Source organism: Gouania willdenowi, chromosome 4 (assembly GCF_900634775.1).
Source record: "Gouania willdenowi chromosome 4, fGouWil2.1, whole genome shotgun sequence".
NCBI lineage: Eukaryota > Metazoa > Chordata > Actinopteri > Blenniiformes > Gobiesocidae > Gouania > Gouania willdenowi.
The window spans coordinates 8,871,318-8,924,637 of NC_041047.1; the positions used below are offsets into that span (position 1 = coordinate 8,871,318).

Sequence of the window (53,320 nt, forward strand, 5' to 3'; positions counted from 1 at the left end):
ACTACTGCAAATATAATGCACAAACTCAAACATGGCTAAAAAGGCAGTAAGACAAAAAAAAACAAAAAACTAAAATCACTGAAAATAAAAAGTAAGGCTATAGCAAGGCATTTTTTTTGAAAATTAAAAAAAAAAAAAATTTTAGTTAGGATCATCAAAAGACCCTAAAAACTATTGCAAACATAATGCACATACTTAAACAGGACTAAGAAAGCAGTAAGGCACAAAAAATGACATAAAACTAAAATCTCCCAAAATAAAAAGTAAGGCTATAGCAAGGCATTTTTTTGGAAAATAAAAAAAAAAAAAAAAAAATTGAGTTAGGATCATCATTAGACCCTAAAAACTATTGAAAACATAATGCACATACTTAAACAGGACTAAGAAAGCAGTAAGGCACAAAAAATGACAAAAAACAAAAAACTCCCAAAATCAAAAGTAAGGCTATAGCAAGGCATTTTTGTTGAAAATTTAAAAAAAAAAAAAATTGAGATAGGACCATCATTAGACCCTAAAAACTACTGCAAATATAACGCACATACTCAAACAGGGCTAAAAAGGCAGTAAGACACAAAAAATAACAAAAAACTAAAAGCACCGAAAATAAAAAGTATGGCATTTTTTTTGAAAATTAAAAAAAAAAAAAAAAATTGAGTTAGGATCATCAAAAGACCCTAAAAACTATTGCAAACATAGTGCACATACTTAAACAGGACTAAAAAAGCAGTAAGGCACAAAAAATGACAAAAAACAAAAAACTCCCAAAATCAAAAGTAAGGCTATAGCAAGGCATTTTTTTGGAAAATTAAAAAAAAAAAAAAATTGAGTTAGGATCATCAAAAGACCCTAAAAACTATTGCAAACATAATGCACATACTTAAACAGGACTAAAAAAGCAGTAAGGCACAAAAAATGACAAAAAACAAAAAACTCCCAAAATCAAAAGCAAGGCATTTTTGTTGAAAATTTAAAAAAAAAAAAAATTGAGATAGGACCATCATTAGACGCTAAAAACTACTGAAAATATAATGCACATACTCAAACAGGGCTAAAAAGGCAGTAAGACACAAAAATTAACAAAAAATTAAAAGCACCGAAAATAAAAAGTAAGCCTATAGCAAGGCATTTTTTTTGAAAATTAAAAAAAAAAAAAAAAAAAAAAAAAAATTGAGTCAGGATCATCAAAAGACCCTAAAACCTATTGCAAATATAACGCACATACTTAAACAGGACTAAGAAAGCAGTAAGGCACAAAAAATAACAAAAAACTTAAATTTCCCAAAATAAAAAGTAAGGCTATAGCAAGGCATTTTTTTTGAAAATTAAAAAAAAAAAGAAATTGAGATAGGACCATGTTCAGACTCTAAAAACTACTGCAAATATTATGCACATACTCAAACAGGGCTAAAAAGGCAGTAAGACACAAAAAATAACAAAAAACTAAAAGCACCGAAAATAAAAAGTAAGCCTATAGCAAGGCATTTTTTTTGAAAATTAAAAAAAAAAAAAAAAAATTGAGATAGGACCATCATTAGACCCTAAAAACTATTGCAAACATAATGCACATACTTAAACAGGACTAAGAAAGCAGTAAGGCACAAAAAATGACAAAAAACTAAAATCTCCCAAAATAAAAGTAAGGCTATAGCAAGGCAAATTTTTTAAAAATTAAAAAAAAAAAAAAAAAAAACTGACTTAGGACCATGATCAGACCCTAAAAACTACTGCAAATATAAAGCACATACTCAAACATGGCTAAAAAGGCAGTAAGACACAAAAAATAAATAAATAAATAAATAAATAAATAAAATCACTGAAAATAAAAAGTAAGGCTATAGAAAGGCATTTTTTTTGAAAATTAAAAAAAAAAAAAAAAACTGAGTTAGGACCATCATTAGACCTAAAAACTACTGCAAATATAATGCACATACTTAAACGGAGCTAAGAAAGCAGTAAGGCACAAAAAAATGACAAAATGTTCTTTTTTTTAAAGATCTTAACACTAAAAACTGGTGCAAATATGATGTGCACACAAACTGTGATGAAAATGCAATAAGGCTTGGAAAAAGAGAAATATGTAAAAGACACCCACATTTCAGAGGTGTTCAGTCCTGTGTGTTATTGTCTGATCTGGTGAAATCTCTGAAGCTAAGCAGTGTTGAGTTTGGTTTATACTTTGATGGGAGACCACTGAGGGTTTCACGGTGGGGTGGGGGTGCTGTTTAGTAAAGCTTCTAGTAAGACTAAAAATCTGAATTTATTTTTCTGAGATAAGGCTATCATTTTAATTCTAAAAACTAGTGCAAATATGATGTGAACACTTTAACAGGGCTAAGAAAGCAGTAAGGCACAAAAAATTACAAAAAACTAAAATCTCCCAAAATCAAAAGTAAGGCTATAGCAAGGTATATTTTCTCAAAAAAAAAAAAAAAAAAAAATGACTTAGGAGCATGTTAAGACCTTAAAAACTACTGCAAATATAATGCACATGCTCAAACAGGGCTAAAAAGGCAGTAAGACACTAAAAATAACAAAAAACTAAAATTACCGAAAATAAAAAATAATGCTATAGCAAGGCATTTTTTTTTGAAAATTTAAAAAAATAAAAAATAAAAAATAAAAAATTGAGTTAGGATCATCATAAGACCCTGAAAACTATTGCAAACATAATGCACATACTTAAACAGGACTAAAAAAGCAGTAAGGCACAAAAAATGACAAAAAACAAAAAACTCCCAAAATCAAAAGCAAGGCATTTTTGTTGAAAATTTAAAAAAAAAAAAAAATTGAGATAGGACCATCATTAGACGCTAAAAACTACTGAAAATATAATGCACATACTCAAACAGGGCTAAAAAGGCAGTAAGACACAAAAATTAACAAAAAATTAAAAGCACCGAAAATAAAAAGTAAGCCTATAGCAAGGCATTTTTTTTGAAAATTAAAAAAAAAAAAAAAAAAAAAAAAAATTGAGTCAGGATCATCAAAAGACCCTAAAACCTATTGCAAATATAACGCACATACTTAAACAGGACTAAGAAAGCAGTAAGGCACAAAAAATAACAAAAAACTTAAATTTCCCAAAATAAAAAGTAAGGCTATAGCAAGGCATTTTTTTTGAAAATTAAAAAAAAAAAGAAATTGAGATAGGACCATGTTCAGACTCTAAAAACTACTGCAAATATTATGCACATACTCAAACAGGGCTAAAAAGGCAGTAAGACACAAAAAATAACAAAAAACTAAAAGCACCGAAAATAAAAAGTAAGCCTATAGCAAGGCATTTTTTTTGAAAATTAAAAAAAAAAAAAAAAAATTGAGATAGGACCATCATTAGACCCTAAAAACTATTGCAAACATAATGCACATACTTAAACAGGACTAAGAAAGCAGTAAGGCACAAAAAATGACAAAAAACTAAAATCTCCCAAAATAAAAAGTAAGGCTATAGCAAGGCAAATTTTTTAAAAATTAAAAAAAAAAAAAAAAAAAAACTGACTTAGGACCATGATCAGACCCTAAAAACTACTGCAAATATAAAGCACATACTCAAACATGGCTAAAAAGGCAGTAAGACACAAAAAATAAATAAATAAATAAATAAATAAAATCACTGAAAATAAAAAGTAAGGCTATAGAAAGGCATTTTTTTTGAAAATTAAAAAAAAAAAAAAAAAAAACTGAGTTAGGACCATCATTAGACCTAAAAACTACTGCAAATATAATGCACATACTTAAACGGAGCTAAGAAAGCAGTAAGGCACAAAAAAATGACAAAATGTTCTTTTTTTTAAAGATCTTAACACTAAAAACTGGTGCAATATGATGTGCACACAAACTGTGATGAAAATGCAATAAGGATTGGAAAAAGAGAAATATGTAAAAGACACCCACATTTCAGAGGTGTTCAGTCCTGTGTGTTATTGTCTGATCTGGTGAAATCTCTGAAGCTAAGCAGTGTTGAGTTTGGTTTATACTTTGATGGGAGACCACTGAGGGTTTCACGGTGGGGTGGGGGTGCTGTTTAGTAAAGCTTCTAGTAAGACTAAAAATCTGAATTTATTTTTCTGAGATAAGGCTATCATTTTAATTCTAAAAACTAGTGCAAATATGATGTGAACACTTTAACAGGGCTAAGAAAGCAGTAAGGCACAAAAAATTACAAAAAACTAAAATCTCCCAAAATCAAAAGTAAGGCTATAGCAAGGTATATTTTCTCAAAAAAAAAAAAAAAAAAAAAATGACTTAGGAGCATGTTAAGACCTTAAAAACTACTGCAAATATAATGCACATGCTCAAACAGGGCTAAAAAGGCAGTAAGACACTAAAAATAACAAAAAACTAAAATTACCGAAAATAAAAAATAATGCTATAGCAAGGCATTTTTTTTTTTGAAAATTTAAAAAAATAAAAAATAAAAAATAAAAAATTGAGTTAGGATCATCATAAGACCCTGAAAACTATTGCAAACATAATGCACATACTTAAACAGGACTAAGAAAGCAGTAAGGCACAAAAAATGACAAAAAACTAAAATCTCCCAAAATCAAAAGTCAGGCTATAGCAAGGCATATTTTCTCAAAAATTAAAAATAAATAAATAAATAAATAAATTGAAATAGATCCATTATTAGACCCTAAAAACTACTGCAAATCAGAATCAGAATCAGAATCAGAATCAGAAATGTTTATTTGCCATGTACAGTTTTGAGGACAGTACAAGGAATTTGACTTGGTGGTTGGTGCACAAAACAAGCAACAAAAAGAAATAAAAGAAATAAAAACAACACAACAAAGAACAACCCAGCAACAATAATAATAATAATAATAATAATGATAAATATAAAGGATGAGGGATAAATAAAGGATAGATAGAGAATAAAGGATAAATAGGATAAATATAAATATATATATACAGTGCAGCATGGTATCAAGCTGGTGGAGGTGGTGATCGGGTGGGGGGGGGGGGGGGGGGGGGGGGTTCAGGGGGTGACTTGGGGTGTGTTCATGTGGATGGTGGCAGAGGGAAAGAAGCTGTTTTTGTGTCTGGAGGTTCTGGTCCTGATGGACCGAAACCTCCTACCAGAAGGGAGAGATTGAAACAGTTTATGACCGGGGTGGGAGGGGTCGGCCACAATCTTTCCTGCACGCCTCAAAATCCTGGAGGCGTACAGGTCCTGGAGGGAGGGCAGATTGCAGCCGATGACCTTCTCTGCAGAGTGGATGATACGCTGCAGTCTGGCCTTGTCCTTGGCCGTAGCTGCAGCGTACCAGATGGTGATGGAGGAGCAGAGGATGGACTGGATGATGGAGCTGTAGAAGTTCACCATCATCTTTGTTGGCAGACTGAACTTCTTCAGCTGCCGCAGAAAGTACATCCTCTGCTGAGCTTTTTTGATAAGGGAGCTGATGTTCAGCTCCCACTTGAGGTCCTGAGTGATGATGGTCCCCAGGAAGCAGAAGTACTCTACAGAGCTCACTGTAGAGTCTCCCAGGGTGAGGGGGGTGAGGGGGGCTGGGTTCTTCCTGAAGTCTGCTATCATCTCCACTGTCTTTAAAGCATTGAGCTCCAGGTTGTTCTGGCTGCACCAGGACACCAGCCGGTCTGTCTCCCACCTGTAGTCGGACTCGTCTCCATCAGCGATGAGACCGATGATGGTCGTGTCGTCTGCAAACTTCAGGAGTTTGACCGACTGGTGAGAGGAGGTGCAGCTGTTGGTGTACAGGGAGAAGAGCAGAGGAGAAAGAACACAGCCCTGAGGAGATCCAGTGCTGATGGTCCGGGGAGCAGAGATGGTTTTTCCCAGCTTCACGTGCTGCTTCCTGTCAGACAGGAAGTCTGTGATCCACCTGCAGGTGGAGTCTGGCACGTTCAGCTGGGAAAGCTTGTCCTGAAGGAGAGCTGGGATTATTGTATTAAAAGCAGAGCTGAAGTCCACAAACAGGATCCTGGCGTAGGAGCCTGGGGAGTCCAGGTGCTGGAGGATGAAGTGGAGAGCCAGGTTTACAGCATCGTCTACTGACCTGTTGGATCTATAGGCAAACTGCAGGGGGTCCAGGTGGGGGTCGGTGATGTCCTTGATGTGGGAGAGCATGAGGCGTTCAAAGGACTTCATGACCACAGATGTCAGAGCGATGGGTCTGTAGTCATTAAGTCCTGTGATCCTCAGCTTTTTAGGGACAGGAACGATGGTGGAGGCCTTAAAACAGGCTGGTACGGTGCATGTCTCCAGTGAGGTGTTAAAAATGTCTGTGAACACTGGAGACAGCTGATCAGCACAGTGCTTCAAGGTAGAGGGAGAGACAGAGTCCGGTCCACAAGCCTTACGGGGGTTTTGTCTCCTGAAAAGTCTATTTACATCTCTCTCTTTGATGGAGAAAGGTGTCTCTGTAGGAGGGGGGGAGGAGGGGGGGAAGATAGGGGAGAGAGCCTCTGTAGGCAGCTGGGGTGAAACTGTAGCTTTGATGTGGGGGGTGAAGGTGTTGGAGTGAGGCTGGTCAGAGGTGTGAGGGGGGTTGGAGTCAGGTCTGTCCCATTGTCTGTCAAATCTACAATAGAACTCATTCAGACTGTTGGCCAGGCAGAGGTCGTTAGCAGCAGCAGGGGCTCTGGGCTTGTAGTTTGTAATTTGCCTGAGCCCTCTCCAGACAGAAGCCGAGTCATTTGCAGAGAACTGATATTGTAGCTTCTCTGAGTACAAACGTTTGGCTTTTCTCACCTCCTTTTCAAACGTGTACTTCGACTCTCTGTACCTGGCTCTGTCTCCACTCCTGAAAGCGACCTCTTTGTCTGCCCTCAGCCCTCTGAGCTTAGCTGTGAACCAGGGTTTGTCATTGTTATAACTCACCCTGGTCTTTGATGGAATGCAGCTGTCCTCACAGAAGCTGATGTAGGACGTCACAGCGTCTGTAAACTCATCCAGAGAACTGTTCGCAGACCTGAAAACATCCCAGTCAGTCCAGTCCAAATATAATGCCCATACTCAAACACGGCTAAAAAGGCAGTCAGACACAAAAAATGACAAAAAACTAAAATCACCCCCAAAAAAAGTAAGGCTAAAGCAAGGCGATTTTTTTGAAAATTGAAAAAAAAAAAAATTTGAGTTAGGATCATCATTAGACCCTAAAACTGCAGCAAATATAATGCCCATACTCAAACACGGCTAAAAAGGCAGTCAGACACAAAAAATGACAAAAAACTAAAATCACCCCCAAAAAAAGTAAGGCGAAAGCAAGGCGATTTTTTTGAAAATTGAAAAAAAAAAAAAATTGAGTTAGGATCATCATTAGACCCTAAAACTGCAGCAAATATAATGCACATACTCAAACAGGGCTAAAAAAAAAAAAAAAAAAAAGCAGTAAGCAAATTTTTTTTAAAATTAAAAAAAAAAAAAAAAAAAAAATTGAGATAGGATCATCATAAGACCCTAAAAACTATTGCAAACATAATGCACATACTTAAACAGGACTAAGAAAGCAGTAAGGCACAAAAAATGACAAACAAAAAACTAAAATCACCCAAAATAAAAAGTAAGGCTATAGCAAGGAATACTGCTATATGCACTTAAACTGGAATGATAAGCACCAAGACAAATAAAAAAAAAACAGGAACAATTATAAAAAGAAGCAAAGTGAAAAACACCCAAAATAGAGGTAAGTTTATAGTAAGACATAAAAATGTAAAAACCTAATTTTCTTTTTTTTTTGAGATAAGGCTATCATTAGAGTCTAAAAACTAGTGCACATATTATATGCACACTTAAATTGGGATGAAAATGCAGTAAGACATGAACATTTTGAAAAAGTGACAAACATCCAAAATCAATTGTATGTAGCTGCTCAATATTCACCACACTATGTGTTTACACTACGATAGCATGTCTCATGGGGTATTTTCAGATTTGTGGATATTAGCTCAAGTGAGTATAGAACTCAGCTTTGTCAGTTCGAGGAGCATTTCTCAGAGGACGAGCTAAACTTTGCTGCACTCTATGATGACAATGGTTCACTGGGTCCTTCCTTTTAATTGTCGTATCCCATGATCTATTATACCATAATAAAGTACAAGCAAAGTGAAATAATGTGCAATAAATAGCAAATAAATGTTGTGGCCAAGAGAACAGAACTATAAAATGATGCCAAAAATCCATAAAATCTGTTTTACAGCCTGGATACGTGGAATAGGAAGTTTGCTCTTCTGTACTGAAGACAGCTATTGAATTTAACAACAGTCCAAAGCTCATGATTGACCAAATAATAAATAAATAAAGCTACTTTTAAGACATAATCATTAAAAAACAAACAAAAAAAAAAACAGCTTCTATGCTTCGTCTCTCCTTTATTTAGAGTACACAGATACAGAACTGTTTGTTCCATGCTCCTGTCTCATGAGCGTCAGTTATGATAAATCTTTATTATTCCAATCACCTGTCCCTGGAAATGGAGTTTGAACCATTAAATGTTGAAATAACAGCTTTTATGACACGTCTGCCTTCCTGTGGTTGAACCATTGTCTTTTAATCATATCTCATATCACCATCCAGATAATGTGCTGTACGCTGTCAATCTCTTCAGGCACAGGGGTTCATTTAATAGTCAAGCTTTACTGCTCTCATGTTTCAACCATGTTATCATGATACAAGGTTGACCTGAGCTGTGTGTCACGTTAAAGCACCACTGCTCCCAGGTCGCCTCACACCAAACCTGACCAATCTAAACACCAGAGCCATTACACACACCTATTAAACACCTTGTGGAGCCTTTGGTAAAAACCTAATCATTTCGTGCTTGTGACCTTGACACCAAAGGCCTCACTGAACAGGCCAGAGATGGTACACTTCTGTTTGCCTTCTAATGTAAAGTATTAAAGTCATCCTCGTAACACTCGAGGAGTGCAAACCTCTGCCAAGCACCACATTTCCTCTTTGCCAGATATTGGTACCATGATCAGTGATCACACTTTAAAGCAGGGGTATCAGTTCATGGGCCAAATACAGAGCTATTTACCTTAAGTGGACCACAGATTTTAGGCGGGAAAATCAGTAATTGAATCATGACACTGATAATATCAAAGCAATATGTGACAAATATCAGTCCAGGTCCCTTCACTCCAAAAAATCTGGAGGACTTGGAAAAAAAATTTAATTTCTGTTAACAATTGAAGATAATAATAATAATAAAAAAAAAAGGAACTGCAATGTGATATAAGCATGGGGAAAATGTTAGCCCTACTATTATTGTGGAATTTGATTGAAATTGTGCATTAATTTGGAGATATCTACTACTGAATTAGTTGGTATTTTAGACAAGGATTCAAGGTTTTTCTGACTTTTTTGCTTTCTGCTGTGGGCCATATTGGTTGCTCTAAAGGCCAATATTTGGCCCCCGGGCCTTGAGTTTGGCACGTGTGCTTTAAAGGCTTGGGAGAAATGTCTATCCATATTAATAACCACACAGTTGGTTCAAATGTATGGGCACCCCCAATCTAGTAACACTTTAAGTTTTATGCATGAGGGTGACATTACACTGTTATTATTATGACATGACACCTGTCATTAACATGAATAAGGTAATTAAAACTCTAACCCTACGTTGCCCTAACCCCTAACTATAACCCTGACTAGTGTTGCTCCGATCCCCTTTTTTGGCCCCGATACCGATAGTTACGTAGTATCGGCCCATACGATACATGCAGATACCACAGCGTTTAAAATAAAGATATGTGTATGTATGTTTGTATGTATGCTACATATTGGCTTAGATTTTGGTAAACACTTTTTGGCACGTACTCTCTCACAGGACACTCTCTACCCTCATGTCAACTCACTCGTCTCGAACCCCTCACTCTTTTTTTTGTTTCACACTCACTCAACACCCACAACACCCCCCACCTCCTATACCTCCTATAATTACCCCTTGCTCCTTTTACTCTTTTGATATTGGTTGTTGTCATTGTATGTTTGTGCTTTTCACTAACCTATTCAATCCAGTCCTTTACCCCGTGGTGCTATCGCATGATAAATATGTCTCCTCTTCTTTCTTTCTTTGCATCCAAGCTTTTTACAACACAGTGCACAAATGCTCACAGATTCTCACTTATGCTCACACCTGTATGGACTAACACTCACCTCATTCTATGTATCAGTTTACAGTAACTTCTTGGAATGTGCGTGGCATTCGCTCACAGGCTAAAAAGATTAAGATATTTGACTATGTATCAAGATTAAATGCAGACATTGTCTTCTTTCAAGAAACTCACTTACTTAAATCAGAAGAAAAATCCCTGACAGATTCAAATTTTAACAAGATATATAATTCATGTTTTAATTCCAGACAAAGAGGAGTCTCGGTTCTTCTCAACAAAAGGTTACCCGTTAACATAATCAACTCCGTCATAGACCCAGAGGGTAGATATATTATTATCAAAGTAGTAATCTATAATAAATGTTTCACAATTCTTAATCTATATGCCCCCAATAATGATGACCCTGATTTTTTCCATAGAATTTTCTCAGAGCTTTCAGACCTTTCTGCAGACTCGTCTCTAATCATCGGAGGTGACTTCAATCTGGCGCTCAACACATCATTGGACAGATCTAGTAAGTGCTCAAATACAAAACCATCTCGATCTGCTAAAGTATTAATGGATTACATGGAAGACCTTGGAATAGGAGATGTATGGAGACTGAATAACCCAACTAAAAAAGAATATACCTTCTTCTCCCCTGTGCATAAATCCTTCTCCCGAATTGACTTTTTTCTTTCAAATAATTCCATCGTACATAAGATGTCCTCTAAAATACATCCTATAATTATTAGCGATCATGCCCCAATATCCCTCACCCTGCAGTGTGACTCTAATCAGAAAGTATCCTCTCTATGGCGCTTTAACACTTCATTACTTAATGACAGTAAATTTGAAAAAATTATAAGAAAAGAATGGGAGGACTTTCTATTGACAAACGACTCCCCGGAAATATCACCGTCCTTACTCTGGGAAACTGGCAAGGCTGTCATTAGAGGGAAGATTATATCATACTCTTCTTTTAAGAAAAAACAGGAACAGATGGCAGAAAAAACACTTGAAGAAAAGATCAAAAAACTTACGGAAGAATACGCAGCTAACCCTTCTGAACTTTTATGGGAAAAACTCCAAAATACAAAACTTAATCTGAATATCATCTTATCTAAAAAAACCGACTTCATTTTGCAACAATTACGATACAAAAACTTTGACTACAATAATAAATCAGGCAAATATTTAGCAAATCAGCTCAAACATAGTCAAGAAAATTCCTTTATAGCAGCAATTTCTGATAACGCAGGTCAAACTTTAAACTTACCTCAGGACATTAATAACATCTTTCATGATTATTATCAAAACTTATACTCATCAAATTTAAACCCTGACCCTGAAGATATTAAAACCTTTCTTAATAAACTAAACCTACCACAGCTCACTATAGATCAGAAAACCACCTTAGACTCACCATTAACCTTACAAGAATTACAAAATGCTTTAGATAGCATGTCAACAGGCAAAGCACCAGGTCCAGATGGGTTCCCTGCTGAATTCCTTAAACATTTCTGGTCAATGCTGGCTCCACTATTTTTCAGAGTAGTAACAGAGATCAAAAATAAAGGGCATGTAGGAGGTCACATGAATACAGCGAACATTAAATTGTTACTTAAACCAGACAAAAACCCCATATTACCCTCAAGCTATCGTCCCATCTCACTTATTAACACAGACTTAAAAATTATTTCCAAAGCACTCACATCCAGGTTAGAGAAAGTAGTACAGTCAATTATACACCAAGACCAGACAGGTTTTATTAAAAATAGACACTCCACAGACAATGTGAGAAGACTGTTTAATGTGATCAACATGGCACAGAACTCTAAAAAGAAAACAATAATCTTGTCACTCGATGCAGAAAAAGCATTTGATAGAGTAAACTGGTCATTCCTCCTAACTGTCCTTGGCAAATTTGGCTTCGGAGAATCATTCATACAATGGATCTCCACCCTGTACAATAAACCTAAGGCCTCAGTAACCACAAACAAAATAACATCCCAAAGCTTCACACTGCAGAGGGGAACCAGACAAGGCTGTCCACTCTCACCTTTGCTTTTTGCAATATTCGTTGAACCTCTCGCAGCAGCTGTACGTCAGAACTCTGTTATTAAAGGAATCCACTCATCCATCTCAGAACACAAAATTAATCTCTACGCGGATGACATTTTACTCTATTTGGAAGAACCGCAATCCTCTTTAGAGGAAGTATTTAATCTAATAAACAGCTTCTCTAAATTATCAGACTATTCCATTAACTGGACAAAATCATCAATCCTCCCTTTGACAAAAAACTCTTGGAATCCTGCACACCAAAATCCACAACACCCCTCCACCACAAATACAATTAAATATCTAGGCTTAAATATATCACCAAACTTAAATGAATTAATTAAACTAAATCATGATCCGATGTTGGACAAAGTCACAGAAGATCTGCGGAGATGGAACAATCTCCCCATCTCACTACTTGGCAGGATAGCCTCAGTTAAAATGAAAATCTTACCAAAAATAAACTACTTGTTCTCAATGATACCACTAAAACCACCAAAACAATGGTTTCAAAGATTAGATTCTACAACTACAAAATTCTATACTAGAAATAAAAAACCTAAAATAAGCCTTTCTACCCTTCAAAAAAACAAAGACGAGGGTGGTTTAGAAGCCCCTAATTTCATGCATTATTACTTAGCAAACCAAATACTATATTTAACAGAATGGCTAAATCCAAAAGAATACTACAACACCTGGCTAGAAATAGAACAGTTAGACTGCAAACACATTAAACTCTCTGATCTCCCTTTTATCACTGCGACCCTCAAACATCACAACTGCTTTAAAAACCCACTAATTGCCTCCACACTGACTGCATGGTGGAAAGCCCTGGACATCACAAATGGCCAATTAAAAACTAGTATACTCTCTCCAATCTGGCACAACCCCGACTTTAAAAATAAAAAAACACCACTCTATCTGAAGACATGGGAAGAGAGTGGAATCACTCATCTCCAAGACCTTTTTGAAAATGACAAGATCAGGTCATATAACAATCTAACCCAAGCATTCGATATAAATAAAAGTAACTTTCTACAGTACTTACAAGTAACAGAGACAATAAAGAAAACCACTCCACTAGACTTAACTACGTTACAACCTCCAGAACTGGCTATATATATGAAAAAAATCTCAACAAAATCAAAAAAACTCTCAAAAATATACAGAGCGCTTTCGAACACTAACTGTAATTACTTACCAATCGCGAAGTGGGAGGCCGAACTCTCAATCACCCCGAGCACTGATTTCTGGGCAGAAATTTGTTGTAATACTTTTAAGATGACAAAAAACACAAACCTTCAGCTAATTCAATACAAGGTCCTCCACAGATCCCACATTACCCAACAGAAAATGCATAAAATGGGCTTCTCAGCAACAGACATCTGCTCTCAGTGTACCCAGAATACAGCGGATTCCTATTTACATGCCTTATGGCTTTGCTCCCCAGTTCAACACTTTTGGATTCTAATCACTGAAAAACTGTCCTCCATTTTGGACTACAGAATTCCTTTATCTCCAAATCTTTGTTTGATTGGAGACCTGACAATGCTTCAACCTCCAGCAAACCAATCACAATCAATCCTTGCGGCACTAGCCATAGCAAAAAAAACAATATTACTAAATTGGAAAGACAAAAAATCCTTAAACATAAACCAATGGCAAAATCTCCTCACAGAATTTATTTCCATGGAAAAGATGTCTGCTCTCAGAAAACAAAAAAAAATAACGTGCTTTGAGGAGCGTTGGACTCCTTTTTTAATTGCATTAAATCTAAATTTTTAAAAGCCTGATGATCTAGCCTGCAAGCGACTGCCAGCACCACTCTTTACTAACGCACTAGCCCAACTGTAGGCCGGGGCCGCCTTGGGCCTCTGGGGTGGTCTTGGTCAGGATGGCTGGGGTGGGTTGCCGGGGTGCCTTGTTGCCTCAGCACGGGTGTGCATTCCTTCTGGGTGTTCACGGGGTCCCGGGGCTGTTTGATTTGGCGCCGTTGCCCCTTGCATGCGCATCTGGTTGGTCTCTGGGGCTGGGGCCCTGCGTGCTCCCCTGCCGCTCCTTCCCCTTGCTCCCTGTCCCCCTGTCTCGTCCTCCCCCCCTCCTCCTCCTTTGCTCTTGCGCCCGCCATCCTGTGGGGTTGGGTTTGGGGGGCTCCCGTTGGCCTGGGGCGCTGGTGGGGGGGCTGTGGCTCCCGCCTGGGGGGCGGGCGGTGCCGTGCCGGGTGGGTTGGCTGGGGGGTGGTCTCGTTGGGGGGCCTGGGGTGGTGGGGTCCTTGGCTCCGGTCCGGGGGGATCCGGGGTGGGGGTAGCTTTGGGGGTGGCTGCTGCCCGGGGTCGGCGATTGCCTCCTGGGTTGCTGGGTGGCGGGGTGTGGCTGTGGGTTGCTCCGTCGGCCCTTGCGGGTCCTTGGCTTGGCTCCCTGGGGCGCACCTTTGCTAGGGATGTCGCTTGCGCGACGGGCTAGGCGGGGCCCCCTCGGGGGCTTTTTGTACGACCGCAATGGCCGGGGTGTGGACGTTATGGCTAGGGGGTGGGGTGAGGGGTGCTATGGGGCCTCCCCGGGGGTCGTATTGGGCGGGTGTGCGGGGGCGCGGCGCATGGTTCCTGGCCCGGTGGATCCGCGTTGGGATTGGCTGGTCTGCTGGCTGGGTGCACCGGGCGCCGTGGGCGCGATTCCGGGGCGGGGGTGCCCCGGGGGCGGATCCTTGGGCTACGTGTCCGGGGAGGTGCTCTCCGGCCATCTGCCCGGGGACCGGCCGCGGCTCGTGGCGGCGCTGCGCAGCCTTGGGCGGGGCGGGGCTGGTGGCCTTGGGCCCGCTGTTGTTTGGGGTGTGCTGGCGTCGGGGGGGTGTCTCGTGCCGGTGCGTGGGTCGTCGGGGATTGCCTCCGTGGGGGGGGGGGGGCTCTATTGGCGCCGTTGGTGTGGGGGGGCGGTTCCGGGCTGGGGGTGCTTCGGTACTCTGGCTTGCCGGTCCGTGGCTGGCGGGATGGCCCTGCTTGGCGGTGGATGGCGTCCTCTCTCGTCGGGGGGGCCGGGGCCGCCTCCCGGTGGAGAGTGTTGTATCGTGGCGCCGGGTGGGCCTGTGCTGGCCCTGGTGCGGGCATGGGCCTCCCCCCCGCTCGGCCGCTCCCCTTGGTGGCGGGGTGGCGTTGCTCCGGGCCGGCGGGCGGCGGGGGTCGCCCCCTGGGGCGCCGGGGGATGTTGTTGGTGCCTGGCTGTGCCCGGGGGTGGGGGGTGTCGCCGTGCTCCGCGGGGCCGGCGCGGTCTGGGGGGTGCCGTGGGGGGGGGTCTCCGGCTGTGCTGTTCCGGGGCCCGCAGTGCCACTTGCCCGTCTGCGCCATCTACCCTCTCGCGTGGCCCGCCACGCGGACGGGCCCGGCTCACACTGGACAGGCCTCCTACATGTTCACTTCACCCCACTCCCAGCTGGTCTGGCTCACTCACAAAATGCACCACACACCAATACCCAACCCTTGGGGGGCTGGATGGTGGGGCTGGGGGTGGAGGGGGCCGCCACCTGTGTTACTATGTAGTGGCGTGGGGGCGGCCCTCCCACCTCTAGTTGCCCTACTAATCCCTCCAATTTTAATCGCATCTCAACATGTCACCCCCCGGAGGGTGTATCATCTTTTACACCCTCCGGCCTATTACACCACATACACATAAATCCACAGAGGCTGGAGGGGGAGCACCGCTCCCCTCCATCCCCCTTCTTTTAATTACACCCCATACATTCACCAAACACACACATTCACACAGGGGATCGGGAAGTGCCTCTCCATTGGGGAATGGAGAGGCACCATAACAGGGTGGTGGGTTGGTACACATATTTGGGCCTCTCCGGTGGGGGCCTGGCCCCTCTGTTGGTGGCTGGGCCACTGCATAGAGCAAAAGCACATCAAGATGGTGCGGTCGGGCGTGGCGGTGGGTCTCGGGGGGGCTTTGCCGGGGTCTCTCCTTGCGGGGTCTTTCCGGGCTGTGTCGGCCGGGTGGGGCGCGGGGGTGCCTCTCCCCCTTGGGTGTGGCTTGGTGCTTGCTTTGTCTCCTGGTGGCCTTGGGGGCGGGCCCCGCGGTGTGCGGGCCCGGGGCGGCCTGCCTCGCCGGTTTGGGGGGTGGGTGTGCTGGGGGGGTGCTGGTGTCCTCGCCGGGGTTGGGGCGGGGTTGCTTGGCGCCTCGGGGTGATGCTGTTTACTGGGGGCGGCGCTAGCTGTTCCGGTGGTGGAGGTTGCTGTCGGCCGCCTGGTGGGTCTATCCTGCCGTTTGCGGACTGGTGGGTGGGTCCGGGGCATCTTTGGCTGGGGGCTGCTGTCCGCACTTGATGTGTGCCGTTGGGGTGCCTCCGTCCCCGCGGTGGGGATCGCCGGTTGCTCGCGGGCCGGCGGGGGGCGCTGCTCCATGGCTGGCGCTGTCCGGGGGGCGGCGGGCCCTGGGCTGCTGGCCGTGGGCTGTCCGGGGCTGTGCGGTCCTGCTGGGCCGTGGCCGGGTCCCGGGCGGGGGTGGGGGATGCGTCCCGGGGGGCTTGGCCCGGGGGCTTGCCCTTGGGGGGTCCTGGTCCCGGGGGGTGCTCCTGGGGCCCGGGGTGCTTGGCCTGCTGGCCGGGCCGGTCCTGGCGGGGGTCTTTCGGGGCGGGTGGCGCGTGCCGCGCCCTTGCGTACCTACTGGTACGGCCCCTGCTTGGGCAGTGCCCCGTGAGGTAGGGTGTCGGGGGCCGGAATAGGGGGCCACATCCCGGCGGGGCGGTCTGGCTTGGCCCTTGGAGGGGGCCCTGGCTTTAAAAAAAAAAAAAAGAACTGAAGCTCGTGGCGCGGGCGGCATCAGTGAAGGGTGATCTGGGGCGCCGTGGGGGGCTAGGTTGGGGGGCCTGGGGGCCGGCGGGGAGACTCCCAGCGGCCCCCTGGTGCCTTATGCGGCTTGGGGTGTGGTCGTCCTCCCTGGGCGGGCTGCTCCTGGTGCTGCATCCGTTCCGGGTCCTTCTGGCCTGGGGTCGGGCCCCTGCTGGCTCTGGGCTCGCCGGCGGGTGCCCACTGGCTGCCTGTTCGGCGCGGTTCTGGTCGTCTGCTGGGTGTGGGCTTCGGCTCCTCCGCTGGGGCCTCGGGCAGGGAGTTCTCTGGGCCCTCCCCTCGGGGGGTTAGGCGCGGGGGTGGGGTGGGGGGGTGGGGGGGTCGATGGGGTGGGGGGTCTGGGGGTTGGGGGTGGGATCGGTGGCGTGGTGAGCTGGGTCCTTGGCTCCTTGGGGCTTTCTCGGGTGTGTATGGGGGGGCGATGGCTGCCTCTCGGCTTGGGATCTTGGGGGCGTTCGGGGGACTGCTTGGCCGTGGGGTGGTCGCCGGGGGCCCTTAGGCTGCCTGCTCTTGCTGCTGGCCTGACTGCTTCTTCGGGCCCGGGGGCGGCTCTTGGGTTTTGCAGTGGCGGTACTTGGAAATACATTTGTCATGGATGCACTGGCCTTGGGCTGTGGGATAACACTCATACTGGGCTCAACCATAGACACGTTGTTCCCAAATACCTGTTTTATGGAATTTCCACTCACCTCTTCCTCTGTTCACAGCCACCACCATTATTCCTAAACCACACACTGGTCACCAAACTGGCTTGACAACACAACAATAAACACAATATACACAACCACAATTTCACATCGCATCACTTAAAACTATTCCTCACCCATTCCATATCCTATCTTGTATCCCTCTTCCCTGCTAACTTCCCCACCCCCCTCCAACCCCTCACCTTGGTGTAACACTGCCCTCTCTTTTTTACATCCTCCCTTTAATAAAGTATTTCTTACCCTTCCCTAGGGAGGGCTGGTGACGGTCACAATTATGCAATGAAATAAATAAATTTATTTAATTGCAATAATAAAATATGCATTGCTGTCAAAAGATTGCACTTCTTGTAGTGTTAACCTTCGAAAGCATGTGCAGACAAGGTAAAAAAAGATAAAAAAAAAAAAAAAAAAAAAAAAAAAAATAAAGATATGACGTGTTTTTCTTCCATTTCTTAAGAGCTGCATACTCACTGGCTTGGTCTGGAACTGGTTAAACCTTTGTGAAACAGGAAAAAAATACCAACACAGAGAAAATGCAGGATGAGTTTTTTTTATTGTCTACCTGGTATGGGTGACAAATGAATAAACTTTTCTCAAACGAGGTAACTATGAACCTCTCCATGAGTTTTAATCCTATGAACTATTTTCTTTTATGAACTTTACTAGGAATTTTTCACAGAACTGTTTTCAACTACTATATGAATTTGAATATACAGTACGTATTATACATTTTCTTTTCACAACCTGAGTGTGTGATTCTGCAGCTACTGTGCTCCCAGTGATGTGTTAACCTGGTGCACAATATCAAACAAACAATGAGGAACAACTTGTACAACCCAGTACAGAAAAGCATCAGTAATAAATCAGAAAACGTTCATGGTTATTAATAATAATAATAATAATAATAATAATAATAATAATAATAATATACTTTATTCAGCACATCACAGTGAAATGATTTCCTCTACATTTCACCCATTTGTAGCAGTAGTCTGACACAACATTGTGGGCGCTCCAAGTGGCAATTTGGGGTGGAGGAGGGAGGGAGGCCTGCTGGATAGCCAGAGCGCAGAGTGGGATTTCTGTTTCAAGTAACAGAGGAGGCGGTGTCTGAGAGAAGCAGAGCGGCCCCTCATCAGGGACTGTAGCCGTCTGCAGGGGGGAGAGGGTAAGACCCGTACTCCTGCAGATCGAGCGGGGTGGCTATAGACCCCTCGGTGTGGAGGGGGTGACCGCTGACGAGGGAGGGAACTTCATTGGTGTTCGGCAGCTTCTTCTTCCGTACGGTGGGCTCGGTGTTGAAAGTAGTTTGAAGAAGAGTTTGATGCTGTACATCAGCAGTATCTCTCAGTAACTCTACCTAACCCCAATATAGATCTCTCCACCTAACCCAAAAAATGCTAACATAGCTCCAAAGGTATCAATTTAATGAAAAACGTTGTAATTTAGCGAACGACACTTAATGACAGTCTTAATGACACCTTATTCATGCTAATGACAGCATAATGTCAGCCTTAGATATAAAACTTCAAGTAAAGTGTTACCAAATCTTTTTATGTTTTAGTTGTTGATTTTGTAAACACCTTCCCCATTTCCTCAACAAATGTTTCCCATTTTAAACTCCCTTCAACTTTATTTTTTGGAAAAAAAAGTGAGGATATACCTTTAGCAGTGACAGAGGTAAACAGACCCCTTGTTTTTGTTTGAGCAGTGAGTCAAGTCACCCTTTTCGTCCCCTGAATCTCTCCTTTGCCTCATTCCATCAGTGGAAAAGCACCACAGCAGAGCAGGGAGAGGAGAGAGGTGTGGTCAGAGCTGAAAAGACCTTCTGTGCAGCTTCTGGCTTTCAGCCCATCGTACAGGACCAGAGACGTGTCAGAGTACAGGTAGGTACACCTTAATTACAAACATCAGCACATATCTTCTCTTCTGGAATGATATGCTGAAAGGGAAAACGTTATAAATCATTGAACGCCTGAACTGGGCTTCATGCAAGGACTTTAATCCAGGTCTTGGAGATAGAGGAAGGACTTGGACCCTAGAGTCATCATATATAGGGCAGGAGAGGGAAAGGGTGGTTTTTATCTAAAGCAGAGGGAGAAAGGACAAGGCCATGGCTGTGTGGAGGACGGTTGGAGCTCTACTGCTCATTCTTCACACTGGTAAGAACTGATCTATACATATAGTATCTATGTTTAAAACAGCATATCTATTTCAATCCACTGATGTCTCACATGGTAACAAGTAACACCAGTTAGATGACTTTTAGGATAGATGCCAGAGTTTAAAGTAATGGATTACAAGTACTGTACTCACGTTACAGTGATTGGCCAGCTTTTAAGGGTACTTTTACTTCTCAATTAGTCATTTTACAGTACGTTTTAAAATAAGTAAAGTCATTTATTACATTTCTACACCCAACCGTTACTGACTAAATTATTATTTTTTGTTTTAAAATGATCAACGAACATTGTGAAACTACAAAAAATGAAATGACCAGACAATCAAATGCATCACATCATAGCCATCCAACCAGATTAAACGCAATGCACCGCGCCAAAACAGCATTGAATGGAGCTTTATTTCTCAGTTTTAGAAATTATAAATGTAGCTATACTTAGAGCCTGATAATTGTATTTATGTTAATTCATGTTTTTTTTTTTTTTAAGATTTGTACATTTTCACAAACCTTTTATTTTACACAGATGCCTTGTGGGAAATTCCAATTGTGGTGAATTTGGTCTCTTCCTTTTTAAGTTTGAGAGATGTTTACTGTATGCAAGGAAACCGTGGCAAGATTTATTACCAAAAATAATAAACATGGGTGAGGGGTGAAAGTAATTAGTAACTTTTACTTTCAGTACTATTTAATTGAGCCACTTTTTATTTGTACTTGAGTATTTTATGTATGACCTACTTGTAGTTGCACTTGAGTACAAACTCAAAAAAGTAACAGTACTTCTACTTGAGTAGGATATATCGGTACTTTTTATGATATCTATCACTTTAATGAATCAAACTCAAACATGAGAACTTCAACAGAAGCACGGCTTTATTTAATATTTTATTGCAAAAGAAAAGTTAACTTCACACAAGTGTAAATCATGTATCATGCCTGTTGGTTTACCGCCTTTTTTTCCCTCTCCTGCTAGTTGTTGACATCCTAACAGAGCTGGATTTGCAGAGACGCTCTAATGCGGCACAATTTGGCTATTTTTACTGCAAATGAAATGGCACATCTTACCTGTTTCTAACGTAATAACTTTGAAGTCTGACATACACAGACTGGATTACAGCACATTAAGCGTTATCTACTTTCTGTTATCACAATGTCATTGCATTACTTTATGAATATAATTATTTTACAGGAGGATAATTGTTCATTTTAAAACATTTTTTTTTCTGTATAAGCCACACAGGGTGTGGTTTTGAATAGAGAAAATACTTATCATTGCCATTGAATAATAATATAATTGTGTTAAATTTGGAAACTTTAACCTTTGTACACAACATATAACGTAATTACTTTTTCAGTGTTTTTCAGCAGAATTGAGGTTTTTCTAAAGGCTATAGAGAAGTTTTGAGTTTTTATCATAAATACCTTACAGATAATAACAAAAACCTATAATTTATCACATTACTGGTATATCTAATAAATGGGTCAAAGAGTTATCGTTATGTTATTATTCTTTAAGATGAGAAAGGAAATAATCTGTCCTCTCTATTGGCAGTGTTTGGCCAAAGCAGCATCAGATGGTGCACCATATCTGAAACAGAGCAGACAAAATGCCGAGCCATGTCCCAGGCTTTCTCTGCGGTGTCGATCAGACCCACGCTCAGCTGCGTCCATGGAGTGACAGTGGAACAATGTGTGCAGAAACTACAGGTCAGACTCTTACTTCCAGTGGAAACAAACACGTCCACAACATTGCTCCGTAGAAGACATAGAAATACAATGCAGCCAAAAATGATATAGTTACATATTACATAAATATAACAGAGTAATTCACCGTACAGTAACAATGACTGACTTACATAATTTACTTTAATTTTTGAAAAGCTAAGCTGAAAAAGTCAAACTCTTACCTCATGGTGTGAGTTCTCATTCTATCCACACAACTATCTATGTCAACTATCGATCTTTTTTTTTTTACTTGCTGTGTTTCGCAGAACAAAGAAGCCGATGCTTTGTCCATGTTCGCCTCAGAAATCTACAAATTCGGAAAGACGTCTTCTTTTAAGATGGCTGCCAGTGAATCAAAGAACGGTGGTAAGTATTGCATTTATAAATCAGATGGATTAAAAAAGCTTTTAAACAAATATAGATATAATGTAATGCCTTAACTCTAACTCATCACAATCAGGTCACAGTAGTTTAAGAACGACATCACATGATGGACAGTTTGACCACTTTATTGCACATTATTTGCATGTATTTTGAAACGGCAAAAGAAAAGCAGTACTTTGGTCTCCTGCTGATCCTATCGAACTCCTTTTTTGTTCAGGGGGCAAATATGGATCATGGGCCGCATTCAAAAAAGAATAATTTTAACACCACTGTGCCCTAGTTTTTAATATCAGTCCCTGTCTTATTTTCAAATTATTGGTTTTGTAACCAATTTTTGTGTAATTTAGAGGAATTATGTGGAATTGTTTGTGAGAAATTGCAATACTTGTGGGAAAAATTGTTCTTTCCAGAATTTTCAATTAAAAATGACTACATTCTTGTGAAATAAACAAAAGAAAACTGCAAGCGCCTAAAAATATTGTAGAGTTTTATTAGATTGATGAATTTGAAATATCTAGAACTGGATTATTTGGTAATTTACACAATAATTCATGTTTTCTCTCTCATTTTTACTGTCTTATACGGGCCAAATTGGATGCTTTAGAGGGCCAGATTTGACCATTTCATCAGGAACCATTAGTTCTGCACAATAACATTGTCTTTCATTAAACACCCTCATCTACGACAAATGTCTTGTTTAGGTTTGCATTCATATAACACTTCCAGAAGCAGCTGCTGAACTGAGAATGTAAGTACCAACACTTGTAGGTGATTGTTAACCAGTGTGTATTTTTTTGTCCACAGATACATTCTCCTACTATGCAGTGGCTGTGGTGAAGAAGGCAAACTCTGGCATCAACATCAACAACCTGGCAGGAAAGAAGAGCTGCCACACAGGAAAAGGCCGAACCGCCGGCTGGACGATGCCGTTGGGATTCCTCATCGACCAGGGCCACATGTCTGTGATGGGCTGTGACGTATCCAAAGGTGGGTGGGGGGGGTGCATGGAAGGTTAATGCAAGATCTTTTGGAAAGGAAGTATACGTTAAAATAAATAATAAAGCTATAGAACTCAAGAGAAATGTATTTAACATGTAAGAAACTTTGCTGTTCTCATAACTTTTTACATAAGACGTAAGTCATTGCACGGGATGCCCTTCCTGCCATATCTACGCACATTTGAATTGAACTGTTGTTTTCAATTATCAATGCAAATCAAGCATCACACGCAGGATGTAATATAAATGAATATATAAACAAACTGCAAATATTGTTGCCAAAGTGACTCGTACGTGTCTCCTAAACCTACACATTGACCCGTATTAGGCACTTGATAATGTTTTGCAAGATACCTTTCATGAATATGACACAACTAGTTGAGACTTATTGATTTCCACATTTTAATTTTCAGCTTTTGATTTTTTGTTTTAGATCACGTGTCAAAGTCAAGGCTCGGGGGCAAAATCCGGCCCATTTTTTACAAATTAAACTAATTCAGTTGCAAATATCTCAGCTTGATATCTCTAAAATAATACACAAAGTTAATGAAACTCTCCACGTGTATACCACATGATGGCAGTCATTATATTATCTCAAATTGTTAAAAGAACTGCAGCTTACATTTCCACAAATTACATATAATTGGCCACAAAATTAAAAAAAAAAAAAAAAAAATGATTGAACATTAAGATCCTGCATGGACTAATATATGTCACCTATTACTATGATATTATCAGTGCAGTACACATTTTATATATTATTAAGAGCAAACTAGCACTAATAATATTATTTAATTACTAATTTTCCCTGCGGCCCATTTAAGATAAACTGCTTCGTATTTGGCCCCTGAACTAAAATGAGTTTGACACCCCTGATTTAGATTAAATGACTCAGGAGTTGCTCAGTGGCTTATGGTTAACCCCAGCTTTTCTCTCCCTGAACTTCTGATCCATAAGCAGCATTATAAATATGGTTGGCATTATTGAATATATTGACCTCTGTGTGTTTGTGTTTAGGAGTTGCTAATTTCTTCAACGCAAGCTGCATCCCGGGAGCCAATGAGGATGGTAGCACACCGTCTCTGTGTGCGCTCTGCAAGGGTGATGGTAGTGGAGGGCACAAGTGTGAGATGAGCAGCAATGAACAGTACTACAGCTATGAAGGAGCTTTCAGGTAACGGGACGGGAAATTTTCCATTTTATTTATGGTTAATGGAGTGTTAACCCACTTCAGGCCCCATGTTGTTTTGAAGGAGAGAAAATGACCAACAGCTGCTTGAAGCCAGGACAACTTTAACATGTATAGTCTATTTTATTACTATTTTATGGAGGTTTTGGCAAAATAGGCAAACTTACACAGCCAAAGACCCTGTAATAATGCAAGATGAACACTTCCATTATTGACATGCAGCAAAAAGGATGGTTCGAATTTTCATCACCGTGTTGAAGGACAACAAATGAGTGCAAAAAGCAGTGGTGCCTAATGGTTAATTAAGCACGCTTGTAACTGGAGGGTTGCTGGTACGAAATTCATTGCAGGCCTTAACTGTGGGACCTTGAGCAAGTCCCTTAAACCTAACAGCTTCCAGGACTCTCTTGAAAAATGGATTCATATCTCAATGAGACTTTCCTGGCTTGGAAAGGTCTAAGAACAACTGATTTCCAGTTCCATCAGTGATAGAGCCTCAGCAGAGGAGCTAAAGAGCCACAAACAGGGTTTAGTGTTATTGTGTAAATATTTTAAAGTGGGCACATTACTGAAAAAGCTTTTTGGAACTGCCGCTTTATCTGCAAAGTGCATATGTTTGGATTTAAAGATACAAAACCAAAATAGAATCTGCCTTAACTTAAATGTAGGTCACTTGGTATGATGTTGACCTCCTTTTTGTGATGTTTAACAGCATGTTTTCCTTGTGATGAAGTTAATGGAAAATTAGGGATATTAAAATCAACTGCAAAATAATTGTCTATGGACTATATGATAATGATCTTGTGTTGGTGTTTGCTTCCTGCAGATGTTTAGCAGAAGATTCTGGTCAGGTGGCCTTCATCAAGCACACAATCGTGGAAGAGAACACTGATGGTAAACTATTTGTTTGTTTACGACAGACAGAAGCTGGTTATGGACTTTGATAACCAGCTTTTTCCTTCCAAGGTCGAGGCCCAGCGTGGGCACATGGATTGCAGTCCGCAGATTTCGAATTGCTGTGTCGTGACGGCACCAGAGCGAAAGTCTCCGAGTGGAGGAAGTGCCATCTAGTCCGCATTCCTTTTCGTGGCATAGTGGTCAGCAATGACATCACGCCTTCTGTGGTGTTCAACTTGTTGAAGGAGGGTCAGGTACCGTATATTTAACTATTACTGCTTGTTTCTATCATGTAGAAATTCACTATGGGATGCATGCATAGCACGATGACATATTTTTCAGAAGATTCAAATGTCCTTTTGCAGCAAAAGTCAAACTTCAAGATGTTTTCATCTGTTGAATACGGAGGAGGAACAGTGATTTTCTCTAATTCGACCACTACCCTTGACGCGGTTGAGTCAGAGGATCCCAAAAAGTGGATGAATGACTATTATAATGACGCCATGACAGCCATGGACTGCAAGGCTGAAGGTAAACCACCGCTAAGCTACACAAACGGTGCTTCCAAATAGTCCCTCCTATCCACTTTTCCTTAACCCCGGAAGTGTTGAAGTGGCGGCCATGATAAGGAGTGTTCCAATTCTCTAAAAGCTATGGAAAGGAGGCTCAGTGCTTCCTTCATTACCTCCTTTAGCCTAGGAAACACTGATGCATCCTTTACCAAAGGAGACCAGATAACGCTGCCCCACAAATACTTGTGGCGACAACAGTTAAAGGGTCCCGCTCATCCAATCGTTCACAGAAACTCACGATGACTGAAGACAGAGCACTCTGTCATTCAAGAAAAAGGTATGAGACATTTTTACCACAGTAGGTTTTATTCAACATATTTAATTCCCCTAGGAATGGTTTGTGCGGTTGTACATTTGTATACCTACAACTTTATGTAGGCCTATATCTTGCATAAATGTAACAATTTCATGAATTCATATTTGTTTTGGATTAATGTTGATATCTGAGTGGAAGATGAGTGTGAGCAACCATTGTCAATGTGAAGTTGTTTTAGTTTCACTTTTGTTCTTCGTAGCCTGGTAGCATCTTTTCCAATTCAAACCTTGTGATATTTGAGATGATATCAGTGGTTAGAGGCACAGGGGAAAGTGTTATAAATGCGCTTTTAGTAGTCCATTTTCAGAAATTTGTAGTTTGTTTACCACAGCAGACGTCACTAACCTTCACCGACGTCGGATTATTACGTCACCTAGTGGAAGTGCGTCTGATTCTCAAAATAACCTGATGGCCTTTCTTCCTAACTCCTTTAGGAAGTTTTTTAAGATTTTTCCTTAACCCTGTGACGTCATCCACGTGGTTAAGGAAAAGTGGATAGGAAAGGAGATTGAGGGACTATTCAGACGCACCCCAAGAGAATGTGTAACAAAGCTTCCTTGTGTGAACCTTTAAAAAACCCTGGACACTATTGTCAGAGCCAATCTGACAACCTGTGTTTTCTACACTCTTTACCGCTATATTAGATGCCTCCACTCAGCTACGCTGGTGTGTGCTATCCACTGGTGAGCAACAGAAGTGTGTAGACATGAGCGTGGCCTTCAGCCAACAAGGTTTGATTCCAAAAATCTCCTGCATCTTTGGAGACTCCGTTACTGACTGCATGAACAGAATCAAGGTATGTCATGTTCATGACCATATAAGGGTGGGACAAAGCTTCCACCAATGTATAAGTAAGCAGAGGTCAAAGTAGCAAATTACGTGTACTCACGTTACTGTAATTGATTTGCTTTTATGGGTACTTGTACAGTACTTATTAAAGTATATTTGTAAATCAATAATTTTACTTGCATTTAAGTACGTTTTAAAAAAAAGTAAAGTGTTTTGTTATATTTCGTCACCCATCAGTTACTGAGTAAATTATTATTTTCCTGTTTTCAAATGATCAACAGATATTGTGAAAATAAAAAAATGAAATGACCAGACAGCAACAAATACATCACATCATAGCCGACCAATCAGATTAAACGTAATGCACGGCACCAAAACAGCGTTGAATAATTAGTATGATTTTATCTAAAAAAAATTGTACAGTTTGACAAACCTTTTTTTTTATACAGATGAAAATTTAAAAAAAATTAAGTACCAATTGCGCAAGATTTGGTCTCTTCCTTTTTTAAGTTTATACATGAGATATTTACTGTATGCAAGGGAACCAAATTAAGATTTATTACCAAAAAAAAAAAAACGTGGAGGGTGAAAGTAACTAGTAACTTTTACTTTGAGTACTAATTGAGCTACTTTTTATAAATGACTTACTTGTACTTGAGTACAATTTCAATCAAGTAACAGTACTTGTACTTGAGCAGGATCTATCTGTACTCTTTACACTCCTCTAAATAAGATATATTATGTTTTTGTAGAACAAAGAGGCTGACGCCATCACACTGGATGGTGGCTACATTTTCACAGCAGGCAAAGACTACGGTTTAGTTCCTGCTGCTGGCGAGAGCTACACAGGTATAATAATTTTATATACAAATTGTGCAAACAAAGTCCTCCAACTCGCATTCACTCTGACATCTCCTATCTCCAGATGACCAGGATGGCTCCAAGTACTATGCAGTTGCTGTGGTGAAAAAGAGCAGCTCTGACATACGTAACCTGGACGACCTGCGAGGTCGTGGCTCCTGTCACACCGGATATGGACGCACCGCAGGCTGGAATATTCCTGTTTCAACTCTGATTGAAAAAGGCCTGATTAACCCAAAGCAGTGTCAGATACCTCAAGGTCAGTAAGGGGTTTTATTGTCATCTAAGTAAAACAATCATGTGCTTCTTGCAGGGTATACTGTTTACAACCTTTCTAACTCTATATATATTGTTTCCAGCAATGGGAAGTTTTTTCAAGCAGAGTTGTGTACCAGGTGCCAATCAAGCTGGTTTTCCCAGTAACCTGTGCGGACTGTGTGTGGGTGACACCTTGGGAGAGAACAAATGCGAGAAGGGAAAAGACCTGTATGATGGATATGATGGTGCCTTCAGGTACTGGAAACATTCTGAAACCCCTGTATCTCATTCGGAGGGAAATATGTTTGTACAGTATATCTCATTCTATTCTCAGGTTTAAACTTTTCTCCAAAGAAATATTAAGAAACTTCCCCCGAAATAATCTTTATGGACAAAAGTATTTAACAGACCAGTTTTTAAGGCCCTTTATCTTCAGTGAAGTGTAATCTTAATTCTTCATACCAAGATATTTTGGACAACGTAATACCCCCAACTTTGTGGGAACAATTCGGGACAGACAGAACCATAAAGACTGACATTGGTTAATGAGTTTGATTAATAAGCCTTTGGAATGTAATGGAACGGCGATTGCATGCCCGACTTTCTAGTCCAAATTAGGCCGTGTTCGAAATGGCATACTAAAGTAGTACTCATTCTAAGTTTGACATCAAAATTAGTATGTAATGCGTTCACATTAGATTATATGAAAAGACTGAGTATGCAAGAAATACCAAGATGTATACTGTATCGGGACATTTTTCAAGTATGTACAGTGAGCACACTAGTCATACTCAACCGACCCATGATGCATTGCAAGCAGAATGAAAATTTGTCCTGGGACTAGCTTCAAGTTAAAAGTCAAACATCCCCGTTTCAAAACAAAAGCATCTCTTCTTGTCTTCCATTAGTTTTTTAACGCTTTGTAAATAGGGCTCTTGTTTGGAAGTTAACCGGAGGTTTTGCCAGTAGCACAAAGGCGGGTCTCAAAAAATCTCTGAAATGTCTGAATGAAATGTGTTTCCGTGAGTTTTATGAAACAAATGACAACATGTTGATATTCAACTTGGTCACTTTCTCACTTAAAATGCTTTCAGAAATTTTAAAGGTGGCCAATCAACAAAGATATTTAGCCTCAGTGAGATTCCGTTTTTTGTCGTAGGTTCAAAATGCAACTTGGGAAACCTGATTGTATACTTCAGTGGAAATGCCCATCATTGGTCATAATCCTAATCATACAGAATTGAGTTTGTAGTGTATAGTACGGAGTGTGCCATTTCGAACGCAGCCTATATGTCCTTGAAAGAGTTAACTGTTAGCAAAACAGTCATTTATATCTTTGACCACATGGTGTATTTCCTCTCACAAAACCTCGACTCTGTCCAATCCAAAACTACCAAAACCAACTGCAACATTTTTTTGATGTTGTTTATTTGTTTAACCAGGTGTCTCGCCAAGGGAGATGGAGATGTTGCTTTTGTAAAACATACTACTGTCTTCCAAAACACTGATGGTAAGACAAGTATGCAAATAATGTTAAAAAATGAAGAATTGTGTGTTTTGTGATTTTATAAGTTACATTGTGATGAAAAGAAGTTAAACATGCATGTATGCGTGTTTAGGTCAAGGAACTGAGCCTTGGGCAACAGACCTCTACTCCAAAGACTTCCAGCTGCTCTGTATCCAAGGGACTAAAACTGAAGTGTCCCAGTACAAATTCTGTAACCTGGCCAGAGTCCCTTCCCATGCTGTAATGGTGCGCCCGGACACCAACATCCACATTGTCTATGGACTTCTTGACCGCGCACAGGTATGAATCACTCATGATGACAATACAGGAATAGGTAATTTGTGCTCCTGGCTACATTTTAATGATGAATTGTTGTGAAAGTTTGTCCTGGTCTTTGTTGCAAGAGGTTGATATGGAATCCCTTTTTGCACATTTAAGTAAAATGCTTTTCATAGGCTACAATTTTCAATTTGCCTTTGGTTACACTGTTCACGAAAATGGGCGGAACACAAGAATATATGAAATCACGTAGTTTCTCACCAATCCTTCTTTATCTCTGCCCCTCTCCCTGTAGTCCTTTTTTGGCAGTGATACAGGTACTATATTCAAGATGTTTGATTCCCAAGCTTATAATGGAGGAGATCTCATCTTCAAAGATTCAACCGTTCGCCTTGTTGGTGTAGCGGACAGAAAGTCTTATGAAGAGTGGCTGGGGAAGGGCTACTTGGAGGCTCTGATCAACATGGAGTGCAACTCATCAAATGCAGGTAGGTAGAAAACCTCAAGCGACGTTAAATAATTTCAATCCATACTGCATACTTCTAATGACATGATGCCCCAAAAAAAGTAATTAATTTCGCATCTGGGACGCATCTATCCATAGGCTTTGTATGTAATCTGGACGTACGGACATTTCGTGACGCATCCGGTGTGAACGCAGCATTACGGAAACTGCCAACCTATGACAGCTATTTACAGATAAATACTACTTCCTGTTTGACAAAGTCAAACAGCAGTTTAACAAACACGGAGTCAAAACTGAGCTCAAAATAATAAATAGGGTTTTTTCCCATGTCAAATCATGTGAATTAAAATGCACTATTTCTATAACATTCTTAGAGTGAATGTTTGTTTATTAAATGCCAACTCTACTGACTGTCTATATCCTACTCTCTTTTACAGTGGTGTCCTCCTTATGGATTGTGGTAGTGACCATATTCAGCATCATGGCGACCACCTTTTTGCCATAACATTTGTAATGGCTTTGGCCTCTCCAGTTGCCTTTCTTGTATTCTCGTCTTTTGCTCTACACTCTTTCCTCGTTGGCCACTTTGACATGAATGAATGTCAAAACACTGTCTCTTGTTCTCTAATCAGATTCCTTAACCATTGATAGAGTTCACTGCACTGTTTCAGATCAATTAATGTGATAATGTAATGCATTGAATGCTCGAGTAGAGATTATGTTGCCATCACCTTAGGTCCTAAAGGTGCTTGAGTCGGCAGAGAGAGAGATAGTCACTGCCCTTTTCGTTTACTTATAGGGTGAGCTGCCATATCAGTGCGTATGCTGCCACCTGTTACATTACTGGATAGTGCTTCACTCTCTGACGCTAGATTTACAAAGAACAGATAATCTGACTTCTAAATTCACATAAGTCACGGAAAACGTGCCAGTGTACTTCAGCACGCAGAGAAAAGCTCATTTAGGTGTCATTCCAATTTTTGCTGAATGGAGAAATTACAGGACACCACTTTTTTTTGTTACCTTACAAATATGTAATAAAAAGCTCAAGGTAAACTTTAAGTAATATCTGATTCTGGATGGACACTGTTGAGTTTTTCCAAAAAAAATCTCATTATAGTTCAACATGTCTTAATCATGTTCAACAGCTTGTGGCAAACATTCGGCTTTTCCTGATTATCCATTTATTGCTACATTTTTCTAAGCACACGTCATTGACTCTTCTGTTATTGGAACTTAATGCTAATCTAGAAATCAGATTACTCTGTTTTTTTTTCTGCCACTCGAAGCAAACAGCACATCATCCAGCATTTCTATAAGCTAATGCCATATCAGTGAATATGCACTAGTGTTACATCCACACAGAGTTTGTACTTGGGATTGTGCAATTATGATTTTATGAGTGAATGGAAAGTTTTCCTCCTGTATGTAAAACAAAAGGTTCAATCGGTTTTCTTGCGTTTCCCATGAAATCACTTAGCTGTTTATTTTTTTTTAATTTTAGTTATTAATCCTAAATATCGCATGTATCTGAACAGAATAATGTAATAGTAATATTATATTAAATATGGAATCAGAGCCCCGATTTGCACAACTACATTGAGAGATTCCTAATCCGCAAAATTGTCACTATCTGTAATATCTATTGTCATGCCTGGGGAGTCCCACGATTTCGACAAAATTACACCTTATAAACACTCGACAGTTTGACAGTGGATTATTTTATTAATGGATATTAGGAATAATTTCAGGTGTGTTTCATTCTCCTCTTGTGGCTCGTTGGGCCTTGTGCAATTGCATAGTCCGCCTACAACCAGAAACGCCCATGTATGCGATGAACACGACGATTAGCGCTGGGCGATATGGGCCAAAACTCATATCTCGATATTTTTCCTCAAAATGGCGATATACGATGTGAATCTCTACAATTGACCAGAAACACAATTCAGGGTTAAATTTGATGCAAAATGGCATATTTACTAACAAACAGCTAACAGCTAACAAAATATGTGGCACTTTAGTCTTTTTCTCCTATAAGGGACAGCACATGTGAGTTCTTTAGGCTAAGGTTTGGGCGAGGACGCACTTAGAAATCCATAACTGTGCTTTTCATGCTGTTCTGAGAAGTAGTGAAAGCAGCGACTCCTAAAACAAGATGTAAAAAAAAAATATACAGTATATCGATATAGGCGATATTGTAATTTTCTATATCGCCAAAATAAAATAAAACTCGACATATCACCCAGCGCTAATGAGGACAACACCGGGCAATTTGTCTGTCACTAAAGTCCAAAGAATTTATACAAATTTATTTTAAAGTGATTGCATTTGTTAATTTAAAAAAAAATGTATAATAAATTAAAATCTGGCTTTATGTTCTCTCCCTTGCACCAACATATTTTTCACCATTTATTGGTTTTAATGCAATGAGTATGCCTGTGTAATTTAAAAACACATTTTTTTTCTTCAAAAGTTCCCAAAGTCGGACAAACCCGAACCTCTGCGTGGACAAACCCACTCTCCTCATATTTGTTGCACCTTGTTTCCTGTGATGAGATATTTTTGTATATGATGTTCAGATGCCATATCAATGAATATGTACTGACTCATGCTGTCAGAACAAATTCTACCTTCTCTTCCTGACAAAGATTTTATTTCTTGAGGAAATTGTGTCAGATGTAACTAATATTTAGTTGCCAGGCCAGTGTGTCTGCACAAGTATTGCTACAAAATGTTTGTAAACCTCAGCTGTTTTCTGTTTTTTTTCTCTGAATTAAATAAAGTTTGAAAATGCAAGAGACACGGCTGTGAAGTATCGCTACTTTTTTCTGATTTACTTTTATTATCATGACTTGGTTTCTGAACCTTGTTCACTTAAATATAGGTCAAGTGGTCTTCAACAAGAACTTATTTTAATGATTGACTAAAAGCTTTTCTATTGCGTCATTGGAGCATGTAGATAATCAACGTTTACAGACTGATGGTCATGACTCACGACTATAAATAGTTTTTATAATGACAAACTGCTGGCAGAGAATAAAATGAAACTTTAAAAGGCTGTATGTTTATGTACAGCCTCATTAAATCTAACGAACATAGCTTTGTTGATGAATTAAAGTGCAATCATGGGAAACATGGCATAAACCATTTTTTTTAAATTATTTTTGTATTTTATCATTATTAACTTAGCTTTTTTTTCAATTCATAGATTGAAATATCCTTTGTCCTCATTATTCAAACTGACCAAAATTAGTAGGGACTTTGAAAAGTTATATATATATATATAAATTTGTAAGTTCTTGATAACTTGTGGCACAACAAAGATTAAAAAAAAGTTTTTATATTTTAACACAGTTTGGAAGCATATTGAAATGTCCAGTTCTAAAAAAAAATGTACATATTTTGAGTTATTTTGTAATTGATATATTGTTTTTAACTTGTGTTACATTCATTGGAGGTAAACATTACTTAGAAAAATAAAAATACATTTAGATTTGCATTCTGCCATAATAATTCACCTTTATTCAAATATCCCAACTCTACAACACATTTGTCATCTGTACAACACGAAGCTCTATATATTTACATTTCAGTTTATTTATTTATTTTATTTCCTTAATTTTTTAAATTATCGAACCATTTACGCTGCAAGAAATCTATGGTAAATAATTGCCACTTTTTCGATTGCAAATTATTTGATATCAAATAACAAACATCGCGTTATCTGAAGTATTCAATGTTCTCACAGATGAGAAAAATAAAATAAAAATCAAGTCACTTTTAAGTATAACAGGCTAGAGGAAGTGGTGGCACACCCATCAGAATGGTGCAGTCCATTAGGAACCTCTGGGTGAATAAATACAGTTTTTTTGTGACTTTAACAGTTATCAGCTGGACTTGTTGATGTTTTCCTAAAAGAAGAACCAACCAAGAATGTTCATGAAGTCACTTTTTGATCTGCCTGGACCCCTGCTTCCAGCCCTCCTTCACCTCGTTCATAAACGTGTCTTTGACCCTCTTCAAGCGGTGGTTCACCTCTTCCATATCTCCGGGGACCTTTCCGGCCTCCTGGCGGACCTGCCGCACAGTCTGGGACCGCAGGACCCGGGCCGACGCGTCCTTCCCGGCTATCTGAGCCTTGGTGATGGCGTAGGCGGTGATCTGAGCCGCTCTGCGGATCGGACGAGACTCGGCCAACTTCTCTACGAGGTGCAGGTTGTTGATAAGGGACAACAACAGTCGAGCGATCATTTTGACAGCCTAGCGTGTGTCTCCAGGTCCTTTAAAGACATTAACGTTTAGAATAAGCTTTAATAATCTTGTCATTGAGGAAAAACAAACAGAAACAAAGACTTACCAGAGGAGAACACGCTGTGACCGCTGATATGTAACACTACTGGAACAACCGGCTGGAGAAGGTACACTGAAGTTAGACTCATGGTGGAGGCAGCTGATATTTAAACATACAGTACCATTATAACTCAGCGTCAGCAACCTGGACAGGGCTCCTCTATCAGGATCCTTTATGAATGAATAAAAAGAAGGACAACTAGCACCACATGAAAGACTAAAATCATTTGTTGTAACTGTAAAATTGGTAAATTTGTCTTGCTCCGACTTAAAAGGACTAGCTAGTTTATGACTGCAAAATCTCATTATCAGTTGATTAACCTAACCTATGGAGTAAAGATCATGCCAAAACCTCAACAATTCACAAGCAGAATCAGAAATGTTGTATTGATCCCAGGCATATTATGTCTTTATTTATTTTAAAGTCAGTGTGGTTTGCAAATATAAAACACCATTCTCACAAGCTCATGTAGGCCAATTTTGATATGTACTTGAAAAGTACATATCAAACAAATACAGCATGTTTTACACATACGAAGAAACATATCTTTAATTACCAAATATATACTGTATATATACAGTATATATCATTCAAAAAAGTGAGCGTGCACTGTAGCTGTTCCCACTCAACATTCTTGAAGCCAAAATATATAAATATATATATATGGTCTGCGCAATGTCTTTAATTACCAAATATATACTGCATATATACAGTATATATCATTCAAAAAAGTGAGCGTGCACTGTAGCTGTTCCCACTCAACATTCTTGAAGCCAAAATATATAAATATATATATGGTCTGCGCAGTAGGGTCCGGCGGAAGGAACCCTGGTAACACTCCCCGCTCATATAGCGTACTGCCCTGATGAGTTACGCAGCCCATCTACGCCAAGAAAAGATATACCAACGTCTTGTTCAGATTATAGAGGTTTGTACAAAAATACAATATATTTCAACTCAAATATCTAAACGTACTCTATTTACAATTGGAAAAAAAAATCACACATGTGAACTGCTATTCACAAAGAGAGCTACGCAAGATCCACGGCTGTCAATCATCGTCATATATGACATAAAACATATTTTTGTAAACCTCAAATAACATTTAAAACAAACTTCACAGAAAAATTATAATTTATGACCTATACTGCAGCCAGTCAGCAAAGGGGATCTCTAAAAATAAAAGCTTCACTCCACCGGGGAGCTTGTCCAAGCCATTTTTTTTTTTTTTTTTTTACAGTTTATAGTCTGAGTCTGCAAGGCAGGACATTTTTAAAGTTTTTTTTTTTTTTTTAATAAAAATGTTTTGTTTTTCCCATTGTTTTGTGTACTGTTGTATTTGTTTCTGAAGCATGATGCATTTGAACACTGACTTTGTTTGAGCATGAGTAAAACTTATTTTTGACATTTTGTATGTACATGACGTTTTGGCTCATGTAGCTCCATATTGACCTATGTCAAGTTCAGTACTTGGAAGTTCATGTCTGTTAAAAAAAAAAAAAATCTGTTTTCAATTTTGAAAGTTTTTAAATGGCCTGATTTTATTAGTTTTATTTAGTATTGCTATGTGTTGTATAATCCTGAATAATCGACAAGGAAGTATAATATAGTCATAGTATATCATTTTTATAGTCTGTCAGATTAATTTTTTGCGTACAACGTGAAAAAAAGCCCTGTTGAAAAAAGCGAGTAAGAAGTAATGAAGTTCTAAATGCAAAAACATCCATTGTAAAACTGACTTCAACATTTTTACTTTGGTAACAGCGGTGTCGGATGTACTTCCGGTTGAATCACAAGCACATCCGGGGACGTTCATTTTTCCCACATTCATCCTCCTTTCTTTCCGTCGAATCCAGATAATTAACCACTGTTCTTTACACTAACCGGAGGAATCACAGCAATGCGGGTTCTGGTGCTGTTTGCGGTGGCTCTGCTGTCCCTGAGCCCGGCGGAGGTGCGAGGAGCCGAGAAGAAGCTGCAGATCGGCATCAAGAAGCGAGTGGACAATTGTTCCATCAGGTCACGTAAAGGCGACGTGCTCAACATGCACTACACCGGGAAACTGGAGGACGGAACCGAGTTTGACAGCAGCATCCCCCGCGACAGGCCCTTCACCTTCACCCTGGGCACCGGGCAAGTGATTAAAGGCTGGGACCAGGGGCTGCTGGGCATGTGCGAGGGCGAGAAGAGAAAGCTGGTCATTCCGTCCGAGCTCGGCTACGGAGACCGGGGAGCTCCCCCCAAGATCCCCGGAGGAGCGACTCTCATCTTCGAGGTGGAGCTGCTGAGCATCGAGAGAAGATCCGAACTCTGAGAAGAGGACATGGTAAGAAGGACCATTTTTATTACTTATGTTTAACAACCCGTGTATAGGTAAAGCTGGAGCATACTTTGGGGTCATTTTGACCCCATTCAGTCTTTATCATTACCAATTTGACGCGTAAAATTGATTAAGCATAAAATTATCTTAATTATATTTATGTGTGTGTGTATCTGTCTATGTGTAATAAGGCTGCACGGTTTTAGTTCAAAACAAAATCCAGATTTTTTTATTTTGAAAACTCGATTTTCGATTCTCCTTTCGATTCGATTTGGATGAGAACTATTCAAGATAAATTAATTCTAATTTTAAAAGTTTGGCCTGATGGTGGCGCTCGAGAACAGGTCAAGGTTTCATTATCATGGGGTTATTTATGTATTGAACAAATAAACAAAGTGCCTGACACAAAAACTTGGTTTTCTGAAAATCATTTTCTGGAGGCAAATATCCCTGGGGTCAGATTGACCCTAAGGGTAAAACGTGTTAGTAATTTTTGAGGGTTAATTAATAAGGTTAACAATCATGAGATTTTGCACAATTCTTTTAATAAATAAAGCACAGATTTTCTCACATGGATTTTGAGCGGGTTTGGGGTCAATTAAAATTGTAATTGTGTCATTGATAATTAATTACTATTATGGTGTAACTATAATTGTAATTGTAATTTTAAAAATCTGTTGCTGTTGTAATCATAATTATATTGAATTTAGTTAATTAATTTTAATTTCTCAACTTAAACAGGTGGGCTGACAGATTATGTCAATTCTGGTGTAAAATATGACCCGATGTGACAAAGTTCACCTCCTGAGATTGGATTAGCTTGATGCAAACTAATCTATCTATAAAGGCAAGGAATCTCTGTTTGTGTGTGTGTGTCTGTGGCTCAAATATCTCTGCGGTTCAGGGACAGACAGAGCTGAGACGTTCAACATGGCTGCTGCTTAGTTCAAGGTTGTGCAACGTTGGATTTGTTTGGACGCCCTACCTCCTGAGTCGACTGACTCAGTGATGATGTCATCAGTTCTACATTTCATAAATGCTTTACACATTCCGTGTGCATCTAAACTGACTGTTGTGGATTAATGACACTAAACGAGTGCGGACCGAGTCTGTTCGGTCTGAGGAGATCCGGATCCACAGGGACAACAAGCTGGAAACAGAATAGATGAAGTTCAACTCCCTACAGTGTCCTTGCTAAAAGCCTAAATATGTGAAAACACAATAGTTATCACTCTAGACATTTCACAACAAACCTAAATGTCCCTGATGTCCCACCTTCAAACTCAACCTCATTTGGCCATCCATGATAAAGCTACTGAACCTCTCACTTTTCTATAGCAATACATACGTCCTACGGGCACTGCACTAGTATATATTATTTCAGTGATTCTCAACCGGTGGGTCGCGCGCCTGTACTGGCTGGGTCGTGGACATCTGGTCAAAAATAAATATCTATTCGTCTCTCATGTTGGACTTGTCTTTTATTTTGAAAGAAACTTTTCTTTTGACAGGCATGCTGTGAAATGCATGTTGCACTGGAAAATATAGAGATCTATACTTTAAAAAAAAAGATTATATATACGTAATAAAATTATAAAACAGCTTTTTTTGAAAAACTCCATTTGGTTGGTTGAATTCTTAAAAAAAAAAAAAAAAGATCAGTTGAGAACCCCTGTATTAATTCACGTATCCTCACTGTGTATTGTATTGGCTACACATGTAAAGGGAGGCAGTTTTCTAATGATGCAGAGGGGAATCCAAGGTTCACATCTCATTTGAATAGAATTTGCATCACCTTTGGTTCTTGAATCCTCTTTGCTTACATGGACGCATGTAATGAATCATAGCTTGTTCTTCTCCACAGGGCTCCTGAGCTGCTGAAATGGCTGTTTGACTGATGAAGATAATTCTTCCAATCTGGATATGGAGTTGGAACCAGTAACTGGATGACTGTCCTACTATGAAGGGCAGTGTGAATGGATTTAGTGGACTCCATCACGCTACTCTAGTGATTTTATCAAGATTAAGAACGTGAGCAAGTTTCCTTGTAAACTATAGTCCTATTTAGAGGCAGCAGTAACATTTATTTTTAATAATGTCATATCCTGCCTCTTTGTCTCAGGATCTCTGTTTATCTCATGTTGTTTTTTCCCCTAATTTTTTTACAGTACAATAAAGTTACTAATTAGAGAAATTAAAATAGTGTTGATGGTGTTTGTTCAAACATGAATAACATTAACTTTAATAAAATGTTGACCTTGTGTTGATTTTTGCTTTTCGAATGTTGTCTTTTTTTTTTTAGTTATTTTGCGATTAAATGCTTTAAATACTAAATGTTGGTGGGTTTCTACTTTCCAGCAAATTATTGCATTAAACAATTAAGGTATACCTTTTTTTTTTTATTGTTGGTAGAACATAAAATGTCTATATATTTTGCATCTTATCCCCAAACATTTATCACCTTTCTGTAGGCAAGTCCAGTTGGCTTTGACTAAGCAAATGAGAAACTTTACAGACATGCAAATGCTATTCTATTTCCTTCCACAGTCCAAGAATGTACACAGGTAGACATGGATGTCTTGAAATAAAAAAAAAAAATTGATAAATGTTTGCGTAACCCTAGAACTGTCTGTCTTTGCTGGACTGTAGCTCAGTCAATTAAATACTTGGATACAAAGTAATAATAATATACTGATAAAAAAAAAACAAACAAAAAAAAAAAACATAATATTAATAAAATAACAATAAAAACTGAATTGATGCACACAAATCAATTTTTATGCATTTTCATTTATCCAACCAGACAATTAAATCCATATCTACAGGCAAACACAAAAGCTACAGATTGAAATTGGCGGTATTGTGAATTGATGTAAATAAAGTAGTAAGAAAGATAGATTACATCGGTTTAAAAAAAATATTTGCGTTAAAATATACAAAAACTGATCAAAACACAAGACTGGCAATCAAAAACTAAAATAAAAATAAGTAGAAATTCAATCTAAATATCGATTCCAATATGTTGGGGTATGTTGGCAGCAGGTTTAGATTGCACAAACGAATTATTTTTAAATATTATTTTTTTTCAAAGTGACAAACGTGGCTTTTTTTTGGCCAAAATTAATTCAATTCAACTTTATTTATATAGTGCAAAATACAACAAAGTCATCTCAAAGCGCTGAACAAAATACAAAAGTCCATAGTAAAAATAAAAAGAACTTAAAATTAAAATAGGATTGTACGAAAAACTATTTTTATTCTTATTTTTGAACCAAACCAAATATAACCTAACTCAAGTGATGGAAAATCTAAATCTTCTATACGCTGGCACTGTCGCCATGGTAACAGTCAATTCGATCCGTAAAATAGGCCGACCGGATGTAGACGTGTTTCGCGCATGCGCTGGAAGTATCGGCCGCTTGAAAGGATCGTGTTGTGAAAATAATGTCTGTTAAACTACACGCTTTATACAGTGATTCTTATGTTGACATTGGTCAGTACAGAGACCAACACTTTAAGGTAAGTGAACATTCCTCCACGCACGACCTTACCCGCTTTGTTTAATACACGCACTACGCGTGTGCGTGTTATTAGCTAACAAAGCTAACTGGGTGAATGAAGCTAGCCCAGAGATGGGCAACTTTTATGTGTTTGTGTTATTTCATTGTTGTTTTGTGTATTTTTTCGGTCTTTTTTTTTTTTTTTTTTACTTTGATGTATTTGTTATTTTGTACATCACACGTCATATAAGCCGTTTCACACTCTCGCTCTGGTTCAGTTATTCCGAATTAGATCAGAGGTCAAGATTCATAAACTCGCTATGGCTGACGTAGGAAGCGAGTCTGACAGAGAATTTGATTGTTTTTTGACGTTGGAACGTTGATTCCTTAAAAGATGTTTTACGCAAACGTGTCATTCTCCAAGGCAGAAAGACCGAGTCGCTAAAGCTAATGCTGTTAAAGCTAATGCTGCACACGAGCTGAAAATTCAACAGTGATCCAGGTTATAGTCACATTTTGTAAACATAAATCAGCTGATCAGTGCTGTTTCACTTAATCAGTATCAGAAAATACTTTATTTAAATAAACGACCAATTAACAAATCCCATGAAGTTTACAGAGTATAGTAATTAATCCATTTTATTTGTCAAAACAAGTAAATGAAGGTTGTTTTGGCAAATGTATGTGTCCTGGCTACACTGCTTAGGCTCCATAAAGTTTTCTAGTTATATTGAACTGGTGTGATGTACAGTACTAAACATGATAAAAGACCAAAATAATGGTCAGATTCAAGTGATTCAAAATAGGCGATACAGTATATTATGTTCTTCTGTGTATTTTCAGTATTTTACTGTACCACTACAATTAATTCATGATTATTTATCAACAATACAATATCTAATTTATATTCATCAATTTTATTCACACGTTCAGCTAACCATAGATTATACCAGACACATTATGTTTTGCGACTCCTTGTCCATTAAAAACAAATTGAAAATCGCTCTCCTTGTTTTTGCCTGAACTAGACAACAAACGTCTAACACAGTAAATATGCAACTTTAAAACTTTTGATTATAGTGCATTTTTACACAGAAAACCAATGTATACACTATTCCATCTGCGTGGTCCTAAAGGTTGCGTTTTAAGCTGTAATTTGGCGAAAGTGTAATTAAAAACGTTTAGGTTTCAATGTTCATCTGCTGTATTTACACATACATAATCATTTTGAAATAGTTAAAATTTGTGTTATAATACTAAAATAATTTGGTGTATTTTAGGCTAGGTTTTTAAGTAACTGGTTGATGGGGTGTTCATGAGATTGGTAATGTCTATTTGATGTTCTTCTTGTAAAGCTACCTCCTCAACCAAATCATCACAATGTATTAATACAAATCTGCTTTAAATCTCTGCATTTTTGGTTGACAGAAATATTCAATATTAGGGATGCAACGATTCACTCAACTCCCGATACGATTCGATTCTCTCACGATTTATTTTACAAAATGGGACTGTAGACAAATGATGATTGAAAAATAGAAAATACTGTATTTTCCTTTTATTTTTAATTGTCAAAAGAATCCCTTGATAAACTATTCAAAACAATGCAATTTAACTAAAAATAAATCTTGAATGAAATAAATAAAGGAATAATACAAATGAAGAAGAAGCCTATTAATTTAAATTCTGGTTCTATAGTAAACAATGCAAAACTGCATCATAGTTATTTTTCTTTTTAAAAGTGCAACTGAAAATGTATTTTGTGCCTTAACAATTGGACTTAAAAAAAAAAAAAAAACCGTCATTGCACTGATTTACGTCAGATATTTGTTTGGACCAGCAGAGGGCGCTGGTAACCCAGTGGTCGGTTGGCATGCAGCTAATCTAGCAGTGAAGAAAAGATGCTATGCTAGCAGACAAGGCTAATAGAAAAACTTGACTTTTACAGATATTCACATAATATTACAAATATTCTTTCGGTGCTAAAGGGGTAAGGAATCATTTATTAACATGCAACATTAACATATAAGAGTATAAGGTGGCCAGAAAGAAAATAGTAGCAGATTCTGCCTGCCGGTACACTGCTGGACAAGAGAAGGGATAAAAATGTAGCGCCCTCTGCTGTTTCAAAGTGTCGATGTCAATCGTGATACCTATGAATCGATTTTTAACTGCCTTACGATTAATCGTTACATCCCTATTCAATATGATCCCAAAAAAGTCAAATTTTTTACGAATTATTTCTGCGTCTGTGCTGATTTTCCATTTATACATAATAATACACCTCCACTCGTTATTTCAGGGTCAGCTTGGTGAGCAGGAGAAGCTGCTGAAGCAGAGCCACACTCTGTATGTGGGGAACCTGTCGTTCTACACCACAGAGGAACAGGTGGGATGCACAGAGACGCACGTTTCAACAAAACAACAAAGAAACATCAGGACCTTAACATCAACAATTTTAGGAATATTTGAAAAAGAAAACCTCTTTTGAAAATGTTTTTTGGAATTAGCCAGAAATAATTTGTAGCAACTTTAAAAAAAAAAAAAAAAAAAAAAAAACTGATGTTGATATTTTTGCTTCAATAGGTTTCCATCTATTTTTAGCATCCCTGTTGAGGCCCAACCTACAATTTAGAAAATTCGTAGAATTCTGCAATGCCTGTTGAAATGTTATGTTTGAATGGATGATGAATATGATAGATATTTAAAATTAATACCAATAAATAATTCCATGAAAAGTTTGTAATTTTGATTATTCCCAAAATTCTGAGCTTAAGTTCCCGTGGAAGTTTACTGGAAAATTTTCACCCTTTTTTACAACCATAGTCCCATTGTTGCAGAAATTAATTTAATTCTTTTCCAAATAAATTATGATCGTAAACATTGCTCAACATCTTCTGTTGAACTGATTTGTGTGAATTTTAGAGCTGCGTTCTGCTAATAATAGTATTTATTTTGAAAGATACTCTGAAATATTTATTAGTTTTGTGCTTTTTTTTGTAGACATTTTTATTTTAATATTATTATATTAGCTAGTAACTAGTGATAGCATATTTGTATTGTTTAATAATCTTATTTTTTCTTGCAGGTGCATGAGCTGTTTTCCAAAAGTGGAGATGTCAAGCGCATCATCATTGGCCTGGATAAAGTAAAGAAAACGGCCTGTGGCTTCTGCTTTGTGGAGTATCCTTTATTTTAGGCTAATACACGGTGACGATAGTAAATTTTAGAATTTAGAATAGGTTTCATGTTTACTCAGATCATTATGGGATTGAGGGAGATGCCTCAAGTTTCAGAAAGTGCAATTATATTATTTATTGAGCTTAGATGTGCCTTAACTGGTGATGCTGCAGATACTACACACGAGCAGATGCTGAAAATGCGATGCGCTTCATTAATGGCACACGGCTGGACGATCGCATCATCAGGACGGACTGGGACGCTGGTTTTAAGGAGGGACGCCAGTACGGTCGAGGAAAATCTGGTGGACAGGTGAGTGCGGTGACACCTTTTGCATTCAGTCAATAAATAAATCAAACTTGATTTATACAGCACCTTTCTTACAAATTCAATTGTAGATCAAAGTGCTTCACAGAAATTTGCTAATGTGATTGACAAAAGTTAAAAATGATCAAAAGGTTTAGAGACTATTGCACAAAGAAATAATTTAATAAAATATGAAAGAGTCAGAGGTAAAAACAAAGCAGAGAAGGGAACAATTTTTAAAATATAAAACATTAAAAGCAGCATTAAAACATTCAAAATCATGATTTTTTTTTTCAGGTTTATTTCTTGTGTGCACAATTTACATGAAATAAATTCACACGTTTTTACCTTTTTCTCACCACGTTCGTTTAATTATGAATTAAAAATACTGCTAAACAAATGTATATTTGTATTTAGATAATCAGAATGAATAATATATAGATAATGATTGTGTAAAGTTTTTTTTCATGCATCTGTGTCTGATTGGTGACGTGTTTCCTCCTTGGGGCGCAAAAATCTTAATCGCCCACTCTCGTTAAAAGTTGTGCATACAGTAAACTCCTTTTCAATGCAAGTCAATGGAGTGACTCTGGGCGCAGCTTACCGGCGCCCAGTGTTTCTTTCAACTTATTTACAAAATGAGATTCTTTAAAATGTCACTCATTCATTCCATCATTATGCTCTATCATTTTTTCACAGAATTCTGAGCAAAATGAGGTAGTTAGACATAAATGAGAGAAAGGGGGTACTTGAGCCAAAAAAGTTTGAGAACCACTGCTGTATACTACATTTGTTCTTGCTTCTTTATGGGTTCTGTGGAAATACATGTGGTTAGTTTGAAAGCAGTTCTGTAACTGCAATTTTCCTTACTTATTTGTTCAAAGTTACCCCCCCCCCGGAGAAAAATGCACCAACCGCCACTGGTTTTTGGAGAACTGTAAAACTCCGCTACGCTGCATGACATTTGAGAAATACTACAATGGCATTCAAAAGAATCAATACACCCTATCATGACATTTCCTAACACCTCTGTGATATTTCAAAGTTTTCAGAGTGAATCATGCATGATTACCCGTGGCCTTTGAAGGCAATCGCATTATTGTTCTAATGTGTTAAAAAAAAAAAAAAAATCATTAATATTATTGAACAAAAGTAAAGATGAAAGAAAGTATTGCTATATTCTTAAAACCTGTAGGAATAAATTAGTGTGTAGATACATTTAAGGATATAAAAAAAAATTGTTGATTCACAATATATCACAATTTTTTTTGTGTGGTTATTTCTCCCCAGAATACTTTCATTTTAATTTTTTTTTTTTTTCTCCTAAATGTATGGTTTTATTAATTTTGTTCATCCTGTCTGTATGTCATCATCATAGTTTAACACTACATGTACTTGAAATTAATGTCAGATGGACTGACTGAAGTCGAAAAAGGAACCACAGAGCTTGGAAATGTTGGCTTTATTTTTCTCTTATAATATAAACAGTTGATCATACATGTCAATGTCATGTATCAAAATTATCTCTGGGTTTTCTATTTTCTTGAAAATGTGCTATTTGTCAGGATTAGTTAAGGGGCAATGGGTGCAAGTCGGGCTTGAAAGTTCACCTTCGTTAAAAGTGGGGAATACCTAAAAAAGTTTGAGAATCTTGGGTTTCCTCAGTGCTACTTATTGTCTCTTAACTAACATCGCGGTATGTGTTTCTCTGCTGCGTAGGTGAGAGACGAGTACAGGCAGGACTACGACCCAGCGAGAGGCGGCTATGGGAAACTAGCTCAGCATCGAACCACAGAGGCACTCAATAGTTTTTAGTTCCCATTCTTCAGTTTTGGACCGGATTCATCGACAGAACCAAACACCACCACAACAGATTGACTCACCTGTGACTTTGTCGTATGTCAGACTTTAGACTCTAGGCTGATCAATGGATTCTGAATTTTATGATCAGTCATTTTTCAACATCTCTAAAAAGAAATTTTGGGAGACTTTTTATTATTATTTTTATTCATCTTTTTTTGCATTACAATATTTGTCTATAAGAAAACTCCAAGTTGTTCAGCATTTCTGGTTGTGGTTACTTTGTAGACAAGATTAGTGTGTTTGTGGATTTGCCACTTCAATAAAATGCACTTTCTCGAATGGAATTAGTTACTGTAAATTTTATTGCCAATTATGTCATAAAGGAGTTTAAAAAAGTGTTATGCAGGTGGCCAAAAATGCAGAATCTGTCATGAAATCTGGTCCAACAACACCCAATACTTCTGTTTGAGTTTTCATCTTTTGTCCCTGCAGCCTAAAATTATTATAATACGTAAGATAATGATGTATTTACGCACAGGGCTTTGCATCAAAGCAGAAGTCTGCTTGTGTGTTTCTTGTGCTGATTTATTCTCCACTTTGATGTCCCTGTCCTACAAAAAATAGTGAATAGTAAAAGAAAACAATTTGATTACAAACGGGGCTAGAAATCAGCTATAGTACATTTAGCGCAAATGTGTCAAACTCAAGGCCCATGGGCCAAATCCGGTCCTTTAGAGCATCAAATTTGGCCGACTCGAGAAAGTAAAAATGACAGAAAAAACCATGAAACATTTTGAAAATTACCAACCAATTCAGTTGTAGATACCTCAGCTTCTCCAAATATTAAAATCCACCATGTTTCCAGAGCTCAGTTTTCCAGTTCTTATCACATGAAGGCAGTCATTTTTAATCCGTAATTGTTGAAAGAACTCAATTTTTCCAAAATCTGGCAAATTGTCCCCAAATGGCAAAAAATCAGGGACATTTAGGTGAAGTTCCTGCAGGGATTGATCTACTCACATACTTTATCATTTATAAGTAGAAGTGCAAACCAGGGCAGATTAATGTTGAATTTGCTCTTTTTCCCACAAAAAAAAAAATTCTGTGGCCCTCTTATGTTCAAACTGGTCCGTATTTGGCCCCTGAGCTAAAAAGTTTGACACCCCTAATTACTTTTGTCTTGATGTGGTTTTAAAAACCAACACTAGAGGGCAGCAGAGCACTTAGACAAACTGTTCAGATTGTGTTTATTTTTCCACAAAAGCATTTGTTTTGGAGAAATGGATTCTAGACAGTTCTGGTAGAAAATATTCATTTGCTAGATAATCAATAAGAGATCAATTTGAAGAAATGAATATTTTTTCTTTAATCCCAGGGTTTTTTTTCCCCACGATAGACAGTCACACGAATTCCACTTTAAACAACACTTAACATTGGTTTGTTTAGAAAGGAGTCACTATAAGAAAGGACCACTGGTTAGTTCAGAGCTAGGGGTGGATGATCATAAAACTACCTCATGGCTCATGGATTTGTTTTCAGTGCATCTTTTTCTAGTAAAAAATAAATGAAGAAATAAACCCTTTGTTCTAATTTCAAAAAGAGGATTAATTTCTGCACACTAGTAACGAGAGATGGCTTTATTTACTTGACAAATGACCTTTTTGTGAATTGCATTTTTGGTATAAGAATGATTTCTTTTCAAAAGTTGTTTTGCTGGTTGTCAGAAGCAGGTGATTCATCATGATACAAACCTTGACCTTATTTAAAAAAAAAAGATGGACTTTTCTGTTTGTGCACCACTGCGTAAAACTACAGAGATCCACTTTTGGTTCAAAAAATGTTAAAGTAAGTAGATAGTTTACTATTGTAGCTCTTTTTCTTGATGCATTTCCATTAAAATGCTTTGAGATCATCAAAAACTGGCTTTTTGTGTGTTGTGGCTTGTTATTGTGGTTAATGAGTACCAATGCAAGAACAGTTGTGAGCCATGGATCAAAGCTCTACACGTGATAATCAAAATGTTTACTGCACCCAGTGGTTCACTTGGATCTCTTTAGATGAAATAATTTCTTCTCTGTTGGGGAAGAATTATGCAAATTTGTCTTCGAACATGAAATTTGGTACGCATAGATTTCAACCTGCTGAATTTAAATCTGGAGCCTATTCTCAATGAGGTCGCCATATTGGTAAATCTGATGTCAGGCTTCTGTGTTGTACAATAAAGATATTTTTCATCGTATATGTTCAATGTTAAATATTCTCACGAGGTCATATTGGATTTTCTAGTATGGCGATACCATTGAAAATTGGCTCCTGTAGATTTGAATTCTGTCAAATAGGCATCATGTTTAGAATTTCCGAGGTCCAAAACTTTAGAAAAGTGTTTATAATTTTATTTATGTGACTTTTGGTTGGCTAGTAACAGAAAAACCTGTTCTTTGGGTGGCCGGCATTCTGAATTGTCCAATATGGCAACCCCATTGTGAACTGGTGCCGACTCCAGGCAGATTTTAACTCATTCAGTGCCAGCCATTTTCAAATTTTCTACCCCCCCTCAGTGCCAGCCGTTTGAGCATTTTGACTGATTTTAAAGACCCACAGAATATTTTCTACTATGACTATCTGAAATCTGACACCAGATTCTGAAAGATTGAAGCCTCTACTGTCATGAAAAAAAACCCCATTTGTTTCTGGCTTGTTCCATTCTTTTGTAATCAGATATTGAATAGAGCAAGTTTTACACAAATCTTCAGTTTCAGAGCAAAAAGCAGAGAAAACAGCCTTTTTGTAAAAAAAAAAAAAAAAAAAAAAAACCCTGTCAGTGACTTCAAAGCTATTTTTTTGCTTTAGTGACAACTCTAACATCTGAACATCATTGATGGCAAAATTATTATTATTTTGCTGTCTATGTCAGAGTTGAATGGATTTCTTACTGTATTTTGGCGTTCCTCCAACGTTCCCTCCCGTCAGTCTGCACACACACGTAACTTCCTCTTCCTCCCGACACGCAGCAATGACCCGTTTAGCCCGGTTAGTTGTTGGTTTTATCTCACGATCACAACATTATCAATAATCCACTCAGGTCCACACATGTTCTGTGTTAGTATGTGGTGCTGTGAGCTGCTGGATACGTCACAATATCACTTTGTAGCGCCATAATCTCACTCGTTCCTCCTTCTCCCACCCAGCTAATGGTAGAATCAGTGGTTAATCTCTCATTTAAAGGTGCACCGCTGCCTTCGTCAGGGCACAGTTGGTCACTACAACACCCCACAACTTAGATATTGATGAGGGACCTCTGCCAGGGTGTTTTCTAGTAATCCCCATGAAAAAACGCAAATGACGAGTTTCTCGTCAATGGTGCTGAGCGTTCGGATTTGAAATGACGAGATATCTCATCGGGGGCACTGAGTGAGTTAATTCAGCAGGTCAAAAATTAACCGTGCCTGCAAGATGGATTCTCCTGGTGTTCACAAACACCAGAATCTATCTTGTGCTGGTCCCGCCTTTGGTTCGAACCGTTTCGGTTCGGATTCGACAGGCAATCATGAGGCAGTGTTTTGGTTTAGGGCGGGATATTAGGGTGTGACGAAAGCACAAGCGCCGAAGCAAAACTGGCACATGCGTAGTTGCGGGGAAAGGAATTAGCTGGGCTACCGCTATTAGCATAACACTGATTCAAAATAGAAAGATGTCGACATAGGAGGATTGTTAACGTGTCCTTAACTCACATACTCGTGTTGCAAAAACAGCAAAAATAAAATCACTCAGCGACATAATGAGCATTACTATCCCAAAAGAAAGTTTTCACCAGCAGAGCCTTGTTGTTGTTGTAGCAGCGTCTCTGCGGCGCATGCCAATGATGACATCATTTGTTTCCATGTGATTGGCTAAAACAAATCATGGTGGACAGGCGCTTCGCACATTCAGCTTCAAGCATTCTGTTCATGTCCCTCCCTGGTTCCGAAAGGATTCGCCAGACACAGACCCAGACTGATGTGGAGAACTGGAGTTAGAGGGAGGGGCTACACATCAATCTGGCTCTTGCCAGGTTAGTCAAAAACTGCAAGTGTGCCAAATTTCATGCTTGTAGACAAATTTGCACGATTCCGCCTTATAATCCCCCTAACAGACTAGACTATTGTGAATGGGGGGCTAAAAAATTATTTCCAAATCTTGCCACCATCCCGCGTTTTCCCACCCCACCGCTGTATAAATTTGTCTTTAATTAAATGAGGGGAAAAATCTAAATGTTATACAATGTGTGGCTAGAAGTCTGCACATGTGCTAATCGCTAATTTCCAGGAAAAGATAACCTGGAGTGTGTCACTTTTAATTAGAACAAAAGAAGTAAATAGGCGGTTGTTTTCATGTTAATTTTTAATACACTCTCAACTGCATTAAACTAATTACAAGGTTTTGCTTTCCAGAGCAAATATGAGGCAAACATTTGAAGTTTAAGTGAAAAAGGTCTGTAATTATCTGTACATTCTCTCTGAAACTCTCTCAGATTTACTAGTAAAACTACTTATCGTCACCATTGGCATCTTTGACAGCTCTTATGAGCCATTGGATTGTTTCCACCGTCTTCTTCAGTAAAAGGCAGATTTACAACATGACCTGATTCCAGTCCGAGGCTCCAAAAGTCAAGTTCACACTCATTAATAACACATTATGGTGAGGGAAGAGCTGTTGAGAAATGTGAGAGAATGACCTCAAAAAATCCCCCTGAGATAGCTCCTTAAGTCAATCGCTCGCTGTCATTGGCTGGTTACAGATGATGGACTTTGATAATGAGCTGCCATAGCAATGAAGATCAGCAGCTCTGTGTCGAGCTTGGCTCTCTTTATAGTTCACACTGCCAAAAGAATTTATTCACAGCACACATTTTGATAGTGTCATAGCTGGAGATGCACGCATTTTCTTTAATGGTGGCTCATTTAAGCTCCCAGTGATCCATAACAGAGGCGGCGTGCTCTGTCGGCGAAATACAGCTCTGTTCGTTTGTCATCTACAATTACATTTTTCATGCTAGAATAGGCCTATATCTTATGTCAGAATACTCCAATGAAACAAATATCATTTGGGAACAAATGGCATACTCCAAACCTTAGCAACCTTTTTATATGCAATAAATCCCTGAAGGTATATCTGCAAACACCAGGGAATAACAGAGACTAGCTGCTCTTTGTAACTACATGTACAGTTTGAATATTTTTAATATTAACAGTCACATTGGTGTAGGATTAATACAGTATGGAAAGATTGAGTACGCAAGAAATACCCGGATGTATACTATACCGTGTGTGCACGGTGGGCACACTACTCATACTCAACAGCCCCATGATGCATTGCAAGCAGAACATAAAATTGTCCTGGGACCGGCTTCAAGCTAAAAGTCAAACATCCCCTTTTCAAAATAAAAGCATCTCTTCTTGTCTTCTATTAGTTTTTGAACACTTTTGTAAATAGGACTCTTGTTTTTGAAGTTAACCGGAAGTTTTGTCAGTAGCACAATGGCAGGTCTCCAAAAATCTCAGAAATGTTGGAATGAAATGTTTCAGTGAGTTTTATGGATCAAATAACCACATGTTAATATTCTACTTGGTCACTTTCTCACTTAAATGTTTTCAGAACTTTCAAAGGTGGAGAATCAATGAAGATATTTAGCCTCAGTGTGCTTCAGGTTTTTGTCGTCGTAGGTTGAAAATGCATCTTGGGAAACTTGGAAGTATACTTCAGTGGGAATGCTCATCATCCTAATCATCCTTATAGTATATAATAGACAGTACATACTCATTGAGTTTGTAGTGCAAATAGTATGGAGTATGCAATGTTATGTTCATCCCTCTCCGTCTGTACTTTCACAGGTGAATCCCACCTTCCCAAAATACTGAAGGCAGTTGTGGTTAAATACGTGAGAGATGATTTTTTAAAATCAGATAAGGACATAGTGTAGGCCCCAGATAACAATAAATCAGAGATCATTTACTCAAACAGAACAAAAATGCTTACTTTGATTTCCTCCGACTTGGAGGTTATTTGGATATTTAGCTTTTAATAAATTTACTTCCTGTCTTTAACTCGTCTTTTTGTATTTGGGTCCTCATCTACACAAACACCTGCGATTAAAAGTCTGTATAACCTTAGTGGAGTAGATAACGGTAACAGTTTTGGTTAAAATGATTAACTTTTTTATTGATCTTTTCTATTTTTACCCTAATGATGTCTTTGGTGGCCTTCCACAGGGAGGGCTGGTAGGGGATTAGATTAAAAGACAAAAAACATACCAAAAAAATGGTGTCAAGAACAAAAAGCAATACTCAACCTAAGATAACAAATGCAGACATGGAAAAATGTCTTTTAGAAATAATATAGAGGAAAAACCAATACCCTTGTCAAACAATATTTCATTTGATGGCCATTATCAGTAAGCTAATAATACTACGCATCTCTACAACCTACTCAACAGTTTGTTTGATAAATTTACTGCACAAGAGATTTTCAAAGAAAATACTAAATGTGTAATTAGTCTGCAGAGATGGGTCTAAGGAATAGCAATGCTTAGAAACACAATGTGTGGTTTAAATTAACATGGTTTATCATTTTTAGACATGTGACTCCACAGTTACACTCCTTAGAGTTTAAACACATTTTATTTTTATAATATGGATTACAAAACAAAGAGATCTGCATAAGAGAGATGACAGTAATCTGCATTCACGCTGGGTTTTAGTCTACCTATTATATAATCAAGCTTTCCAAGCAGGTTTGCTGTCATAGATGGAAAAGCCATAGCGGTGAAGTAATTCACTCCTGAATTAGAATTGTGTGAGCATAGAGAAGCTGAATTAGGTATAGCAGCCATTGGGGGAGTAATTAGGAGAAAGCAGATGCTGCTCCATTTTTTTTTTATTCCAGGCTTTTACATTCAGTCTAAATACAAACATGAGTTTTTGGCCTCATCAGGAGATAAATCAGTGCTTAACATCTGACAGGTGGGCGTTGTGAATGAAATCATTGAAAAGGTACAACTTGTTTCCCGACCTTTTCTTGCTAAATGTGTTTAATCAGCCAGGTTCTTATTAACTGGTTTCCTCCTGTTTTAAAGTTGACAGCATCAAAGTAGAGGGGGGAGATAATTTGACATTTCAATTGTCATGTATTCTTGTGCAGATATCTAATTGTAGTCACATACACCATATGTCTCTCTATATTAGCACAGTATATCTCCATCTGTCCACAGCTAAGTGACTAAGATGGGTTTTTGAGAATACCTTATTCATGATTATAAGTTTCCAAAGAATCACACATGGAGAAAGTGACACTTAAAGGGATCATCCACTGTTTTCACAAATGTGGCCTAAAACCTTTGAAATGTCCTTATTAGAAGATCTATGCCAAACAGAACACATCATTTGCCCCATTGTACTTTTTATTAAAGGCAGGTCATTTTTGAAAGCTAGCATGATTTTGAATATAGCATCCTCCGAGGGCTCCGCCTTTACCCCTCCCCCTCCACTCTGTGCTCCCTCTCAAGCCACGTCCCTCACTCACATGCACGACCACCGCTGCTCCGAAAGCGAACCTAAGCTCATCGCTTGTATTGTGTAGAAACTACGTTGTCTCATGTCTCATTCAGCTGTAAGTAAACAAGTTATCATTATATATGTTAAAAAACTTGACGAAATACTCAGTTTTAACTTTGTCACCGGTGATGCGCTTTTAGTGTGGGCTCGTGCATGCAAGGTCGAGAACGAGCAGGG

At 38.9% G+C, this 53,320-nt stretch overlaps 4 protein-coding genes across 4 annotated transcripts; 3 read left to right on the forward strand and 1 right to left on the reverse strand.

Moving 5' to 3' along the window:
* The first annotated feature begins 19,580 nt into the window (after nt 1-19,580).
* On the forward strand, nt 19,581-32,306 carry meltf (melanotransferrin). The gene is made up of 16 exons (XM_028443680.1): nt 19,581-19,836; nt 21,406-21,560; nt 21,845-21,944; nt 22,767-22,949; nt 23,978-24,134; nt 24,976-25,043; nt 25,116-25,300; nt 25,412-25,577; nt 26,579-26,730; nt 27,476-27,572; nt 27,649-27,843; nt 27,944-28,097; nt 29,285-29,352; nt 29,462-29,649; nt 29,924-30,116; nt 30,532-32,306. Exons 1-16 carry the CDS (start codon nt 19,788-19,790, stop codon nt 30,597-30,599), a joined length of 2,178 nt encoding a protein of 725 aa, XP_028299481.1. The 5' UTR covers nt 19,581-19,787; the 3' UTR covers nt 30,600-32,306.
* Nucleotides 32,307-33,596: 1,290 nt separating this feature from the next.
* ncbp2as2 (uncharacterized protein NCBP2-AS2) lies at nt 33,597-34,534 on the reverse strand. The gene is made up of 2 exons (XM_028443683.1): nt 34,452-34,534; nt 33,597-34,374 (listed from the first exon to the last, which is right to left on the reverse strand). The coding sequence occupies exon 2, from the start codon at nt 34,343-34,345 to the stop codon at nt 34,040-34,042; it is 306 nt and encodes a 101-aa protein (XP_028299484.1). The 5' UTR covers nt 34,346-34,374; nt 34,452-34,534; the 3' UTR covers nt 33,597-34,039.
* Nucleotides 34,535-36,120: 1,586 nt separating this feature from the next.
* On the forward strand, nt 36,121-39,047 carry fkbp2 (FKBP prolyl isomerase 2). The gene is made up of 2 exons (XM_028443682.1): nt 36,121-36,771; nt 38,630-39,047. The coding sequence occupies exon 1, from the start codon at nt 36,346-36,348 to the stop codon at nt 36,757-36,759; it is 414 nt and encodes a 137-aa protein (XP_028299483.1). The 5' UTR covers nt 36,121-36,345; the 3' UTR covers nt 36,760-36,771; nt 38,630-39,047.
* Nucleotides 39,048-40,141: 1,094 nt separating this feature from the next.
* Nucleotides 40,142-45,898, forward strand: LOC114461533 (nuclear cap-binding protein subunit 2). Its single transcript, XM_028443681.1, has 5 exons — nt 40,142-40,284; nt 42,568-42,654; nt 43,354-43,448; nt 43,619-43,757; nt 45,471-45,898. Exons 1-5 carry the CDS (start codon nt 40,210-40,212, stop codon nt 45,564-45,566), a joined length of 492 nt encoding a protein of 163 aa, XP_028299482.1. The 5' UTR covers nt 40,142-40,209; the 3' UTR covers nt 45,567-45,898.
* The last annotated feature ends 7,422 nt before the right edge of the window (nt 45,899-53,320 follow it).

What these genes read in the sequence shown, in the direction of transcription:
- LOC114461533 (XM_028443681.1), top strand. Translation starts at nt 40,210, where the DNA reads ATGTCTGTTAAACTACACGCTTTATACAGTGATTCTTATGTTGACATT. An exon ending in ACAGAGACCAACACTTTAAG is followed by an intron (nt 40,285 to 42,567) that starts GTAAGTGAACAT and finishes TCGTTATTTCAG; the next exon opens with GGTCAGCTTGGTGAGCAGGA. An exon ending in TGTGGCTTCTGCTTTGTGGA is followed by an intron (nt 43,449 to 43,618) that starts GTATCCTTTATT and finishes GTGATGCTGCAG; the next exon opens with ATACTACACACGAGCAGATG.
- ncbp2as2 (XM_028443683.1), bottom strand. Translation starts at nt 34,345, where the DNA reads ATGATCGCTCGACTGTTGTTGTCCCTTATCAACAACCTGCACCTCGTA.
- meltf (XM_028443680.1), top strand. Translation starts at nt 19,788, where the DNA reads ATGGCTGTGTGGAGGACGGTTGGAGCTCTACTGCTCATTCTTCACACT. An exon ending in AATGTGTGCAGAAACTACAG is followed by an intron (nt 21,561 to 21,844) that starts GTCAGACTCTTA and finishes TGTGTTTCGCAG; the next exon opens with AACAAAGAAGCCGATGCTTT. An exon ending in TGCTGGCGAGAGCTACACAG is followed by an intron (nt 27,573 to 27,648) that starts GTATAATAATTT and finishes TCCTATCTCCAG; the next exon opens with ATGACCAGGATGGCTCCAAG.
- fkbp2 (XM_028443682.1), top strand. Translation starts at nt 36,346, where the DNA reads ATGCGGGTTCTGGTGCTGTTTGCGGTGGCTCTGCTGTCCCTGAGCCCG.